This window comes from Daphnia pulex, chromosome 3 (genome assembly GCF_021134715.1).
Source record: "Daphnia pulex isolate KAP4 chromosome 3, ASM2113471v1".
Taxonomy (NCBI): Eukaryota; Metazoa; Arthropoda; class Branchiopoda; order Diplostraca; family Daphniidae; genus Daphnia; species Daphnia pulex.
The window spans coordinates 3,497,865-3,569,953 of record NC_060019.1 but is presented as its reverse complement, the minus strand read 5'-3'; the positions used below and the strand labels follow the sequence as shown (position 1 = coordinate 3,569,953).

General features: G+C 38.6%; 3 protein-coding genes and 2 long non-coding RNA genes across 5 annotated transcripts; 2 read left to right on the top strand and 3 right to left on the bottom strand.

Moving 5' to 3' along the window:
* Positions 1-289: 289 nt before the first annotated feature.
* On the top strand, positions 290-523 carry LOC124191099. Its single transcript, XR_006873288.1, has 2 exons — positions 290-413; positions 474-523. It is a non-coding gene; the product is annotated as an uncharacterized LOC124191099 (long non-coding RNA).
* A 3,909-nt stretch (positions 524-4,432) lies between these two features.
* On the bottom strand, positions 4,433-4,894 carry LOC124189992 (keratin, type I cytoskeletal 9-like). The gene has a single exon (XM_046582503.1). The coding sequence runs from the start codon at positions 4,892-4,894 to the stop codon at positions 4,433-4,435; it is 462 nt and encodes a 153-aa protein (XP_046438459.1).
* A 37,100-nt stretch (positions 4,895-41,994) lies between these two features.
* Positions 41,995-42,591, bottom strand: LOC124189990 (histone H4-like). Its single transcript, XM_046582501.1, has 2 exons — positions 42,303-42,591; positions 41,995-42,047 (listed from the first exon to the last, which is right to left on the bottom strand). Exons 1-2 carry the CDS (start codon positions 42,589-42,591, stop codon positions 41,995-41,997), a joined length of 342 nt encoding a protein of 113 aa, XP_046438457.1.
* Positions 42,592-47,222: 4,631 nt separating this feature from the next.
* Positions 47,223-47,975, top strand: LOC124190190. The gene is made up of 3 exons (XR_006872893.1): positions 47,223-47,511; positions 47,577-47,775; positions 47,834-47,975. It is a non-coding gene; the product is annotated as an uncharacterized LOC124190190 (long non-coding RNA).
* Positions 47,976-60,649: 12,674 nt separating this feature from the next.
* Positions 60,650-62,104, bottom strand: LOC124190272 (putative ATP-dependent DNA helicase Q1). Its single transcript, XM_046582899.1, has 3 exons — positions 61,941-62,104; positions 61,747-61,884; positions 60,650-61,682 (listed from the first exon to the last, which is right to left on the bottom strand). The coding sequence occupies exons 1-3, from the start codon at positions 61,981-61,983 to the stop codon at positions 61,579-61,581; spliced, it is 285 nt and encodes a 94-aa protein (XP_046438855.1). The 5' UTR covers positions 61,984-62,104; the 3' UTR covers positions 60,650-61,578.
* Positions 62,105-72,089: the final 9,985 nt, after the last annotated feature.

Here is a 72,089-nt window from a genome sequence, read left to right as displayed (position 1 = left end):
TTTTATTGTTTTTAGAAAGTTGTTAGTGATCAACCAGCTGATTCATTTGATGTTCAACCAGATTTCAACCAAACTGTACCCCGTAAGATCAGTTTTTAAATGTTTGTTGTATTATTATATTAATTTCTTTTCGTGGCCATAGAATTCCTGTAAAGTGCTCTTGAAAGTTTTTCTCTCTTAGAACAAAAGTCCTCTCTCGACTACACGGCGAAGCGCATAGCTGGCCATGCCAAGTATTGAAATTTGTTATAAAAACATAATTTTATTTTAATGATTTCGTTTTTCGTTACAGATCCTACATTTTTGTCATTGGAGAGATGGATCAGCTGGAACTTTAGGAGAAGAACAGGAACAAGTCTTTTCTACTTTTTCAAGACTCTATAGTAATTCAACAAAAACAATGGGAGCAGCAAGTATGGAGTGGTTTTTATTGTTTATATTATTGATATCTGACAGTTGAAATTATTAATTAGACAGACGAGATTTTTTAACCGGAGCAATGTTTTATTGGAACGGCAGAAAATAAAAAGGAATGACTCGTACTCTCCCTAGACACTATAGACACAATACAAATTAAATTGTCTGAATTACTTGTAATTCAAGCTTCGTTGGAAGAAGATGCCCGTGTTGCACGAGGTAACTGAAAAGTATGAAGCTATATAATGCTTATTTTTTTCCCCTTTCTAAAACTTCTTTGAATTTAGAGAAAGAGAAGATCGTTGCTATAACTACTTCATTTTAGTTTCGTTCAAGGATAACTTCAAATTAGTTGATTGTTGGATGCTGTAAAAACGCTACGCAGAACAGGTTCTTCAATGCAAACTAGAAATGTCGCAATTCATCACAACAATCAGTGAAGATATTTTGTCGATGAATTAACATGAAATAACAAATTACAACTCGACGGATGAATTTTCTTTTTCTGTAAGCAACTGCCCAATGAATATTTCTGTATTTCAACAATCTGAAATAGTCATTAAAAAGCAAAGTGAAACGTCTCAAAATATATTGCCAGACTCGCTCGCCTTAAAACAATACTTTTATGAAGAAAATTTAGATGATGATGATTTGGTTTTCGAAGATGATTGTATGGATGATTATACTGTTGGCAGAGATAAGGAGATGGCCAACTCAATGGGAGAGCCAGCAGTCGACGCTGCCCCATTTATTCACCCCACCAGAACCCACCCACAAACTCTCTCCCTACCACCCTTCGCGCTACGCTAGCGCCCCTACCGACCACTGCCCGTAACATAGTCGGCAACGGCGGCAACCTTTAAAGTTTAAAGGGGGAAAGCTCCGTTTAAACAAGATGAAGGGGGGAAGCTCCGTCTTCGGAGAATTCTTGTTACCGCACAAGGAACATCCATTTTGACCTTGGTTTTATATATTTCTCTGTAAAATGTGATACCAAAGTAGAAAAAGCTGTTAAAGATCCAGTTCAAAGAAGTGCTTTGTTTTGCAATCCAGAAGATCCCCTTTATTTAAGTCTAGCAAACGTGGCTGAACTAAGAGGCAAACGTGCCATCACTATTCCGTCGCAATCTGTCTTCAGATTGGTTCAAACTGCCGAACAATTGTTTCACTCGTTGATTGTTCAAAAATTGAACACACTCTCAAATGAATGTAATCTATTGGAAAAAGTCGGACAAGAGATTTTAAAAGCTATCAATTATAGCACCATATCTCCTCCATTAAAATCTCAATTCTCTGCTGCGTGTGTTGAGGAGCTAGTCAAACTAATAGTTTTTCGATATCTCAAACTTCGATTCCTAGCATTTACCAAAGTATTCAACCAAAATTTGTCAACTGCTACTTCTAAGAGAAATTTGTTAAACAAGTATACGTTGTTCATGAATGAATAAACCAAGATTATCCACTTGCATTTGTTAAAATAACAAAATAACTTTAATGTAATCATGCATTTCGTATTCATGTTAAAGGTTGCTGCCGTTGCCGACTATGTTACGGGCAGTGGTCGTTAGGGGCGCTAGCGTAGCACGAAGGGTGGTAGTGAGAGAGTTTGTGGGTGGGTTCTGGTGGAGTGAATAAATGGGGCAGCGTCGACTGCTGGCTCTCCCATTGAGTTGGCCATCTCCTTATCTCTGACTGTTGGTGATGGTAGGCCTATTGTCAAAGATGATTTATGTGATGAAATTGAATGTTCTTCGGACGATGAATTTTAAATACACTAGATGATTCGTGTTTTGATTGAACAATCATTCACAGTATTATTAAAAGTTTGAAAAGACAAATTTAAAGCCTACCTTTTCAAATGTTGGTTATAGATGTTATTCCAAGGAAAAAGTAGTAGACATGCCAAAAAGTCGTGCGCAGTTTACGCCGATGCGCAGCACAGCGGTCGATAGCAGAACTAAGATTGTTATTACGCTTGACACCAAATTTAGGCCCAATCCTTTGTTCGCGAACCGCCTGCTTGTCGAACAAAGGATTGGGCCTACATTTGGTGTCAAGCGTAATAACAATCTTAGTCATTAAATTTGATTTAAAAAGTTTTTCTAATAAACTAAAAAACTTAAAAATTAGAGGCTTTCGCCATAAAATTAACAAGATGATGCCCGATTGATTGTAAAAAGGCCAATTAAAAGCGATATACAGCTTTCTAATTATTGATTGGCAAAAAAGTCCTTTTTTGACTTTCCGATTTCTCAAATATAACATTAGTACAGGAATTCAACGCCGCGACGACGAGGCGCGAGATCTCTTTCGTAATTAAGACAATTTTTTTGCCGGCTTTCAGGCCGGCATGGCCAAAAACGAAATTTTTGGGAATTTCTTTCAAAAAATTAAATCGTTAATATCTCGGCTTCTGAGCAGAGTATTAAAAAAGGTGAAGTGTGATTGTTTAAAGAGGGTTGGCTATCCCATCATTTTAAACTAATCAGAATATTTTTAGGTGCAGCAGTTGACGAGAAAACAGCTGTATAAAAACAAAAACCAACAAAATCAAAATTTCGGCTACCCCCCACCCACAGCTTTTCTTAGATATCTCCCAAAAGAAAAAAGCTAGGCGATTGCGGTTTTCACCAATCGACTAAGCGAAAAAAATTTAACATAAAAGCCACCTATTTGTTAATTTTTTAAACCCTAGCAATGATTTTCGCAAAATCCCTCAAAACGGTCTGTTTGAGTGGCGGACAGCTTGTTAAAACCAGGTGATAATTTTGTGTTTTTGGATACCTTATATCTAACAATTTGCCTAAATTTGTTTACAACGTTATTTCAGTAGAAACTGCCAAGTCGATTTAATTCAATATGGCAACCGAGCCAAAAGTAAGGGAATTAAGATCAAAACGAAAGCCAGTAGCAGACGACGCGTCTTGCTCACTCACGATGCCAGACTGCATGGTGAAGAGCTCTACAAACTCTTTCCTTCTTCTAAATGTTCTAGCATAGAACGACTTGAGGAGCTCATATGTTGAGTGCTCATAACAAGTCTTGCTACTCTTTTGGCAACTTCTTCTTTAATCTTATTCTTATTCTTTCATAAACTATTGTTATTCGTTAACAAACTATTAAACACCATACGACGAAAAAATCGTCATCAGGCACTCGTTTGTTGACGTGTCATCATTGTACACAGATCTAGTGTCTTGTGATTTTTCTCACGGACTTTATACAAGCTTTTCATGAATCTAAACATCTTTCCACAGAAAACTAATTTTTAGTCTATAGTGTCTGGTTATTCATCAATGAATACTAGTCTTTGAAACTACTAGAAAAAAATACGGAAGATCTAAACTTACTTGTAAGACTCGAGGTGAATTGCGGCATTTCCAATTCTTTGTGACCAAACATTCCGTCGTGGGACACTTTTCGATTGACAAGTGTCATCATCGAAAGAAGATCCATTTTACGCTGACTAAAGACATCACACAAGTGTTGCAAGAATTGAGAACCGGGAGAACCTATTTATTATTTCATTTAATTTTCATTTAACATCTTTCCATGGAATAAAGTAGGTTTAAAACTGGGAAAACAGAAAAATTAAATACATACCATTTTGACAATCACGTCCATAAGCTTTATATCCTGGTTTTGTGGACCAAGAAACAAAGAATTCCGAATCATTTGGAACCATCTCCATTCTAATAACATCTTTGGAACTCGACAAAAATTCGAGAGTGGGAACATGGGCTGAGAAAATTTTACCTTTACTTTGCTTTACTTTACTAATCGTAATACGTATCAAGTCTTTACTTTTTCCAAATTTGGTTGACACAGAATTAAGTTATAAAAATTATAAGTTTCCGTTGTTTAAGGGTTGAGATGAAAGTAGAAGTTAAACACTCACCGATAAACGCGATGAATACTTTGATCATCGTGCGAGGGATTCCACGCTGCATTGAAAATTATGACACGATTCGCTTAGTTTGTAGTCATTTGATAAAACGTGCTGGCACCACAAAGTTCAGGGGTGGCTTCCGTAGGTGCAGCCGGGCATACATAGACAAAGAAGACATCTGGGCCCCTGCAGAGGGGTTGTTTTGTCTACATCCATAGCTTCAACTTTTTTATCCGGGGAAAGATAATTTTTCACGCGAGCACAGCGGATGCAGGATGGGCGGCTACCAAAATTGTATGATCCACAGTTTCGACAAAACCAGTCTTGTCCAGCGCCGCCGCCACCACCTCCACTTCCGTGAGCGCCGCCTGAAGATGGACCACCGAACCTTCCTCTGGAAGAGCCTCTGAATCCACCGACCCCAGAAGAACCTCCTTTGGAAGAGCCTCCAGCTTTTCCAACTCTTCGTTCCGCACCTCCGCTTCCTCCACCACGGCTTCCTCCAGCTCCGCTGCGACCACCTCGGTGGCTTCCTCCACCCCCGCTTCCTTGATTGCAGCTCCCAGCCAACATCCGGAAATTCGACATTCTCAATTAGTCAACTCGACAGGGTTACACGATAAATAACTGAAGAGAGAAAAAAATCAGGTCTCTGCGGTACGAGTTCTGTAAAATATACAAATTTGGATTGACAATCACACCAGGACCTCCGATTTTTTCCGAATTATTAATCATGATGTCTTCAGCAACTTCCCGACAAGAGTCGACACCTGAGACCTAGCCGACACCTGCCTTTTAGTTTTGCACTTGGAACTGCGTGTTCATTGCTTTTACCATTTGGTGCCCGAATTACCGATTTCGACCCTGGAAGTGGCCAAATTCGATGTAGCATTCATTCGCACCGTTTCCGGCATTCGCGGTCAGATTAAAAAGCCATCCGCAGTCCGGAAGGATCGTTCCGCTCCACTTTGAAGAGAAAATCAAACTTAGTGGCATATGCCGAAATATTGTATATATTTTGAAGTTTCAATAATAACAAACTCCATGGACGTAAGGTAGTGATGACGTTCCGCCTGATGCCGATTGTGTGTGACTACTTGTATCTTCAATCGATGAGACTTAACATGGAGAAGTGACAAACGGAATACACTTTCAATTCCCGACTATTTGTCGTCGTATCTTTATCTTCAATCTGATGTGAAATTTACCATTTGAAATAGGTTCCCATGTTAATAGGTCACATCTTGGGTATGCTTGTTTCGAACTGGCTTGCGAATTAGAACTCGTAATTTTACGACGGTAAACGAAATCAACGTTCGAAGGACTTGTTCGATTTGTGCTCCCGCGACATTCCGCAGAATAATGAACAATACCTAAATACAGCTATTGCCCGTTTGAGTATGTATATTCACTGATAGGTGGCGCTAGTAGACACCGAATTCATATACTTGAGACTTCAAATTTCAGCGATCGCTATTCGAAATTTCAATCTAGACTTCTACTTTATTAGCGTTCAACATTGAAAATTATATTTTTAAACTTAAGACTTAAACACATTAAAAGTTAATAGAAAGATAAGCGAATTGAACATAATTAAGCACATACTTTGATATTTAAGCGTAAAATTGAAGAATATAAATAAGTATTCTTTAATATTTAAGCGTAAAATTGAAGAATATAAATAAGTATTCTTTAATATTTAAGCGTATAATTGTATCGTATAATTGTCCCCACGGCATGCCATAGTATTGTTCGATCGATAAACGTGGTTGTTTATTTCAGATGGGCTCAGCGTGGAGACGATAACTGTGAGTCATTGAGTGTGCAATACTACTTGAGCTCTTAAAAAATTGGTTGAACGTGTTGTTTTTTCGAGTTTTCGTGGTAATTAGAATATTTTTTTGTCTATTTAAACTATTATGCATGACTTATTTTAAATAAGTTTATATTTTTTGTCGATTTATTGACGATGGCAGTGGTCAGTGACAGTGAGGGCCAAGTTTAAGGACGCATTTTCCAGAGCTCCGATCAGCCAAAATATCAGCAGTGGAAACCATTTTTCTTTGTGATTTCAAGACGGTATTATTATTTATTTACTAACCTTTGCTATGTATAAGTTATGTGTTATCTACCTGAATTCAATATTTGTATTAGTGTTTTAATGGTTACTTGGATTTATTTAAGAAATGTCAAAATGTTGTGTTTTATTTATGGAGTAACCTGACGTGGTTTTTTTTAAATAATTTTATGCAAAACAACTTTCAAGTCATTGTTTTCTTTGTTTTGTTATAGTTGAGAGAGAATGGAGCCCATTCGATTATCTGCTATGGGCCGCGATGTCTACGTCGGAGACTTTCACAATTATAATGTACATTTTTCGAATTGAAATTTGTGTTTTGTTTTGCTGGATAACAGTTTAGTAGCAGGCAAATGTTTTCATTAATATCAAGTATCATTGGTAGCAATAATTATTTAGTTATCGGCAGAAAAATGTCTGAATTGATTTCTACTACCTGGTAGCTGCTACCATAATTTTGTTTAAGAATTCAATAGATAATTTTACTTGGTGTTATTATTTTTTTTTGTCTTTTTTAAGTATAGATTAATAATTAGGGCTCCTACCTTTATACGTAATGTAATGTATGTTCCTTTAATTAATTCCTCCATTCGATCCATATTCCTAATAATCAACAGGTTCCATCAGACTTAGTTACAGCGTAGACATCAGTCGCACTTGCGAAGTGGAGAGCTCGTTCTTATTCCAGCAACCAGACAAATTCAAGCGTCACATGCTAGGCATCAATTCCCACCTGGATCAAAGCATTGAAGCAGGATCCATAGACTTAAAGCGTCTCTGGTTTGCCGGTTACCTAGAACCTGCTCTAAACGAAGACGCAAGCACGGCACAAGTTGACGTCATCTTCCGCATCACCAGACGAACTGAGGTTCTCATTCCACAGTATTTACATAAACCCAAGATGAATGAGTATCGGCAGAATACTGGTGGCAAGGCTACACATGTGGTGGAGAAGGTCTTTTACAGAGCCGAGCTAATAATTTCGATGCGACGACCTCTCGATTTGCAATGCGAGTCTAAAGCCAGCGCCGAAGGAAATCTTTATTTGGCAGCCTTCAAGACTTCAAGACCATCGTTCAAAAAATTGTTGCCGATGAAAAACCGACCGAATTAGACTCCGTTAGATGCACCATCTATTCCAGCATCAACGCAGGTAACGTCAAGATGAACGGAACGCTCGAGGACTCCTGTAAAATTTTGAGAGACGCCATTAATTCTACCAATGAAGAAAAGTGGAAGCCGATCGAGATTATCTTGCAATGTATTCCGGCACAAGTTGAAGCTCGGTTTTGGTTGGAGAAGATGAACGACGTCGAGTTCGAAATGGAAAGGCAACTCGCCATGTTGAAGATTTCGAAATACCCATCCAACGATCGCGTTCCTCCACTTGGGAAGGTGATGTGTCAGTTTCTCGATCTCCTGACTCTGCTCCGGAAAAAAATTGATAGTTCGTACTCGCAATTCAACATAAATATGGACCCTCCGCAGCAAATGTTAGTCAAAATGAAAACTATTGCAAGTTTGCTGACCAAAATGACACATTGGTTGATGCATCGTCACCAAGAAGCGGAGATTATGTGTTCAATTCTGTCAGGCACCAATTTGCCCATGTCTGATTTAGAAGAAATCAAGAGTAATACATCCTACGGTGATGGGAAACGCACCAGAGTTTTAATCTTGAAAATGGACCACTCCCAAGATCCACTGATTGACCGCCTGTCAAAATTACTGGAGAATCGCGAATCTTTTAAAACTCCCGTTTTCTGGATTGCGACTCGTGGGAAACATCGGATTGATAACATTTCTAAATCGCTGAAGTCTTTTGAAGTAATGAACACTTCATGCACGTCGCTGGGTAACAGCTCCCAGATAGGACTTGCACCAAGCTCCTCGTCCATGATTGATGGCAGAGTCGTTGTCCGCCGATTGTTGTCCGCCGCCAGCTGGACTTCAGTGTCAGTATGTGACGGACATCAGCATCACCATTTCCTGGGACCATGTCGAGATTGAAGAAGAAGATGAAGTGGCTGACACTTCAGATGATGTCGTCAGTACCAGCGACTTTGATTATTCTTATTATGATTATTCTTATTGATTATTCTTACTTTGTTGCAGCTCGACTAAATAAATTTCAATCAAAAACTCAATTTAAAGCTGATTTTATTAATTTAGTCGAGATGGCGAGTCTTTATATGGAAAAGAAATTATATTGAGGATGACAAAGACCAGCTCGTACACACTTAAAATGGGAGGTGAAGTTAGGGAAACCTTTAAGTTTGATAAAAATCACGATCTATGTTCATAAATTGTTGTACGGTTATTTCTAGGGTGAACCTTGTGGATCCTCGAGTTTTCAGGCTCTGCGGTCGCAAAACTAAAAGGCTAAGAATTTAGACATTACAGGAATTGTCATGATGACATGCACTCACGGCGCAACTGTCCGCATCACATCATTAGGTTTTCTTTTAAATTTCCTTAAAGAAAAGACTAAAATTTTGAATATAAGAAATCCTTTAAACCTTCATCTACTAGGGCTACTGTTGATGTCTTAAATATATAAATCATTCAGGTTTGGTCGAGATTTTTTGTTACTTTTAGTCCTCATTACTTATTTATTGTTTATTCAGTTTTCTGATACATTGTTAGGTGTACAATCTACTTTTCAGATCTCAGCAGAAGATATATGGTGGATATTAAGACAGATATGATAACACATTTTTCTTATGCCATTGTTTTGCTGGTTTCACAATTTTGACCCTTAGTATTTTTGTAATTTATATGTAATTTTTTCTCTAAATATAATTTGACAAGTACTTGTGTTATTTACTTCTGTTATAAGAACGATATCTCATTCCATAACGTTGGGAGTTCTAAGGCAGTAGAAATAATATAAAGTTTCATGAACATTCAACATTTTCCATTCCTCTTATATACTTATTTTCTTTTGATATAAATTCAATTCGTCGACGAGTTTCAGGACAACATGTTTCATGATCACTTGAGCCTTTTTAACCTTCATTTAAGTCTAAATCTTTAGTCAACAATAATTTTCTCAAAGTTGAGACTGATGATGTAATAAGCTTATTAATGATAATATGCTCGCTTATGTTCAACTACTACGCAATCCAGTTTATCCATCATCACTTGAATCTTCACTTAATTATAACAAAATAATTTTGAACATGATACACGAAGTGCTTTAATGATAATGGCTATTATTATTGATTTATTACCATGGATTATCCCGATTGCCATAGGAAAATGTTCGTAGGAAATGGAACAATTTTGAAAGCAAAGAAAAGGGAGTAATTCGCAATCACTATTTAGGATTGAATGAAACAGTTAATGTACAATGTCAAAGTGCAGTGTTTCATATCGAGCAATTATATTACAAATTTGAAGTGGCGGCCATCGGTTGGAAAACTCTGTGACTTATTCCAAAAATATTGGGAGCAGTATTTGGGTGTTGAAATCCTTCTGTGGCTGCTGAAATTGATGTAGATTTATTAGAAATAAATTCAATATACTGTTTACCATCAACTATTTGTTAAAATTAGATAGCTATAGACACAGAGAAGGGTGTTGACTTAATGAACGAAGTTGAAATTATCGACCACCTATTGGGAAGTTCAACTAGTAGCACACTGCTTGCTGCAAAAAGCAAGAAGGAGGATGATGAAAATGTTTCCTTTCTTCAGCAGGATGACGAGAGTGATAGAATCATCAGGTATTTATCAATGATGATAACATATATCAATGCAACAATGCTGCTCGTACTAAAATGGCGACCACTACTCAGCCGAAAAACAGTTCAGAAATCTGCTGCTGGTCTGCGCCAGCAGATTTGACGCCCCAGTCCGTCGATCCTTCCGGTAACTCTTATATTCTGGCTCTCCAGAGTACCGGAAACAGCACTACTCCAGATTCAAGCCCAGTAGAGACCATCATAGAATAGCAGGTCAAATGGGCCGTAAACTCTGCGGGAGACTTTAAAAACCAAAACATTTTCTCGCTGCGATTCCAGTGAGACAGCGGCTAACGCGCAAATGAACGAATGCGTTTGCTTTGAAATATTATCTTTCGCCATATGATAACGTTCAAAAGACCTGTTCTCTCTTATATGTATGGAATATTTTTGTCCTTCATTTTTGTCTTGAAAACACCTTCATGAACAAAAAACATGATGCGTTATGCGTCATGCCATAGATATTGAAGTTAAATAAAACAAATTAGTTAACAGTATAGGAAGGACCGGTATCACCAAGATGCTTTTGTCGGTGACATCCTTATCTCTCTATGTAACACGTAAAATCTGTTCTTTAGGATACCTTAAGACCTCTCGATCGTTCATCTGGTAGAATAATGTGAGTTGTTGAATCATATCTGTCCATAAAAAAATTAACAATGAGTCCGTCACCCAAGGAGGCCGGATTTGGCAGTATTGAGGATTTTCATGTTTTTGGAAACGGTGACTAAGGCATTTCAACCAGCCAACCAGTACCTGAATAAACCATTTTTGCGGAATTCTTCAGAAAACCAAATAGTGAATTCCGCTTTTTTCTAGCTGTCATGGATTTTTGCTTTAATGACGTAATTAATAATGACATAATAATAATGTTGTCATAAAATGGTTGCCTTTATGGTTTTTAAGAGGGAACTATTGTGAAGCGGGCATGGCAGAGCATTTTGTTTTCGCTAGGTTGGTTGGGAAACAGCTCTTTGACATTCTTTTGTAATCGTGTAGTCATTGGCGTCTACAGAAAACCAAAATTAGATGAAGCATTAGAACTTAAATAATAAATACGCTTAATGAAACAACTAATAAGTTTAACCTTGACAAAGGGTTGAAAAATAGTAGTAAAGTCATCAGATGTTAATGCTGACCTATTTTAATTTGTACTTGTACAGATGTACCAGACCACTTAGGTCTGACGCTGACACCATCAGAATCGGAGTTTTCTGATTTGATTATATTTGTCAAAATAGCTGCCAAAAATGCCGAACACTGGGCTACTCACTGTGGCATCTTGGTAGGGTAAAACAGCGAATTCCGGACAGCGATCCGACTTATGGCGTTTGTGTGTAAACCCAAAATGCGAATTTCCGGACAAAACGCGAATGCCCCGGACATTTTTTCGAATTCCGGACAGAAATATTAAAAAAAACTATCAATCGACGCAGTTTTTTATTCTTAGTAAAATTGCTTAAGACATGTAACACAGTGCAATGGAAGTATTTTGAGATATTTTGATTTAAAAAATCAAAACATTGAGCTGTCAAAAACTGATTTCGTCTGCCCAAACTTTTCGACTTGGGATCAAAACGACTTAACAACTTAAAATAATATTTTGCAAATCACTTTAGCTTACTATCTTTCACTAGAGAAAATAGTTCTAGAATTCCAAAACAAAAAACCAAATTGAAATCTGTATTGGAATTATGGAGAAATTAACATTGAAAGTCGGCCATACGTGACGCGAATGTCCGAAAACCACCAAAATTTGAAAATTTTTTAATAATTTTTATATTAAGCTATTTAATGAAAAATTAGTATGAATAAATGCAGAATAATGTCCTCCTTATGCCCAGCTGCATGATGGTTACATGACGTGAACATAAATCGTCTAATTAATGACGGTTCTTTCCCCTTGAATCCCTTGATGCGAATTCTGGACAGCAGCCGACAAAAAATATGACTACACAATTGTGACTCTTGTCCGCTTTCCCATGTCGATATAGCTCAGCGGTATAAGATCAGCTTCTTGTGTGTAATGACTGACGTTCGATCCCATTGAAGGGTAAATCTGTCACTATATATTTATCTGAATCTTTTAATCGAAGATTCAATAAAAAATGAAAAATAGCGTAATAGTGATAAGAGATAATATGGACATCAGCTAGCTTCATACGTAACAATGACAATGGCTTCTTCTTAAACCTTAAATATATCCATAATTGTAACAATTATTGAAATAAGTAAAAAAAAATTTATTATTAGCACGTAACACAATCTTTAATTTTATTATTTACAATTTACAATTATTGCAGTCATGAGATTTGAACCATGTTTATAAGCGAACATTAACCCACACTGCCATACAGATATTTCCCCTGAATCCATAAAGATCGACCGGATCGAGTGGACAGTGAAGTCTGTCCGAAATTCCTATCATGGAGACATCATGGGAGCAAGACTGCAACTACATATAAGTGATTTTGAAACTTTTTGTACGCCATCCAAACATTTTTTGGTGGTTTTCAAGCAAAATGGGGTTACGGGCATGGAAATTAAATTAAAAATCGCTAAGACTTTAATTATTTTACAATAAGAAACATTCCGGACGAAAGATACACCATTTTGGGGAATGGTAGTCATTATAAAACTAACTGCTCGATTTTTTTCAAAATTTTTTTCACTAAAATTACTGAATTATTACGCCTTTTAAAAATATTGATAAACAAGTGGAACGGGAAAGAAAAATTATGACGACAGCTTTTTTGGATCTGCTAAGATTCGATCCTCTTGTCACTCAAATCTATTTTTTTAAATAATGCAAAAACTATACAAAAAAATTATAAACATTGCACATCAATCGATTCGCCTTACAATTCTGCGTCGATTGATGTACATAGATATGAAAACAAAGAAAGTAAAAATTTTTAAAAATTTTCTGTCGTCATGTTCCGTCGTTATGTCGCTACAGGTCGGTGGTAAAATGTTGGTAATAATTGGGTATAATTAAAACAACAAATATATTTGGAGGACAAACTCCGCTGCCAATGGCATTTTGTATCCCTATGGGAAATCGTCTAACTGGTGGAGGACCAAAGACAGGGGGAAGATGAAGAACAAGTGGAAAATGGTTTGGCTAAAGGTGTGGACCAAGGACAAGGGTTTTGCGGAAAAATTGCACCGGTCCCTGTTGTACTAACTTTAAGTTGCTATTATCAGAATTACTATTAAGACTTTTTTCTAAAAACTAAAACTAAAAATAAACCAAATTTCTCTTCAATTACGTTCGCGTTTGCCCTCAAAAAGGAAGAGGGCGCGAAAGAACTCCTGACCCTGCTTGTTTAAGAGAAATCAATAGTTTAGCTGAATCCACAGGACCACCTGTAAATATTAATAACAAACTATTCAAACATTTCCACTAGAAATCCAAAAAAAAATATCCACTTCGACGAAATCTTTTCCGTATGGTTTGAAGGGAAGAGTCGGTGCTTGTAGACTTCACGGACTGCCAAAGGGAGCTAGTGCAGGAGAAGGGGCTGGATGAATATGAAAAGAAAAAGGAGAAGGCGAAACCATCATTGACAGTTGAATAATTTAAAATCCAGTAAATGGTGGCCGACAAGGAAAACGCAGGCAAGTTAACTTTCAGTGGCAGCAAATCTTTCTGTTTGGCTGCCTTACGTCTAATGGCAGCCAATGTCAAGAACAAGAGGCAGCGGAAGGTGAAGAGGAAGCCAGAATCACCCAAATTTCCGTAGATCCCCAAGGACAGCCCGGATAATTTGTGATTAGAATTTCTTAAATTTTTTTAACAAAGAAAAATTGGTAGTGATTTTGAATGTATATGCATTTCTGCAGGTATTTACTAAATTTGCGGAAAAAAAATTTTTGTTGTTTTAGCCGGTGCATACACTAATGTGTTGCCCGTTCATTTCTAGACATCTATTGTGCTGTCCCATTTATCTAAGCCCCATGGTACAAACTCAGTATTTCTTGGAATGAAGGACGATTTCGAAACAGCTGGCAACGCCAAGGGGGAGGAGCCACATTTTCGCAAAAAAGCTTAAAGAAACCCGTCCCTCTCCCAAATATTTGCAAAATCCTCGACTAATTTGGTTAACATGGATGAAGAAATCGTTTTCAAAACTAAACATGGGAATCTCTTCAAAAAGGAAGACATTGAAGATGTCTATTACGAATCCGAAATGCCGGACAAATCCGAGAAACTAGTAAAAGAACCGGCACCGGAAAAAGCTGTAAGTCGTATACCAGTAAGGTTTTCTATAAATTAAATACCTAATCTGACTATTCTAAACTAGAAAAAGGTCACCCATTCACACATAAGGAATCTGTAAAAGTGATTCCGCTCAAATCTACAAATCTGGAACTGAATCAGGCAAGTAAAGATAACAAATACTTCAAAGTAATTAAAATAATTGAATTGAACTAAACCAAAAACGGCAACTTGTTCAAGAAAGAGGACGTGGTAGATTATTACTACGAATCTGAAGTTCCTGATCAACCAGAATGTCTGTCACAAGACCAATTGTTACTGGAACAAGCTGTAAGTCCTATAACAGTAATGTATTCTTAATATACTATAAATTAAATACCTAATTAACAATTTAAAACTAGCAAAAGTCAGCAAATCCACCCATGGAATCGGTGAAAGTTTTTCCGCTCCCATCTACAAGTCAGGAATTGACTAAGGCAAGTAAAGAAAACAAATACTTATAAGTCATTAAAATAATTGAATTTACTCTAGGAGTTGGAGACTCTAAAGTTTATTTACAAAATTTTGAAAAGCAAGCACGAGAAGGACAGCTGTCACTTGGCAGAAATAAATGCAAGTACTAACATCATTAATTCATTATTCCCCATCATGCTTCAATATCTGAAACAATTTTGCAGGATTCAAAAATTACTCGTCTATGAAGTGGATCTAGATAAGATAAATTGTCAACGAAAGAAGCTAAAGTAGTAATAGCACAGAGTCTATTCAAACTTACTATTAGTATAAACTATACACACTGAAATTCTAAATTTCAAACTAAACTGACCTAAACTAAACTAAATAAACCTAATTTAACCTATCATAATTTATCCTATCTAAATTTCTCCCTATCATGCTTAAAAAACTAAAAAATTATTTGCAGGCTAAATGAAAAGATTAAAGAAACCTCCCGCATATTTGCATAATCTTTGACCGATTTAAAATGAACGAATTAGTAATTTTCAAAACAAAAAAGGGAATATCTTCACAAAAGAAGACATTGAAGATGTATTTTACGAGTCTGATGCCGGACCAATCCCAAATTCTAGAAAAAGAACAGACACCTGAAAAAGCTGTTAGTCGAATACCAGTAAGGTATTCTATAAATTAAATACCTAATCTAACTATTTTAAACTAGCCAACGGTCAACCATACACATAAGGAATCTGTAAAAGTCATTCCGCTCAAATCAACAAAGCTCGAGTTGGAAAAAGAGTTGGAATCTCTCATCTTACGCTACACCAATCTGAAAAGCAAACATGAAGAGGAGCTCTGTGAAATGGAAGATATCAACAAAAGGTACTAAATTACTCCCTATCATGCAAAAAAAGCTAAAAAATTATTTGCAGGCTTAAGGATCTGCTCCAATATGAAACAGATTTGGACAAAAGTATTGGGGAACTAAAGAAACTGAAATAGTAAAAGGATGTTCTTTAAAAGTAAGCTTACTGACAGTTTAGAATACAAAAGTTTAAATTAAATAGCTCACTAACTAAACTTAACCTAAAACACATCACAAAATAACATACTTACATTAGACAAGGAATAATCCAAATGACCGAAACACGACAAAAATTTGCAAAATTCTCGAAAGAAATGGATCAAGACATTGTTTTCAAAAAGCAAAAATGGAAACTTGTTTAAGAAAGAGGACGTGGTGGATACAAGGATTGAATAAAGCTAAAATACAATGACCATTAAGCCCGACCTGACTCGTTTTAGATTAGTCGCGTTCTGGAGGTGGTGAAAGGCAGAGCCCTTAAGATTTTTTTTTCGTGTTTCCCTCATTTGGATTATTCCTCCTCATGTGAGTATGTGTTTTACTGTTTTTGTATGTTCTTGTGTGATGTGTGATGTGTGTTGTATGTTAGGGTAATTTAAATTAGATACAATCAGTCCGTTTTTTTAGTAGGATTTATTTAATTTCGACTTTTTGCAAAAATGGAAACTTTTACTACGAGTCTGAGGTTCCAGATCAGCCATTATGTCTGACTCAAGACAGACTGTTAGCGGAAAAAGTTGTAAGTACTTTAATAGTAAATAATTTAACAGTAATAATTTGAAAATCCAGAATGCTAAGGATGTCTGTGAATTGGAAGAATTGAGCACGAGATACTAAATTACTCCCTACCCATCTTCAATATCTAAAAAATTATTTGCAGGATTCAATATTTACTTCAACACGAAATGGATTTGGACCAAAAATTTTCTTTACTAAAACAAGTGAAGGAGTAATAGAGTCTAATTGAAAGCAAGCTTCCTGTTAGTTTAGAAGTAAAAAGTCGAAATTAAATAAATACTACTAAAATGATGACGGAAACGCGACAAAAAAATCTCAAGGGCTCTCTCCCGCATAATTGGCAAAATCGAAAACCCTCTTCAAATTTGGTGAAAATGGACAATAACGTTGTATTTAAGAGCAAACACGGAAATTTCTTCAAGAAAGAGGATGTCGAGGACGATTACTACGTTTTTGAAGTTCCTGATCAACAAAAAATATTAATAACACAAGACCAACTGTTAACGGAAAAAGCTGTAAGTCCTATTCTCAATATTCTATGAATTAAGGAACTAATTTAATAATTTAAAACTAGCTACAGGACAAAAATTCTCCCATGGAAGCTGTTAAAGTGATTCCTCTCCATTTTACAAGTCAGGACTTGACTCAGACGAGTAAAGAAAACAGATACTTATAAGTCATTAATATAGTTGAATTTACTTTTGGAATTAGATACTCTTAACTTTCGCTACCAGGTTTTGAAAAGCCAGCACGAAAAGGACAGCTGTGAAGTGGCAGAAATTAATACGAGGCAATTCGAGAAGTTGTAACCTATAGTGGAAACGTTTGCGTTGAAAAAAACGAATAAGAAATTTATGGAATCCTTCATAACATTTCCAATTAGTTATGCCCTTTATATTTCGTCAAATATCCCAATTATCCCCATATTATTACTTTTCTATACAGAATTATCACAAACATATTAAGAGCGACATAAATTGTGTATTTGCTGGACCAGCGATTCAAGATCAACTGAACTACTCACTTTTTTTGGAGGGAAAGGGCAACGTTGCCATGTTAAAACAATTCTTAAGATAAATTGTGCTTCCAGGAATTTTACAAAACCCTTAGTGAGCCTATTCAAAATTTTGTTACTTGGCACCGTTGCTCCAACCTATTTACACCCTGAATTTGACAAAATATTTCGAATCAATTATATAGACTTTAATTTTATAATGAGTTGCATGTATTAAATATAGCTAACGTTTTTTTATCTCTCTTTTTATCTCAAAGGGATCTAACTCAAATTTGTTTTAAATTCAATTCAAATTAAGCAAAGTTAAACAATATAATCAATCTAATGTTGATTTATATTCAAAATTGTTAGTCATTCTGCCAGTTAACGACTCGATTCACGTCATTTCTGCCCGACTTATTGTGGAAAATTATATTTGTATTATGGTTCTACTATCATTTATCTCACTTTTACAAAATCCTCGTTCTTTGAAGTGATTTACTGACAAAGCGAGAACATTTCTTTATTCGGGACAGCCGGGCTACTTGAGAAAGAAAGGTAGAAATAATATGCAACCATGAACTTGCTTGACGTTAACCGTCGTTGATTGAACATGTGAAAGGAAAGTAAGGATAAAAGAGGAAAACAATAAAGTGGTGGCAGCCAGACAAGCCAACAACATCAAGCCCATCAGACCCCATTGTTTTCATGGGTCGACGATGCCATAACTAATTCTCAATTGTAAAAGGGCTCATGCAACTTGGTGATCCCCGTATACTTACGGCATCGCAAAGCTATATCGAGCAAAAGCTTTCAGTCGGAGTACTGTCAGAAGACAGTGGGGACAGCGACAACTTCCAACCACCCAGGATTGGACAGAGCGCGCTCAATTTCCGCTCCGATCACCCGATCGATCAGCGATCACAGAGGCAGAGTTGGGCACAATCACTCTTTTTCGTTGTCCCGCTCCAATCCCGCTCTTTCCCCAATTTTTCTACCCCCTCCGATAACCGATCAAATCTCTGGCCATATTTTCCGATCAAATCCCGATCAACGCTCCGATCAAAATTCTCGCTTTTTATTTTTAAGAAAACATTTTTTTCGCTAATTCTAAGAGTTTTTGAATGAAAATGAAGTTATTAATTTTACTTACTAAATTTGTTTAATTAATTTTAGCAGTTGACGAGAAAACTGCTGCACAAAAAACGAAAAAAAGTCCAAATTTCGGCTACCCCCTTTCAGTTTTTCTAAAATATCTCCCAAACTACAAAAGCTAGGCGATTGCGGTTTTTAGAAATCGACTAAGCAAAAAATTTTGCACAAAACCCATATATTTGTTTATTTTTAGAACCCCCAGCGACGATTTCCGCTAAATAAAAAACCCCAAAATGGTCTCTTTGAGTGGCGGATCGCTTGTTAAACACAAAGTTCCCAGTATTCAAAGTATCGATCTCCAGATGCGATTTCCCAAGAGCATGTGGTTGAGTACAAATGTCCAATTACTGCAAAATTTCGATTAAATTACTTAAATTCAAGGGGAGATATCACTTCACACTGTGAAGCTCAGGTTAAGTTACAAATGCTGCTTTCTGGAAGAAGAAAAGGTTTATTTTGCGTTGCGTCTCCCGATTTTGAGAAGTCAAAGAGTATAACAGTTTTCAAAGTGATATTTAATCCTGTATTTATAAGACTTCACATGGAAACTGATCTTTCCTTTTGAGAAAATGTATTGGTACACAGCTGTTACGTAACGACTGATTGTATTTCGAGATATCACAACAATCATTACACTGGGAATTCAATCACAATGAGTTATTTTATTAAACTAGATTGCATATTAATTAAACCACATACAAGGAGGATTGCATGGTCAGCTAGACACACCAAATGGTTATTTAGAACAGCGTGTTGAATGTGGAGCAAGAAATTTGAATTCACGAATTCTTCTTATTGCCCGTTACTACATGTATTCGCAATCCAGCTATCTTTCGAGCACTTAGAACATCTTGTTTGGACAGCTTTTGTGATGCAGATACACTTGATGGTCATACTAATTTTTCTTTCCTGGAAAGCACCATAGTCTCAATTTTTTAGAATCCTCGGTCCGCCCTTACTTCTGTGTGTCTTATGACATTTAAATATCCGCAATGAGATGTAATCATTTCATCGGTAGTTCGTCCTCAATAATCTTTCGAACAAAAGTTGTAAATGTCATTTGGTGTTATTGATATAAAATACTTAATAGTAATGGCGCTTTTATACCTTAACCAAGTCAGGGCTTGTGCAAACGCTAACGTTGGTTTTTTAATTTAAATTTCAAGACAATCGCATATGGTTTCTACTTTCCGAAAAAAATTTCGAAACCCTACTGGCAATGTCTTTTTCAATAAAATACTGGACGGTCAAGCAATGAGCTCTTGGAATTTGCCAGACAAAAATGGTAAATGCTTTCGAAATATTTTTGCTGCTTGATTTGCACTAATGTGGAACACATGGCTAAGGATATCAAAGCTTTCGTTTAGTTAAAGCTTACGTAAGGCTAAAAAGATAATTTAAATAGGTTGTATCCATGTAGATGGTAGGATGTATGTGTTGTCATCCATATCTCTCAATTGCAGAAAGAGGTAGCATATATCCTCGGTTCGTCCATAGCTTCAGTTTGCTCGTCCAAGTAAACAAGCAGTGGTGACACATTTTTTCTAGCGTAATAAGCCCATCTGCCATCTTGTGTAATGTGAATGTCATCACTAAAAATGTGAATTTAAATGTAACACCACATTCAATTGATCCCTCACTGTCTTTTTCAAACATAGGTATCTGGCTGTTTGAGTGACTCGTTAATCGTTCAGTGATATAATATTTTTTGTGTAACAGAACCTGTGAGTAACTTAACATTTAATATCACATTCTATTGAGCCCTCACTGTAAATGTCAAATCTAGGTATTTGGCTGTATGAGTTCATCTTTCAGTGACATAAGCAAGCATGTATTTTTTGTGGGTATGATATATTCGTGAACTGAACCTGTCGAAGTGTTTCTTAAAGGTTTCTGTTTAGCGCTACATCCCTAGTCTTCAATAATTTGCATTGGTCATAATAGTCAGTTTGTATTACTTTGCACATCTCTGTTAACATTTTTCGACAGTTTTTGCGTATTTAGTTTTTTTGGTTTTATTTTACAAACAAGTTATTATTTACAATTACCGATAGATGTTGACGTGTTTTTCATTAGTCTCACTTTATTTACTACCCCTTCCTTCCTCATTCTGATCTAATAATACCAACTCTCCATCATCACCCTCTTCGTTACGCTCCTCATGATAATTCTTGTCCACTTCAAACCAGATTTGGGATCCGTCGATCCCGTCAATGAAAGGATTCGACCCGCCCTCTTCCTCTTCGTCTTCAATTTCTTCGCCTTTCCCCTTTTCTTCTTCGTCTTCACCACTCGACAGGTTGGACGAGAAAGAGAAGAAATGGGAAAAAAGCAACAAATATACCTGAGTGACAAAAACGGATGCTGGCCAGACTGGAAAAGAGGGAGAAGGAGCAGGCAAGGGAGAAGCTGGCACTGAAAAAAAGAAATCTGGTAGGCTCTGGTAGGCCAGGTAGACCTTCCTCTTGTCCGCCTAGCGGAAGGGGCAGCTGTTTTTGCTCGTACCCATTTTACTAACTCTGACGTCAAGAAGAACTCTGTCGCCTAGTACAAAGTTTGTTTCTTTAGCTCTCTTGTCGTATTGAGTCTTCTGTTGGACTCAACAACTAGCATCCAAGAGATTTTGTCGGAAAACGTTCAGTAAAGCGTTACCGTTTCATTGTTTGGCTTTTTTAATCTTGATGCGTTATTAACTCGGTTTCTGGAATGAAAAATCTGTCGATGACCATATTTGGATATCTGGTCAACTATCAACTACAAAGTGGTGCATAAAATGCAACATGGAAATTCGATCTTCCGAACTGAAACTTCACGAACAATCATGCCAGAAAAGTGAGGAAACCGAAGCTGATTTTCTCGAAATGGAGGAGGGGAGAAATGGGCGCAACGGAGGCCGGGGAAAATTCCAATGCTTCTTTCAGGAACTAAATCATTATCCATCGGTCTTGTTTCTTAGATGAGCCAATCGCATACTGTGAAAATGAGGAATTCAGACACAATATTAGTTTAAATTTACTTTTGATAGTATTTATAGCATTTTGCTTGATTAGGTTAAAGCTATCATACCCGCTGTATGTCAAATATGTTGGGGAGGAGGGAGTCGTTGTTGGTGGTGTTAAGAGGGACTTCTTAAAAATGATGCTGGACCAGATCAAGTCGAGGTTCCATGAAATAATACAGCGTTCATGAATCCCTTTCTTGATATTCCGGAAGGGAGTAAAATGTCACCGATTTCTATATACTAGCGGCTCTTTGCTTACGGGCTGTTTTGTGGTAAGTCAAAAATATTGATTTTAAGTAAATCTAGATAATCAGCATCATTTATTTTTCTTGAAGGAATTTGCATTCTTCAAGTGGATCTGGCTTCACCCTGAGGCCTCTTGCGTCAAATGACCAGCACCCATTCTTCCAGGGGTTCAAAGTTCAGAAAGTAGCATCTTTAGTCATCGCAAACAGAAGCGTTCAGTTGTTGCTCAGAGCAAAACTGACGGCTAAAGTCAATTTCCTTAAGTGCGTTGAATATGCTGCTCTGAGTGAAGGTAGAGCGTTGTCAATGCTTGAGCAACAGTCAAGAAATCACTTTGAAGATTTCAATCAAGAGGTAGAACAGGGTAGGGTTAGGCATCCAGAAACGGAAACCAAAATTACGCTGTACAATGTCCTCTGTTTTTGCTCCGGAATTCGGTAGCATACTTATTCCGAAAATGATGCAAAAAATCATGTTTCATTCATCAGTAGCCCTGGAGGATCGACCTCGAGACCAGTTGCTCAAACTTGTTTTCGGAACCTTACGTTACAGTTAACTATGGCGCGGGAAGCCATGCGTAACGTCTTTGTGGAAGCGATTGTGTGTGGTGAGAAATTTTCTATTGCCTAGGAGGTGAGAAATTTTCCATCTTCTTCCTTAGAAAAATTTAATCATTCCTAAATATCATGGGAGAGAAAGCGATTTAAAAAAACACGCGCGGATATTTCTTTTTAAGTTTTATTTTTTTAGCTTCCATTTTGTTTAAATTTTCACAAAGAGTAACCAAGAAATTGTTAGCGCGTAGTCACGCATCAGTTTTCCCAAGGGAAAATTGCCCGATAGGGGAAAGTACATAACAGGTGGAGAAATTAAAGAAAATAAGCGACGAATCTCATTCTTCTTCTTCTTTCTCCTTTAGGGGGTCGGCAGGAACACCCAGACCGACCGTGGCCCATTACACATCGGGATTGAGCGATCCGTTTATCTATGCTTGCTTTAGCTTGCGCTTCTCTCTGTCGCTATCTTGGTTGAGTAGAAGTGGTGATGGGGGTGGTGTTGGAGTTTGACGCGGTCGACAGACAAGACATTCATCATTTGGCCCAGAGGAATGAAGGAGGAGGAAAGAAATGTGTGTGAGCCCATAGCGTAGCAACGGGTCGGGAACGATTGGAACGACTGTACCGCCAGCCAGCTCTCGCCAAAAACAAAATAAAAAACTTTTTACGGCCCCCGCACAATCTCTCGTCTCTATCATCGCCCGTTTTTCCCCGTCATCGTCATCTATCTGTATATCTATCTAGATAATATTGACCGCGCTTGTGCTGTGCCGACATTCATCAAACTACCGACCTGTCCGACCCTCTTATTACTCTTCTCTTTCCAACGCACACAACTTTCCCATTTTCCGATAAAACAACAGAAAAAAGGCTGAAAGGAATTTCGTTAGTCTGCGTCTATAGATAATGCGATTAGACCAAAAGTACCGACAGACTTTTATTCGGCATTTGCAGCTCGCAACTCTCGATACTTTTATTTACTCTCAACTTATGCGTGTGCCGATGGAGTCCAAAATAAAATGAAATACCAATACAACATTTTAGTATTTTCCGCCAAAGCCAAACTCAATCGAGACGAAGTTTTTCTTCCTCTCCTTTTTCCTGGATGTTATATAAAAGATCCTTCTGGGGCAGCAGAGACGGGACTGTTGTGTTGTAGTTTCGTGCTCCGGTTGGATTGGGCTGGTCGTGCAGCACTGCTCCTATTCCAGCCAAACAGCAATCATCTCGTCAAAACAAGAAGAAGGAAGAAGGTGTCTGTCAAAACGTGATCAACTGATCATCCCTAACACAAAAAGAGTAAAAAGGGAAGTGACGTAGCGAACGGGGGGCTGTCAGCCGCTTGATGGAGTGGTTTGACATCCAGAATTTAGCCGAACAGCTCATGGGCTATGGTTCTCTCAGAAGATTGCACAGTCCAATCTGTGACGTAGACGTGTAGTGTGATTTTACTGTGTTTGGGAGTCTTGGCGGGCAATCCTTGTGGCTTTCGCCAGGTTCGATGACGATTCCCATCGCCATTAGACATTTTCTGTAGAACTACCGGATGTGTAGCAGATGCAAGCAGTCTTCGTCTTACAGCTCCAGTAGAATAAAGACGTATCCCCTATTGTGAAGTGTCCATAGCCAATGACAATTTATTTCGTAATTCTCGGTAGCAGGTCATTTTTTACTCTTTCGTTTGCGAAGAAGACGCTTCCCTCAAATTTGGTCAGGCCGGCGTCTCTTCGAGCCGTCATCTCGGTGGCGTATAAGTTCTACAAGACGATGGGGATGATCCCTCAGAAGTCGAATTTTTGCTTCTACTCCTCTGCGTTGATGACGTTTTCCTTTGGGCTGGTACAGTTGTTGCAGATAAAATTTGTTTTTTTTCTTAATCTTTGTCTCTCTCTTCAATGAAGTGACAATCAATAAAACTGACTGCAGATAGCTCAATCGCCCATCTGTCCAACCTACTTATCTCATCTTTGTGTGACTCTAGCCAATGGAGTAGTTTATCATCGCTGATTATTAAAATTTTTTCGTCTTCTAAGTAATAACGATATCTGTTTACTTTATCCACAAAAGCAAGGACTTCTCGCTCGATGGCTAAATTGCTCAGTTAAGCTGAATTCCTGTGTCTACTTGAATATGCAATTCCACTTCTTCTTAATCTTGCATCTGGCTTATTACGGCTCTAACAACGTACCATCATTAAAAATGATAGACTCCTTTTTAAACTGGGAAGGAAACAATAGGCGGCGTAATGAGACATTCACACAGTGTTCCAAAATGTGTCTGTTCTTTATTTACCATGCGTGTGGCAGCATGAGTTATAAACGATGGCTTTTCCTTGTGAGAAAGGGAGTGAAAAAATGTCCAAGGGCATAACTGGCCTTAGAGTTAAAACAGAAAGAGAGGTAACGAAGAGGGGGAGGTTATACCTCGAGGGCATAACCTTGGAAATCAAAAGAAGAGACAAAAAAGTGGACACAATGAGAGGGGAAGAGGTTATCCCCTCTAGGCAAAACCCTAGCCAGATAAAAGATAGAGGGAAGAACAAAAAAAGGGAAGAGGTTATCCCCTCTAGGCATAACCTTGTACAGAGGAAGGATAGAGGGGAGACGAAAAAAGGGGGAAGAGGTTATCCCTTCTAGGCACAACAATGATTGAGCAAGGATAGAGGGAAGAACACAAAAAGGGAAGAGGTTATCCCTTCTAGACACAACTAAACAAAGGAAAACGTCCTTGGGCTCCAGCATCGATTGTGAACAGACAATACCTTTCGACCAACAATAGTATTCCATACCGGGAAGGGTAGTTTCTCTCAAATACATAATATGCATTCCACAAATATAGAACAGACTGTCATACGCTTTCATTTGCATTCATGGTGATGCATGACACACCTTTCACATCGTAGTTTGCGGTGGAATTTGGAGGCTAGGTGTCCTTATTGTCATCGATTGCAGCAGTAACGAATTTCATGTTCAGGGTTGACTACCAAAGTAGCATAGGAAGCTACGGTTTTTTAAATTGGATGCGTCCACGGTAGATCGCTTCATCACGGGCACTTTGGCAGTCAATCAGAAGCTTAAAGAGAGATTTGCCGCTTCTGTTTGTAAAGATAACGTTACGGTCACATGACCCTGAAGGAAGCGGTTTTCTTCGACTCTATTTAGATCGTTGATTATGTCAGACGGTCTAGTGTAATTATTCGTGGTGGTGACGTCGCGGATAATCATAGGGAACAGCTTCTTCGGAAAAGATGTGGTGGTGATTTATTCTTTCGCTTTCGTCAAGTTATTTCAGATGTCAATAGCAAAGTCCATTTCTTTTTTATGGTCGAAGGTAATAAACAGTTTACCGTCAAGGTTATACGAGCTCTGGGCAATAGGGCCACAATCTAAAGAACCAAGCGGGTCTTGGCTTTCAGTTCAGGTACACTAGATCCTGCATTGCAGAGATCGGCGATTAATGTTACAGGCCCAGGACGACAGTCATTCCTTATACGCTCATGAGAAATGTTGATTACCACGATTCGTTTTGTTTGTAGAATGCTCAAGGGTAGAATTCGAGGGCTGGCATTGATTAGTGAGCTCGTTATCATCCGCGTCTTTCCCAAAGGCATCACTATCAGCATCAAATTCTGGAGGTAATTCAGCATTGGGAGGAATAGTGGTTTTGTCTACCTGTACTTGGATTTTTCAACAGGCCGAGTTTCAACGACAGGTGGTGCAGAATTTTTGGTGGTAGGCCATGGGTGTGTAATCGTTGTTATACGTAACGCAATTTTTCATAAGAAAATCCAATAATCCAGCCAATAATGTCTTTGCTTCGATCGAACTCCGGGTGGATGTTGGTGACGAGCCGTAGTATCTTCGAGATTGCTTTTTTGTAAGTTGCTGTAATTGTAACGCGTGACAATATTCTGGCAACAACTTAATACTGCATCTTGAAGAAATTAAAGACCACCATATTCAATTAATATGGAAATCCCTGGATACCAAGAAAGGTGAAATTGGCCTTCACAAATGTCTTTCAAAACACTAAGAAACTGTGGAGTTGCAAAGATGGAATAACATTCTCCTTCAAAACATAAAGGTTCTTCTATTTTAAGAATAAAATATTATCAGTTAAAGAACACAAATGTAAAAACTGCTCATCCACACTTTCTTTTACATGTCTTGGCCTTGCACGTTGTTCTTGATAAACTTATACAAATTTTCTAAAAGATGTCGACCGCTTACAGATGAAGACATATAAAGGTATGAGGTTCAAGAATTTTAGGTGGATCTTGGGTGCCAATTTCAACACCAAGATCAGTGATAATCCAGGTCCTAGTCAGTATGTACAGCTCACTAGAAACGTTTTGTGTTCTCAGGAACAAGTGGCAAAAGCCTGGCGTAAAAGGCTTTTTACTAGTTGCTCCATCCAGGATAGCTTGTGACGATAGGCAACAAAAAGTAGCCTCTTGCTCAGCGGCTCCTTTAATTAAAAAAATAGTTATCCAGTCTTCATGATCACCGTAGAGCCAGTAGTCCGGTCAGAATAGCCGAAAAGGGAAGGTTAACCTCAAACAAATTGCGATTTTTTTTTTCGTTGGCTTTAGTTTTACTAACTTTGTCAGGGTTCTCCCGACAACTTATACAACTTATAAAGGCAACCTTTTTTTTGGCTTGCGGGACAATCGTGCTGTCTGAAAGGGCGGGACAATTGACCCATAAATTTTCAAATCTTTCGGGTGCTACGGCAAACATTTGTGGATTTGTGAAAAATATACTGATTTTGGGGTGTGTCAATCGATTGGAATTCGCATCGCTAATGACCCAAAAGTGAACGCAATCAACAAAACAAGATCAAGGCGCTAAAAGAAAAATAATTCGAGACGGTATATGTCATATACCGTCTCATAAATCAAATTCTCCGACACACTCTGAAATATGTAAATGTCTGGAGGATAGCTGCTGATTTAACTGGATTCGGATGTTCAAATCGAACTAGTTTTTCAGCAACACACAAATAATTGTTTGACGTCCATCAAACTGGACTACATTTATTTGTTTAGATACTGCCCGGGAGGACTACCATCTTGATATGATGTGAGGAAAGGAGATTGAATGGTATAACAGATTGATTGATTGGCTGGCAGAGTGAAAAAGATTCAATTTCTCATCACGGAGTTGATGAGTGATTTTCTGATTTCTCGAAAATCGTTTGCGTCGTCTTGTAACTAATCGCGTCTGAAAGACTCTCGACGGCACTTGGTTTTATACGACGGTGGTTCACATAATCACATGACTCGAAACACGACCGCACGTATTAATCGCCTGATCATGATCTGGCCTGATAATTGGATCTCACGAAATCTATTCGTGGGTGAAAATAATAATCTCGGTGGGGATCATTCTCATTCGTTCTTTCCCTTTCATTTTTTTTCCACCTACCAGCTAGATATTTCATCGCTTGTGTTCACAACACCGTTAACACAAGAAAAGAAAATTTCTGTTGATACCAGACTAGGTATCAATAAAGAATATAGAGCTTACATTCTGATGTTGGTGGATCATTTGTTTTTCAAATGTCAACCAAAGATACCGTCATACCGTCATACCGTCATACCGTCATACCGTCATAGCTATTTTCCTGCAGAAACAACGTTCTACCTTCTTCTTTCTAGCTGTGTTAGCGATTGGCCAACTGCCGACGACCGGAATTTATTTATTCACAGCGGGAAGCCCACCACACTGTGTCATCAATGGAATGGAATTAACTAATCGCTGAGAATAGGAAAGTCGGGTGTAGTTCACCTTTCTACCGCTAGATGTCCCCGATTCTTACAGCATAATCGACCACTAGAGGGCCTTACAACCGGAAGTTTGTCTGCAGTGTTGTATTTGGTATTTCAATCACCACTCACGTCTCACGTCGGCGGTCGGCTATTTGGCGCCTTTTTTCAGTTGGCAGCTCAAACACCGGCATGCCCAAACACCATGGCTCAAACTTAAAATTTAGTGAGGTTGTTGCCTACGCAGAACAGTGTTGAAAATGCCAAATTCTTTAGCCCTTGTGTTACGTGATTATATTAAGCATTTGGAAAATTAACACAAAGTTTACTCATATCTCGATTGCCATGTGTTATCGGGTTATCCACTCTGTGATTCCTTCACGTGGTTGAAACAAAGCAGCCAAAACAAGATATTGTTTCAAAAAGCCAAATATTACCTTATGGATGCAATTTTACCAAGCTGAAAAGAAGTGAGGCATACAAGTCAATTTAGTTCTGTGTTGCTTAACTCTGAATCGGCAAAGTACCTGAGGCAATGAACTAAAGCGTTCAGTGTCAGCCTCACCTACCTATTCAAACTGCCATACACTTCTTACTTGATCTGAAAAAACAAAACTCCAATATCAAGTTTAGGTCAGCAGTAATCCCATCAGTTCGAACAGCAGTTGCTTGAATGTAAAAATGCCCTTTGTCAAGTGCTACACAGTATCAGTTATAGGAGTCAGTGCTACCAGACCCAGTTGACAAACGAGCATGGAGGTACAAACAATAAACTACCTAGTTTTTTTAAATAAAATATCTTATAGTTTGTTTTATTTTAGGCAAGAACTTGAGAAATAAGTTTGGTCAAAGAAATGAAAACAAAGGACAAAATGGAAACGGAGGAAGTTGTGAGAAGGTACAGCTGGTAGAAGTTTATGAATTCATGCTACAGTTTCATGTGGAATCTTAATCCAAAGTAGAGCCCGAAGAACCGCCCACTACCAACGGAACTCAATCCACACACTTCGAAACTGGCATGATTGAGGCATGCACTTGCTGTGTTTCTGGGGGAGTCACCTATCAAGGAAAACAGCAGTGGTACCAGAAATAGAGATGCATCAACCAAGGCATCAAGTAATAGAAAAAAAATTATCATTTTATTCTTGATTCCCTAATCAATGAACATTTTATGCATCATCCAGTGTCAAGTCATGCATCACATTTCCCTATTTCTTCTTTTTTATCCCGAGAGCTGTCAATTTTCGATACGGAACACACACATAAAAAAAGGGTGTCGTCTCCTTTTCCTAGACCCGAAAGGTATTGCCGCCAATGTCGATCCCGAAATGGAACTCTCTTGAAAATTGAATGAAGCTTTTTATTCTGCCCATTTTTTTCTTTTTATAGAACTATATTTTTGATCGAGTTAGCACATAGACGGCCGCAGTGCAATGATGGCACCGAGTGAACGAGTGATGTGCCGGCCGATATAATTTCCCTATTATTCCCCTATATTATTGACTGTTGCGCCATTTTTTTTTCACGGTTCCTTTTATAGACGAGTAAGTACAACTTTTCAGCAGGATGCTCGTGTGTCTGTACTTATTCCCGTTATTTTTTTTTCTCTCTTTTTCCCGACACGTTGGGAGTCAGTCAAGCGCCTGTCGACAATTTCTCTTGTTCCTCTTTTTCCCTTTTTCTTTATTCCTGGGATGTTATCAGATGATATGACACGGTGACATTTCCCTTTTTTCTTCGTGAACGCAATTTGTCGGCGGGCGCCCAGAGAAAAGGTGGGAAGCTTCGACGGGAGGAGGAAAAGAGCTCTAATTATCGAAATCGCTTACACTCGTGTGCCCCAAAAATATAGTACTTGTTCTTCTTCTTCTTCTTCCAATCTAGTCTATCGATATATTATTATCGAAAATAGAAGTGAAATGGGGAGTGCGATGGGCCGGCTAAATGTACGAAGAAGAAGAAGCAAATATAGAAGAAATCGATACAGATTCCATAGGCTGTATACACACAATGTCTTTTTTTTCCCTCCCCCTCCAACGTCGATATTTAGGCCTCGGTGTGGACATGTTACGCATATATATCGGTGCAGAAAAAGGGGAAAAAAAGTTGGCTAATAATAGGTGTCGCGCGGCTGGCAGAGAAGATGAAACAATAGGCAAGAGTTCTAGGGCTGTTTTTTAAAGAAGTCAAGGAGGTGGGTGCTGGGTGGTTATTTTCTGTCTGCATTGTATTAGAGACAACAGCCCATGATGCGTGTATGTAGTGGTGGAAGAGAAACTTGGGAAAAAACAATGGTATACGCCAACGACTTCTTATTACTGGAGAGGGGGTCTCCAGTAATAAGAATAGATGCGTCTTCTTCTTCTTTGACGTCTCTGCTGCTGCTGCTGCTCTCGAATCGATGATTTGGGCGGTGCCGATTTTTCTTCTTTTTTTTTTATTGACTTTTTGACATCGTTATACCTCGTTTCCGACATCAAATGAACGCGCAGACCCTAGCTAGTAGCTACTCTAATTTCTTGAACCCAATCACGACGTCAGATTATCTCCACTTTTTTTTTCTCTCTCTCTCCCAGTTTCAGTGCAGACATTAGCGAATTAAAAAAGTTTCTTTCTTATTTTTTGGGGGGGGGGTTCAGCGAGATTGTTGATGCCCTTATAAAAACCTTCGTAATGAGGTAAATGCGCAAACGGAATTTTTTTTCTTTTTTTTTTTTTTTGCGCTTGGGAAATTGAATTATTGATTTTATTTTTGGGATGTGGGGCGGGTTTGCTTTTGACTAGGGGGTGGGGCGTTCGATAATGATTGGAGGAATTTTTCGAATTGTTTCAGCTTGGAAGTGATTGCGCATTCCAGGCGTTGATTTGCTTTGCCTGCGCAGTTTGGGAAAGCCAATTAAGGAACGCCAAGGTTTCCTTTATTCAAAACGTTAATTACGACCTGGATCCTGCTTAAGGGGGGGGTTGCATGGGTATCGTAAGGGGTAGGCAAACAATCAATGACTTTGCCTCACTTTGGATAATTTAAACGAGCTGACAAGATGAAAGGGGAGGGGGGCAGCCATTTTCGTGGGTGTCACGGTCCAACTTGCAAGAATTTGTTAAATCCCTAGTTACTAAAACGTTGGGGGAAGAAAAAGAAAGGAAAATCTTGAAACGATTTTAATCGTTTTGTCTTGCGCAATTAGGGCCGTAAGTAGTTGGGCCACCCTCCCCCGCCCGCCCGCCCGCTTATCACCCAACCCCTGACGTCAAATGCAACTGGGGCATATGCGAATAAGCGGAAGCGTGGGAAATCTAGTACTAAGCCCACCCATACCAGCAAAAAAAAAAACGTGAATAGAAACCCTTCGGGTAACACACGCTTCCGGCCCAGACGGGCGCCGAAAGAATGGCGGCCACCAGCCACACTAAAGCGATCATGGCGATACTCTTCTGCCGGGTGACGATGATGCTGTAGTGAAGCGGACTGTTGACAGCCTAAATAATAAATGTATACCGAACCCACCGGATTATAAATAAGTCAAATGGAAAAAGATCCAATTATAAGGAGATGCTAGAGAGGCCGCAGATCGACTAATAATAGGTAGATGCCTGTCATGAAATTATGATTTGATTTCCTATACTATATTCTGTGAAAGATCTATCATCCACTATTAGTTATTATTAGACCGCCCTTATAAATTTTCCAATTATTCTCTGTAATCGATTGATCGGCTCTAAGTAGAGTGGTGCGGGATATAGAAATCCCATATTTGTCCAGCAGCCACTACATAATAGATCAAAAAGGGTCGGACATTGTTGGGCCATCTGAATGGGATAGAGAACATCCGTCCAGCAAACAACGGCTGGCCAGACGTCGGTTCAACAAATAAATAGGCTGCGCGTTTTGTGTCATCATCTTACGTAGTATCGATCGAGCGAGAGGAGCAGGATCGAAAGGACGGAGGCCAATGAGACGAGAACCGGTCGAACGCTTGTTGTAGTGGGCAAGACGGGACGACTCTCCAGCGATACGCTCGTAAATGTCGTTGACGAAGCTGTTCATGATGGTCATGGCTTTGGAGGAGATGCCAGTGTCGGGGCTCGGGGTGGACCTGCTTCAACACTTTGTAGATGTAAATGGCGTAGCTCTCCTTCCTCTTGCGCTTCTTCTTCTTGTCTCCTTTGGCAATATTCTTCTCGGCTTTACCGGCCTTCTTCGCAGTTTTTCCGCTTACTTTAGGGGGCATTCTAGGACTTGGGTAAATCTGATCTGAGAAAGTAACGAGGAAACGAGCGTCACTTCAAATTTCGTTTTTACATCGAAGCTGGCTACCATCAGGTAGTGAGGTCCCCCCAGCCAATGGAAAAACGAAGCTTCAACGTCTCCAGAGACTTGCGTACGTAAAAGATAGATGTTCACATGGGGGCGGAGATAGTGACACAATCAGGGGAGAGAGAAAGAAAGGCGGGGTAAGTAAAAATTTACTGTTTGGCTACCAAAATTGTTTGTATTCTGAATCCGACATCTAGCCCCTATATAAACCCCGATTTTTCATTCTACGGTCATCACTCGTTTCTTGATTTAAAGAACCGCGTTAACGTACTCTCAACTTCATCTTGTCTGGCCGTGGCAAAGGAGGCAAAGTAGCGTTCCAGCAGGGCCGGACTTCAATTCCCCGTCGGTCGTATCCACCTGTTGCAGACGGCCCCGTCTGCCTCCTTACGCCATCTATGAACCCCTTTCTGTGTTGTGTGGGTGCCCTGAGGGCCCTTGTAATTGTGACCGCCAGTGGGCGCGACTGTCATGTGACGGCCGGCACACGAAAGAGCAGTCAGAAGATCTAGTGTAGTGGTTGAGACGAGTGCGTCTCTGTAAGACTTACTGTCGTAAGCAAGTTGAGAGAGAGCTTTGGCTTAAACACCTGGCTCACTCGCGGTATCGTGTTTCGTGTAAGTAGAATATACTCGTGTAAGCACCCCTATTTTGTGTGTCGCGTGTTTCCTTATTCGAGTAGATTACAACATTTGGTGTCAGAAGTCGGGCACGGGCCATCGAACAGTTCTCTTTTTTTTGTTGGTAAAATTTTGTTGCTTTTCTTTTTTTTTGAGAACTGCCCGTGCAATATCCAAGTCATTTTCTTTTTTTTTTTTGTAACGCCCCCTCGTCTCTTTCATTGATTTAGTTCATGGTTTTTGTGTCTTGTGTATGACACACGAGAATTTTTTCCTTTTTTTTTTTAGTAATCGATTATTAGTTGAATCAGTTTTTTTTTTGTCACGTCATCAGCCCCCCCCCCCTTTCAATTTTTTTCTTTTCTCGTGTTGAAAACGCCCCCACCCACCCTCCATAACATTTGGCGCGTAAAACCACGTGGCCCGTCGAGGCATTGAAACAATTCTTTTTCTTTTTTTTTGGCTTATGGAATCTGCGAGATAGTCGCCATTTTCTTTTTTTTGACTTCGTGTGAATGGGCTTTGGCTCATGGTAGTAGATAATTAGTATTACTTTATTTTTTTTTTTCCTCGTGTGTTCGACCACGTCGTTGTGTGTCGTTGATATCACCTAAATTTGATTGAAGTTTGTTTATTAATATTTTTTTTTTTTGTGTTCCGTAAATCTGGTTGGGCATATCGATAGTTTTTTTGTTGTTGTGTGAATTATATGCCGCCTAAACGTGGAGAGTCTACAGTGCCATTTCAGATTAGAACGCGTTCAAACACCCAAACCGCAGTCACACCAGCGACACGGGCAAGAGTAGTAACGCCAACCACACTCGTACCGTCACCATCCGTGCGTGGTGGCTCAAGTAGGCTAACATTTAATTTACCAGTTCCGGCAACTGCAGTTGCAAGGGTAGCAGACATGGCGGTACCACAAAATCTAATAGATGCGTTGACGAATCTTGCGACAGCAATGGCCGCAGATCGAACGGCTGCCCAAAATCAATCGACGGCGCTTTTGAATGCGCTAGACCAGCAGCGTCTTCAATCGGTTGATTTGGTACAACAACTCGCAGACAACGCCGCGGCTGCCCCAGCAGCAGCAACACCTCGTGTAGCAGCTGCAGCCGTCGAATCTATCCCGTGTTTTGAAGGTAAATTAAGGGATTTCCCGCAAGATTTTGTAGATTTTGTAGACAGAGTTGCCGTGGCCGAAGATTGGACAGACGCACAGCGTATCCAGGTAGCATCAAGGCGACTGTTGAAGACAGCATTGGATTGGCATATTCACATCGGCCATACGCATGCAACCTGGGCTGCCTGGTCTGGAGCGTTCATCACGAATTTTTCACCACGTTTACACGTAGGTGAATGGCTCAGGTTGGTAGAAGAAAGACGACAGAAAGTAGAAGAATCAGGTATTGAGTACGCTTTAGATAAGCATAAATTGTTACGTGTTGCCCCTATCCCCCTTAACGATGAAAAGATGGTAGCTTTTCTTATAGATGGCCTGGCAAGTTGGCAACATGTGGCCGCCATGACAGCGAACCGTCCAGCCAACGTCGCGGAATTTATCCAGCGGATTCGTGCTTTGGAGACCCTTGGTGTAGCATCACGTGTCTTCCCCCCACCAGTAGCGCCACCAGTAGCTCCACCAGCGACTCCGACAACAACACCACCAGTGGCGCCACCTAGCGCTCCTGATCTGAACACCACTCTAGCAACATTTGGCACTCAGCTGGTTAACCAACTGACTGCACAGCTCAACAAGATGACGATTGGGAGTCGTGGCACCGGTGGCGGAGGAGGCGGAGGTGATCGTGGTGGAAGAAGCGGAGGTGATCGCGGAGGAGGAGGATGGATTGACCCAAGTAAGCGGAAATGTTACAGCTGCGACGCGATTGGACACATGGCCCGTCACTGCCCAACAAAGTCGGGAAAAGGACCAACCGGAAGTTAGGAGCAAGGCCTATGCTCACCGGTTATGCACACCTTCCTTGTCGTCCCCAGCTTCCACTGGTTAAGGTATTCATAGAAAGTATTGGTGAAGTAACTGGCCTGGTAGATACAGGCGCTAGTATGTCTGCTATAAGACTTAGTGTAGTAAAAAATGTTTTGGATCCTAAGCGTGAAAAATCTTTTTTGAATCTAACTGGGGTGGATGATAAAAAAGTTATGGTAGATTCTTTTTGTTCTTTAAAAGTAAAATGGGAAAGTAAAGTGGTTGAGTTAAACGAAGTAGCCGTAGTTAAAAATTGTCCATTTGCATTGATTCTTGGTGTAGATTGGATTGTGAAAAGTAAATTGAATTTGATTGTAGAAGATGGTAAAATTGTTTTAAAATCTCAGGATTCAAACCAACCAAAAGTTAAGAAAGTTCGTTTTGCTGGAATCGAAGAGCGAAATATTTGTAGTGAAGAGGATGATGAGAACGATTTTTTTGTGTCTGACGAGCTGATTGATTCTTTAGAGGCAGAAAATAAAACAAAGAGGTGCCCTCGTGTGATAGGCACAGAAGTAAAAGTTGTGGAATCAGCTGTTATACCAGCAGAGTCTCTTTTTTTTGTAAAAGCTAAAGTTTCTAAGAAGTTCAGTGGTAATGTTATCGTCAGACCAAATATGTGTGCTCATCCTGGAATGGAATGGATTATTCCATCCTGTGTAGTAAAAGTGTCAGCGGGAAAACTTAAAATCCCCGTATTAAATATGAAAATGTCATCTCTTGTGTTACGTCGTAAAGATTTCATAGCGTATGTAGATACAGATTTCGATAGCAACATGGTCGTCGTCGGACAAGAAGAACAGCCAGAAAATCCCGTTTGCTCCTTCGTCGAAAATGCTGGTCAACCCGAAGAGAAGCTGAAGACCTTGATGGACGCTCGCGTAGGCGAAAATTTATCGGAAGAAGAGAGGAGTGCCGTTTTCGAGCTCTTGAGCAAATATCTTCGGTGTTTCCCCTCATCAGATGGCGAACTTGGATTTACAAACATGGCGGAGCATTTCATCGACACTGGCGACGCTCAACCAATCAGCTGCGTCCCGTATCGCGTGTCAGCTATGGAACGAAAGATCATAATGGAAAAAGTCGCCGATATGCTGAAACAAGGTATCATTCGTCCGTCATTTAGTCCGTGGGCAGCACCGGTTGTGCTGGTTAAAAAGAAGTCGGGTGACTTTAGGTTCTGCATCGACTTTAGACGTTTAAACGCAGTGACAAAAAGAGACGTTTACCCTTTACCCCGATTGGATGACGTTTTTGATCGTCTTGCTGGTGCGAAATATTTTTCGAGTTTAGACTTAATGAGTGGCTACTGGCAGGTGCCCGTTGCCTCCGCTGATACGTGTAAAACAGCGTTTGTCACTCCAGATGGATTGTATGAGTTTGTTCGTTTGCCGTTTGGACTGAATAATGCACCGTCCACTTTTCAACGTCTGATGGATCGAGTGTTAGCTCGATTGAAATGGCAAATGTGTCTCGTTTATTTAGACGATGTGTTAGTTTTTGGAAGAACGTTCGACGAACATCAGAAAAGACTTGAGTGTGTGCTAATGGCTTTGGTGGAAGCCGGATTAACTTTAAACGTGTCTAAATGTATTTTTGCGACCAACAGAATTTTTCATTTAGGTCACACCATCGACGAGTACGGAATCCGGCCAGACTCTGAAAAAATTAGTGCTTTAGTTAACTTTAAAATTAATAACGTTAAAACGTTGAGAGCCTTTTTAGGCCTCGCATCTTTTTATCGTCGTTTCGTTCCAGATTTCGCTACAATAGCACATCCGCTTCACAAGCTCCTGAAAAAGAATTCCATATGGAGCTGGACGGAAGCCCAAGAGTCGGCAAAAGCTGCGTTGATTAATCGCCTGGTGTCATCCCCTGTGCTGGCGCACTTTGACCAAAACATCGATGTAGTTGTACAAACAGACGCCAGCCTGGTGGGCCTTGGGGCCGTCCTAATGCAAGATGCCGGTGATGGACCACGTCCAGTCGCGTTCATCAGCCGAAAACTTACCGACGCGGAAAGCAAGTACCATGCTAACGAGCTAGAATGTTTGGCAATTGTTTGGGCATTAAAAAAATTACGTTCGTATGTGTATGGTAGACGATTTTCTGTCTGTACAGATAGCTCAGCGGTTCGATGGCTATGGTCTAAAAAAGAGGTTACTGGCAAGTTCGCCAGATGGATTTTGGCTTTGCAAGAGTACGATTTCGAAATTCGCCACATAAAAGGAGTTAATAATTTGGTGGCTGATGCCCTATCGCGAAACCCTGATGAATCCTGTATTGGAACCAGTGGCTCCGCGATCGGACATGTAGTTTGTGTACTTGACAGTAGATGGCCTGTGGGCATGAATAATACAGAATTGGCATTCCAACAGCAGCTGGATAGCCAATTGCGTCCCATTATCACCTGTCTTAATTCAAAAGTACCGGGTAAAATTGCAGAACAGTTTAAAATTCACGGGAAAATTTTGTATAGGAAAAATCCCACCCAAGGGCGTAAATTTTTGCTTTGTGTCCCGTCAATTTTAAGGAGAAAGATAATAGAGTTTTCTCATGATGACCCCTCCTCTAGCCATATGGGAATAGACAAAACAATTGCAAGAGTGTCTGAACGTTATTGGTGGCCGAAGTTTCGGTCAAGTGTCCGTAAATATGTTATGTCTTGTAACTATTGCCAGTTTCATAAATGTATCCCCGGATTACCCGCTGGTCAACTCCAGCCCATACCGCCGCCAGATCGACCATTTCACACCGTCGGCATGGATCATCTCGGGCCATTTAAGGCAACGTCGGAAGGCAAGAAACACATTATTATGGCTATCGACTACCTAACGAAGTATGTAGAAGCAGCCGCAGTGGCCGACACGTCAACAGCATTGGTTGTGGATTTTGTGAGAGACCAGATCAACTTTCGCCATGGTGGAACAACGCGAATGATCAGTGATCAAGGAACTGCTTTTTCCTCCCACCTGATGGAAGAGAAAGTCAACGAGTGGAAGACCCAGCACGTTTTTGCAACCGCAGAGCATCCGCAAACATCTGGACTCGTTGAGCGAGTCAACCGGACGATGACCCTTGCGCTAGCTGCCTATGTCAATACTGACCATGATGACTGGGATCGCCATTTGCCAGCTGCAATCTTCGCCATCAACACGGCAAGGCAAAGTACGACCGAGATATCGCCGTTCCAGTTGGTGTATGGCCGCTTGCCTTTCACCGCCCTAGAGAACGAGTTTCCGTGGCCAGAAGAACGACCAGAATCATTCGACGTCTTTCTGTCTCGAGTCAAGGAGCTGAGAGACGCGGCCCGATTGAAAATAGTGAAAAAACAAGAAAAAGTGAAAAGACTAGTGGATTTGAGGCGTCGTGTTGTCAAAGACCTCTTTCCTGGTGAATTAGTGCTCGTCCGACGAAAACTAAAAAAGAAGGGTAAAACGAAGAAACTCCTTCCGAAATACGTTGGTCCGTTCCAGGTCGTTAAGAAAGTGTGCCCAACAACTTATCTGGTGGAAGATTTGCCGGCCCAGCGAAAGAAAAAGAGATTTCGCCGTTTCAATGCGCATGTTGTGCAAATCCGAAAATTCCACCCGAGAGAAGATCCTGAATGGGACGATTGGCCAGACGAACCGGATGATCGGATGCCGGACGAGCAAGATGACAGCTTTGTCCAGCAAGCAGCTGAAAAAGAAGCGTCAGTTACATCCCAAGAATCTATTCAACCCGCTAGTTCAACAATCGATCCGCCGAATGAAGTCGTGGCGCCACCTCCTCCAACGACAACGAGAGCCGGAAGAAAAGTAGTTCGTCCGGGCTGGATGAAGAATTTCGTTGCATGATTTGTGTATATCTCCCTCCTCCCCTTGTCAACGACTATTTTTCGCTAGTTTGTGTTGAGTACGTTTTGTCCAGTTTACTTTCTTTATATTTTATCCCGTCCCATCTTAAGTTTTTTTTGGGTTGGATAGAATCAGGGAAAGGAAAGGATTAGTTTAAGTCCCCTCTTATTTATTTTTTTTTTGTTTTGTTTGTTGTCTCAAGTGTAGTTTCGATTTGACAAAGTTGCAAAGTTTGCGCTTGTCATGCTAAGTTTTATTGTTTTGTTGATTGTCTGTTTCCCTTGTATATATTGTCCAAATCGAGTCAGGAAGGGCCGAATGTTGCAGACGGCCCCGTCTGCCTCCTTACGCCATCTATGAACCCCTTTCTGTGTTGTGTGGGTGCCCTGAGGGCCCTTGTAATTGTGACCGCCAGTGGGCGCGACTGTCATGTGACGGCCGGCACACGAAAGAGCAGTCAGAAGATCTAGTGTAGTGGTTGAGACGAGTGCGTCTCTGTAAGACTTACTGTCGTAAGCAAGTTGAGAGAGAGCTTTGGCTTAAACACCTGGCTCACTCGCGGTATCGTGTTTCGTGTAAGTAGAATATACTCGTGTAAGCACCCCTATTTTGTGTGTCGCGTGTTTCCTTATTCGAGTAGATTACAACACACCGAATGCTCCGCAAGGGCTCGTACGCTGAACTCGTCGGTGCCGGTGCCGGCGCGCCCTAGTTTACTTGGCGTATCACCCGTATCATCCCTCGTCACATGCAATTATCTCCGGTGTTACAATTGCCCAGGGTGGTGTTTTGCCCAACATCCAGGCCGTTCTATTGCCCAAGAAGACCGACAAACCTGCCAAGGCTTAAATTTATCTTTCGTCCCTCTCGTCTTTTAAACAAACGACCCTTTTAAGGGCCACCAAACTATTTTGAAAAAAAAGGAATTTAATTGCTGTGCTACATTTCAGTTTGCTACGGGGAGGCTCCTAAATACTAGAGCCCAAATTTTTGTTTTATTTATTTGTATTTAAAATTTTAGATCATATCCATCGTCATCATCATTCCTCGAGAAAAGGAGAGTCTGAAGGGAAAAATATATAAAAGACTGACCGAAAGCAGTTTTTTTTGGCCTCTTAAAATTATTGAAAAGAACTTAAGCCTATCGGCTATATAATCTATACAGCACACAGCCTTTTTTTTATCTTCATCCCCTCAGAGTTTATAGTTTTTAATGGCTCGGTTTCCCACAGAAAGACGTGACGGCCCGTCGTCTTTTTTTCTCTCAAAAACATTTGACTGGGATGTGAATGATTTGCTGCTATGCTTTTCGGCACGGCAGGAATGTGCGAATGTGTGTATATATTTTGAAAAATAGCGACGATAAAATATATATGTCTCGAATCGCAGCAGCCAAAATATAAAATCCACCAGCAATAAGGGCCTATATAATACATTTAATCTGTTTGCTCTTTTCTGTACATCAGCACGGACGCGGGCGGAAGATATTCAACCAAATGCGACCAAATGTATATATAAAACGGGCAGCAGCACAGATGTCGGCATTCCGCCGTGACGGACAACAATAACAAATATATATATGTACCCGGTAAAAAGTGATGGCATTATAGCCATCAGTTGTCGAGCAAATAATAAAATTCAAACTCTTTTTGAACAAATTTTTAAAAATCAAATTTAATTCCACTGAAAGATTAAAAAACCATTTTTGTGACTTTTTGGGGGAGATTAGCGACAAACAAGAAAAAAACAACCAAGATACTACATTTGACATATACGGATGTATTTATAAATCACACCAAAAAAAGGAAATGACAATAAAAAACGGAGTAGTACTTGGGAGCCTCAGTCTAAAAGGCTGGGGCAGCATACGTGGTGGTGTAGTACTCGGGTGCCTTGGTGGTGTAGTACTCGGGTGTCTTGATGGTGTAGTACTCGGGTGTCTTGATGGTGTAGTACTCGGGTGTCTTGATGGTGTAGTACTTCGGTTGTTGCGTATGATGTTGTGTGGTAAGACGCCGGCGTTGCGGTTTGTTATCCACCATAGTAATTGAGAAATGAATGGAATATTTACAAAATTAAGAAGGAATCATGTTATTATCCATTTAGCGATCAAGTGAAATTATCATTATAGGATAGGTTGAAAACTAGGCAGTTAAAAATAGAAAAAGGATACCAAAATGTTCACCAAGTGAAAATTCCGGTTCATTCACAATTACATTTGCTCCAGAGAGAACATTACGGAAATAAGAGTATCAAGTGAATGAAGAAGTCAGCTTTCCAAATTAGCAAAGGCATGTGTGAGCCACATCTTGACCATTATTGAGTTAAGCTATACAAATATAACTAACAAGTTGTCTACTTGAGTTTTAAAAAGAGCACAAAAGAGAAAAAATCGTGACGTCTCACATTTTTCTTCGTGAGGGGCTCGACTGCGCTGACGCCATTTTGGAAAAAGCCAAGTAACAGTCGATCTTATATAGTAAATATAACTTCACGCCATGAATCTCATAAATATTACGCTGATACGGACTCAAAATGAATTGAAATCAATCAAAGCCGATAAGGAAATAATCAATGACCTTTGAGTAGAAGATTTTCCTCTTCGGAGAGTTGCAGTGCGGCGTTCAATTCGCTGGCCAAATGACGTAAGGCGCTCATCTCTTCGTTATCGATGTTTTCGGGAGTCGGCGGGCGGTGGTGACGTTGAGCCGACGGTGGGCCGGCCGACGTCATCCGGAAGCCCGTCGTGCCAGCAGCAACATCATTTGGCTGGCGTTGGTGTTGCTGCTGCTGCTGCTGCGTTCGCCGAAGATGGGCCGGCGACGAGATGATCATGGCCGGCACGTCGGCTTCGACCAGGACGTCGGGAAAGCGCGGAATGGGCAGTGATGAAGACGGGATGACTAGTGCGGACGGCGGGCCGGCGGCCACCATGGGCAAAGATTCGCCGCCCAGATTCAAATCGACGGGCGACGTGCGTCGCACGCTGCTGGTGCTGCTGCCGGAAAACAATTGACTGGGCGTCTCCTTGTGATGATGGCCCATCATCCGGCTCCCGCTGCTCGACCTCTGACCCGACCGCCACGGGAAGAGCCGGTTCAGAAATCTCGACCGCTTAGTCCGCCGCCACCGCTGCCTCCACCGCCGCCGCCTATAACCAAATTGAAATAGAATTAAAATTTAAAAAAATCAATTCGTCCAGATCTTTTCATTTAGCCGAAGGAGAGAGACGCTCAAAAGAATCAATTCAAGATTAAAAGATTTACTTCTTGTAGCAGCATAAAGTCGACATGAATATGGTTTAAAGAGTGGTTAACAAATCTTTTTCTTTAAGTAAATGGTGGCCCTGAAAAGAGCCGATTGGATTGAGTCCGGAGTTAAAATAATAAATTTGAATTAAATTAACCGCCGAAACCGTACAGGCCCCTGCGTTTCAGTGCATAGACGACGTCCATGGCCGTCACCGTCTTCCTCTTGGCGTGTTCAGTGAAGGTGACAGCGTCACGAATCACGTTCTCAAGGAACACCTTCAAAACAACGTGGGTTTCCACGCAGACAAGATCAGAAATACACTTCAAACCACCACGGCGAGCAAGACGACGGATGGCCCTATGGATGGTGTCACGCACAACTTTGCGACGACGTTTGGCGCCTCCCTTGCCGATTCCTTTTCCTCCTTTGCCGCGACCAGTCATTTTACAATGAGTTTCAGAGATATAAAAAATATCAAATGATGTTAAACTCACTATGGTCCCAATATATGCCCTACTGGATCCTCAAGCTGAACTCCTATTGGTGGAACTCGGAGCTCCAGCCATCACTTGTCAACAAAAAGGATTTCCTTTATACATTTTTCTTTTCCCTCCCATTTTTGAACTAACCAATCCCTAGCCAGTGAACTCGCTAAACTCCGCAACGTCCGTAGGTTCCCTACAAATACCAAGCACATTTCAGTTCGCAGATCAGATTTACCCTAGTCCTAGAATGCCCCCCAAAATTAATGGAAAAGCTGCGAAGAAGTCGGCACCACCAGCCCACAAGCCGGCTCCCGAGATAGAAGCCTCAATCACCACTCGACCTCCAATGGAATATCTAGTGTGGCTGGTTGATTACATCCCACTCGATTACAGTCTGATACGAGTGCAGGTCAATTGGGCTCATTTAGATCCACGCCAGCGAAAGGGAAGTGCTTTTGTCCGTGATTTTACAAGTACCGACTCTCTCGTAATACCGCTCGGCCCGGCTAGTCCTGATCCTGTTCCCGTTGAAGCTCCCATGGAGTACTCGGTCGATGAAGTCCTCGAGTTGGCCGGTAACGCCACCCGTGACAACAAGAAAACTGGTTTCACCATCGCTCAGGGTGGTGTTCTGCCCAACATTCAGGCCGTTCTCTTGCCCAAGAAGACCGACAAACCCGCCAAGGCTTAAACTTCTCCCGTCTTTTAATAAACGGCCCTTTTCAGGGCCACCAATTTAATTTTGAAAAAAGGAATTTACTAATGGCTATATTTCGAACTTAGTTTATTACGCACTTTATTTTAATCTAGTTGTGGGAATGATTACGTGCATGTTGTCTGATTCGCAAGGGGGTACGCTTGAATTGTTTTTGTTTGCGGCCATTCAGACCTGACGTGATTGTTGAAAGGGCCCGGCCGCCCGGGAGTTTCTCAGGGGAGATCGTTTGATGTTTTATCATGTGCTGCTCACCCAAAATTGCGAACATTTTGCTACCAAGTGTCGATATGGGCAAGCCTTTAGTCTCCAAGTGAGTGATTGTTGTCCGGCACCTTTCACGTTTGTTTTCAGGTTGTGTTCAGCTGTTCGTGATGTCTGCTACTCACGAAGACGCCCAGAAGTTTATATACTGGGTCGGACGATTGACGAAGTCAGATAGAATGAAGAAAATATGATTGACATTTGACGAATTGCGGAGACAATGTATTAAAGAGACACGTAAACGTTAAAAATAAAAATAAATGAAATATGGACCAGTTGGTATATACAATCGGGTAAAATGTTGGACTTGAAAACTAAAAATATTCGGGCTAGAAAAGTTTCAATTTTTTATTGTGTTTTGACTTGGAAGAGAATAGAGAACAGAGAAGAGCTCCGATTTCCGAAGCCCGAAGAATTTGTTAGTTGTAAAAGTATCCGCGTCTGGACAAAGTGAAAGATTGAAACCCCCAAAGCCCGTCATTATTCCCTTGTGATTCAAATGACCCTGATAATAATGTTGAAATTAGGCTGCATCAGCGTAATCGTGTAACGTTTTTCGTTCTAAGCAACTTGTTGAAGGCGGTCTTGAAATGCTGGAAACTGTTGTCGAAAAAAAAGCTGTCAAAGTATATGTGTTTATTTGTTTATTAATATTTACTCAGTGATGTCGTTAACTTAATTTTTCAAATTATTCCTCAACATTATTTCTTAGGCTTGGTGGTCGAGAGTGGTGGAAAAGACTGCTTATCTATTGTGCTCTGCCCCCATGTGTTCGAATTTCATCCGCATCGACACTATCGATTTAAGTTTTAATTAAATTTTTTTTTCAATTCCAAAATTTTATTTTCGTGTTCGACCCCTCCCCCTCCAGGTCTTTTGTGATGAATGAATCGAGTATTTTGGGATACTTTCTATCAAGTAGTGGACACGTCACCGACTCGCTACATAGGCGACTCACACAGTCACACATGAGGACCAGACATCTGCTGCCGTCTCCAACTGACCATCGTCCTAATAAATAGCGACGCTGTTGTCTCTGATTTTCTAAGGTGAGAAGTGTTTACTTTTCCTTTTTATCTGCTCTCATTGTGAATTTGGTCGTACCGAGATTTTGGGCAGGCTTCTGAAGACAATCTTGATAGATTGCACGTCAAGGTGTTGAGTGAGTGTGTGAGTCGAAATCTATATACCAAATTATACCTCTTTCTACTCAACAGACTTACTCTTATACCCATTTTATTTTATTTTTTAAAATTAGGATTAGGATGTTTATACATACTGTACATAGTTGGTTAAATGTATTTAATTCAAGTTACTGTCCCAAAGTGAATGTGCTTTTAATTACTACAGATTTGAAAGCTTATGAGTCATTAGCTCATCGCAGTTACTACCTAGACGAATAAACCGACTCATGTCGATCAGTGCCTAACCGGTTTTGCCTAAATGCACTAAATCGAGGGTGAGCCATCCCACAGCTGACAAATGGACTTTGAGATTCACTTGGGCGTATTGCAGTTCAGCAGCAGCAGCAGTTCTAGCACTGAGACAAAAGGAAGTTTCCTTTTGGAGTGTCAGTGGATAACTGAGTGATCCATCACGTCGGGAATGAAGTCAAGCGTCGTGAATATGTTATTTTAATTTACTTGACAGTGCAAAAATGGTGCCGTGCAACAAGCGATCACTGCCGGAATGCGTCGGCATGCAGACCAGATGTATATCCAGTGGCTTCCAGCACAAAGGCAACTGTCACCGAGCTACTGGACACCAATTAGGAGGATTTTGAACTCGCAGGTTATTGCCAATCCTCTAGGAATAGAGCGGGAATCCAGGTAAATGCAATGTCTGTTTTATCTATTCTTTGGATTCATCTGGCAGACGTGGTGGCGACGTGGTTAAGGCGACAGACTGCGACTGCTATTATAAACCATGCGAATGTAACGGGCTTTTTTCTTTATGTTGTTGACCAACAGGTTTCACCGGTGATGCGACGTCTTGCTGAGATCTGCATGGAGAAAATGAACACCAATTATCACAACTCTGTGCCGACGTGTGGATGGAAAGATGGGCGAGATAAACAAGGTAGGAACAAAGTCAAAATAATACATTGAGGGTAGCGATTATCTGGTTGGGGTAAACGAGCGTCCAACTTTCTGACAGTATCACGACTAGGTAGTTTTATTGTACAAATTAAAGAGAGGATTTAAATGGATTCAAGCTGTCGATTTATTGAAGTAGTATGTTTTCGTTAGCTTACCCAGCTGTTGAGTCGATTTTTATTTCACCGAAACTTGCCATATTGAATAAGAACTCGCGAGTCAAACATGTCCATTTATTTTCTGCGAGCCAACATTAATCATTATTGAAGATTTGCATAGTTACTAGTAAACTCTTTCAGACAATGTTAGATGTCAGTTGGCAAATTGGATAATTTGCATAATGTCGGATGCAACTATGGAATCTGGAAACATGAATCGCACCAACATGGAGGGTCATTTTGGTCAGTAATCAAACGTTAAACGATTTCAAGTTGTGTGTTGATGTGTTTTAAGTTTTATATACTGGTATCATTGACAACTAAATCACGAAACAAATTTAAAAAAAAAACTCGCCATGTCATAGGATTTGTTTCAAATGCGTAGGAGAGTATACCGGGTCTCGTTAGAGAAATTGAAGTTTAAAATGGCGTGGAGGTTAAAATAAGAAGTAGATAAAAATAGTCTTGTTTAAATCATTTTACCGGTGGCCAATTTTTTTTTTGTCATGCAGCAGACGAATTAATCAAATCTTGAATATGTTAAATAAGAAAACCAAAACCAAACACAAACTGATTGAAGTGAACAAAGAGAGTCGAAGATAAAAAAGCCACGGATGAAAACTATTAAAAAGATTAGCGGACGTCTAGATTTCGCTGGATTACGTGGAGCGTTCAGTCGATCTACAATTTCTTCGGTTAGTCCTTGCTGGTTACGTTCGACGTAGTGGAGGGCATTTCTCTCATCGTTGTCCAAGGAATAATCGTTGTCCAAGAATAATAATAATAACCAAAAAAAATCAAAGAAATAACAATCTATTAAAAAGGGGGGAGAGAGGTATATAATTCGTCTCGTGTGGTATCAATCATGCTCGCGATGATGCATCACGAGTCTGCGCCCGGGAGAACCTTCTCCTGATCTTTTTAAACGAAAAACTCCCCTCCCCCCCCTTGCGTTTAATAAGAGTAACAAACTAATTGGAATTTGACGTTGTTCTCGACGCCGTGTATTGTTGTGGGTCGCGATATACCGTGTCAAATATCCCACGGGCGCGATGAAATCGAATGTGTGCAGTTCCGATAGACTTGATATGGAAATGAGCATGAAGCACGCTTTGCGAACGAGAAATTGGCGACGTTAAACCTCTGGTCTGTTCCTTCTTTTGTACTTAACGAACCAATTTCCTCTTTGGTCTTTTTGGTTTCCTGCTGGTATGGCGTGTCGATGGTCTGGTTGTGTTTCGTCGATTAGACTCTCCTCGATGACATTAAAACTCGTCCGATGCTGGGTGGGTGTGGGGTCACTGCATCGTGTCACTGATTATGGATAAATTTTTTTAAAAATGTGTTCGGGAAGGAATTGTACCTGGCAAATACTTTAAAATGCCAAATACAGTTGAAGAATGATGACCAAGGATCACAAGGTGGGAAATACACCCCCTTAGTTACACTAATCCACCGTATCGTTTACGTGTACACCAAGGGGAAACCCATCTTCATATCCATGCTTCATCCAAGTGGATTTTTTGTCGGCTGTTACGGACTCATGGAATGGATTACAGCCCTTGAAAACTATTCAGTCGATTTACGGGACATTTACTTCCTTTTTTACGGACTAAAACTCATTTATCATTTATCATTGATTATGGTAACTTTTAATTACCGCAATTTTAATAAAGAATTGCAATATTTATTCAAATTTTTAAATTTTAGATGAACACGGGACTAAACTTGCTCACGTGCAGGCATTGAGAAAGCTCACGTGCAGGAGAAGTTAGCCGTCAAAGAAATGGTGTTGTTCTGTGAAAACCGCAAAGTTTGTCGAAACGTCAGAATTGCACATTTCTTAGATGAAACACCACGACCATGTGATCGTAATTCGTCAGCCGTTTGCGACATTTGCGCATCTGAAGTATGTAAACGTTACGCGTTATTAACATAACATTTTAATCTGTGAAATTTTAATTTAGGCCATATATAAAGAAGTTGACGTCATACAACATGTTTGTGATGTAAGGGAAACTGTTATGTAAAATTTCTCGACTCGTTTCACAATTTCATTTATCGTGGATGTATTCCGCGCCGACAAAAAGAGGAGCTTGCATACCGGCGGTAATTTAATTTGTGTCGATATGTTATCAACAAATTAAAGTAATCCAATATATTTTGTTATTTACAGATATTAAGGATTGTGCACTGTACGGCAAAGGTTCAGGTTGGAAAACTGATAATGCCTTTAGATTAGTTCAACAACTAATTCTGGATAACGTACTGGAAGAAAGGTTGGTGTGTGAAAAAGGACGACAAGCGTATGCAATTATTCTCATTGGAAGCAACTGGCCTTTGCAAAAGGTTTTATAAATTTATTAATTAAAAATAATTAAAGGGAATAATTTAAAGGGTTAATTAAGAATAAGAATAAGATTAAAGAAGAAGTGGCCAAAAGAGTAGCAAGAATTTTTATTAGCACTCAACATATGAGCTCCTCAAATATTTCTATGCGAGAACATTTAGAAGAAGGAAAGAGTGGGGAGAGCTCTTCACCATGCAGTCGTTGGCATTGTGAGTGAGCAAGACGCGTCGTCTGCTACTGGCTTTCGTTTTGATCTAAATTCACTCACTCTCAGCTCGGTTGCCATGTTGAATTAAATCAACTTGGCAGTTTCTACTTAAATTACTTTGCAAACAAATTTAGGCAAATTGTTAGATATAGTGTATACAAATAGACAAAATTACCACCTGGTTTTAGCGAGCTGCCCGCAACTCAAACAGACCGTTTTGGGGGATTTTCAGAAAATCATTGCTAGGATTTTTAAAAATAAACAAATAGATGGTTTATTTTGTTAATTTTTTTTTCGCTTAGTCGATTGGTGAAAACCGCAATCGCCTACCTCTTTTTGGTTTGGGAGTATCTCAGAAGAACTGTGGGTCCAGCCAAAATTTGATTTTTTTGTTTTTGTTTTTATACAGCCGTTTTCTCTTCAACTGCTGCACATAAAAATATTCTTATTAGTTTAAAATGATGGGATAGCCAACCTCTTCAAACAATCACATTTCAACTTTTTAAATACTCGGCTCAAAAGCCGAGGTATTAACGATTGAATTTTTTGAAAAAAATTCCTACAAATTTATTTGTTTTTTGGCCATGCGGGTCTGAAAGCCGGCAAAAAAAATACCAAATTCCGTTAATAAACGGAATTAATCAACAAATGATTTCGCAGTCTATTTATCGGATTATAACAATTTTTCTAGTTTTATTTTTAAATTCACCTGTAATATTATTTTCAGTTGTTTTGTTTCTGCCGCCAACCTAACTTCACTGTTAAAACCACCACACTTTATACGGGGTAAAAAACCAAATTTTTCCGTTTCACCAGATACGGAGATTGAAACCCCGGAAATAAAACTAATTAGTTCCTCTCGAAAATTGAAGGTTATCGAGACTTCAGTGGGATTTGAACCCACAACCTGTGGCTTGCTAGCTTAGCTCGCCAACCACTACAACAATTGGCTTAATAATTAAATATAATCCTTTTGATTAATCCGTAGTTGAGTGCATGAACAATTAGGACTTGTAAATATTTTCAAATTTCACATTGTGAACATGGAAAACAGTTAGCGGGTGTGACCACGTATATATAAAATTGGCTATACTCACAATTACTAACTTTGATACAAACATACTTGAAATGAAACGTGTGCTAGGCTATATAGTTTGACGATGATGAGCATATATTTTAGTATTTAAAAAGTCTCTGATGATATCTCTGCTACTGCTGATAATTTAAACCGTTCCCCATGCCCAGGAATTTCATGGATTTTTCCCTAAATATTTACATAACATTGGAAAAATATGAATGATACACACATTGTTGGTAGAGTACTTAATCTTTGCGAAAAATATTAAAAAGCCGAATTCATACGGAAAATATTTTTTAAAAATCTTAAGTCCTAAATGAATTACTGAAAATCGAGTCTTTAAGTATATATAGTCCAAAATTAAGTTTCCTAATACAACTGTGTTAGATAAAACCATGGGTTTTGATTTAAAAAACATTTAATTTCGGTGTTTAAACCCTTAGATTTATGTTTTGGAAGAAATTTTTGTGGGTTAAACACCAAGTATTCTGTGTCCACCACGAATATTTCGTATAAGTTACGAAACATTCGGTTGGTTACAAAATTTTCGGGGTTTCAACACCCAAAAAATCGGTACTAAACTTTAAGTGTAAAACACTTATAACTTGTATAATACACTTAACACGTAATATTTGGGGTATAAATTGCTGAAATTCCTGTTGCAAAGGTAATTCGTAGTTTAAAACCAAAATTTTTTGTAAAAATTCCATATTATCGTGCGAAGCTATGAACATTTCGGTTATTGGGTACATTTTTTACGGGTTAAAAATAGCTGAGAAATTCGTAACCTTTTTAACAGTGTAAAAAAACCTTTAAACCTTTAACCTTTAAAAATTCTCCGTTCTATTCCAATATTGGTCATCTTTTCTGGTTTACATTTTTTCAATGTGGGGCGCCATCTGGTGTAAGACAGGGAATCACTGGAAAAAAATTGTCGTTTTTTCTTGTTTTTTTGGCTTTTAAAGATTCTAGGAGTTATATAGTTACATGTTTAAGTTGACAAACCGTTGTGTATTCACGTTTGCTAACTATTTCATACCAAAAAATCAGCGTTTCATTCAAAAAATTGAAACTTTGCCCAATTGTAGATATAAGTAACAATTTACATATTTGAATTTTTGGCAATTTTTTAAGTGCCACGCCCTTTAGTATGGAAACATATAGCAGAAACGCTAATATTTCCAAACTTAAAATCTTTAAATTTGCGAGGAAAGTGCTATTCACAAAAATAAAAAAAACAAACAGTGAAAGCATGTTATTCCCTCTACAAGAGGATTTTTTAAGTTTTTCTTTGCGATAACTCAAACATGACTTATCGCGATAAAAAGATGAACACTTTGGCCCGTAAGCCGCCGTTTTAAAAGCATGGAAACACTCGTCGAACCCTGTGTGTTTTTTCAACGGGACGTATGAAAAGCTCTACTAAAAGGAGCCGAGATCACCAGAGGCGACGCCTCTGATGACAAATAAGCTCAAAAGATGGACTAATTAAAGTTGATGGCAGGCATGAGTAGGCAGACCTCCCAACTCGTACTCCCCATTCCGTCATCATCCAGTCTCATCGTCGAGGATCTCCATGCAAAATTACATCACACCGGCGTAGGGCACACCCTCAGCGTTTGTCAAAGGAATTTTATATACCTATTTTATAATAGATGGTGACGAAAAACCTTCGAAGTTCTGTGCCAATGCATCAAATGTAGAATTCGGCCTTCGATGCCACAACCATCACGGATTACCAATTTATCAACGTCTCAAGGGTTTTGTTCGCATTTTCACCAACATAGAACTTGACTGTTTTTTACCGTTTCGCGTTGACATCAGAATAGGAACAACAAAGAGATACCGTTATTCTATTATGGCTCTTCGACGATTCATCTTTTTTCATATATTTCAGAAGATCATTTACTGATAAAGGCACAAACATAGTTGCTAGTGAAAAGAAGCTCATTCTAGGCATTAAAGACCAAAATTCTGCTTACACCATTGGAGAAGTGGTTTATCTTGGCATTTACTGGTGGAAGTAAGCATACTTACCTGTACACACGAGGGTCTTATTGGATCAAGGTGATGCGTGCCATTCAGGAGTCTCGTCTGTCACAGACGAGGTTCCCCGAACCATATTTGCCGAAGTCACGCTTCTTCTTTACAGCCGTCCGCTGACTCATGTACATACTAACTCATCGAAACTCGAACCATTTCCAGATCATTAGCCCTCTCCCCACCGTTCTCAATGTCGAGGAGGCAATTGACGGTATAGACAGAAGACGATGGAGACAGGCTCAATTCATCGTTAACCAGTTCTGGAGGCTCTGGAAACGCAAATATGAACCAACTTAAAAATTATAATACTATTGCCATCAATTTTGAAAGTACAGATGGAGTGAAATATAATAACTCTAACCTATAAACATACAACTATTACTCTGGTTATTGTATACAAAAAAAGGTTACAAAGTTTTTTACTACAGTTTCCCTTCATTTACCAATTGATTAATATGCAGGGAACTCCTTCAGTGAAATATAATTATTTATTAATTTACATTATGGTTATTAGCTTTTTCATTGATACATATTAACGATGCACTAAAAACGCGATAGCTACTACGTAATAAGTATTTGAATACCACACCGCGTAAAGTAAGTTATAACTTTATTTTTTTAATCACAGAAAATCAGCCCCAACAGAAAGTTTTTTAGCAATCGGTCCCGATGAGGTCAATGTTTTCCTTTGTTCCACAATTCAGACTTTTTCCTTGTCATTTTTTATGCCACTACGTCAACTGAGATACACCAATGCTTCTAAAATGTTATTTATTCAGCATAGTTCGTTAAACTTTATGCTCAAGACGATTGAGAAAGAATCGGATTAATATTAAGGGATAGCAATATTTCTTTGGGCTACTCGCAGGGCAGCACCAAAATGGCCCATATTTTGAATTATGGACTAGAACCAGATCTTTCCACTTGTTCGACGATAAAAGAGGCAATCTACTTAATAAAGTTAAAGGCAAGGTCATTGTTTCACAATTTAAATGAACTGAAAACAAAGTTATAAAGCATGATTAGATGGATCTCCACTTTAATGTTTTTTTCATAATCATGCCTGATAACGAGTTGTTCTTGAGTGTTGCAAAGCAAAAGATTTATTGGAACATTTGAAAATCGGTTTTGCTGGTATGTCATTTGAAAAATTTATCCAGGTTTAAATTAATGGCACAAACGCAAGTTTTTAAAAAATATGCTTGAAAAGAACTTGGTCATCGGATTTACTGAAACAGGTATCGTAACTCCAGGTAATTTTTCAAAAACTAGAATCATGTTGCCTGCTCGTTGGTCACAAAGTAGTTAGATTTGAATGCTTTGTCTTTGAGGACATCAAGCTATAGTCATATAGTAGATTGTTTAATTAAACAATCACAATTTTTTTCCACTCGTTGTATAGAGAACGTTAACTCAACTGTAAAATATACTTGAAATTTTGACATACTTAAAAAAAGCGAAAAAAATCAGAAAGGAGAGTCTGAAAAGGTGGGAAGATTTTGAAATGATCTTTTCTACGAAGCGAATTGCAATTCTTCACTTCTGTCGGGAAGGAAAGGAAGCCCTACAAAGTTGTCACAGTACATTTGACAACGCATTTTTTCATTGGATTTGCACCACTACAAAATAATTGTGCTACCAAAAACTGTTATCTAGCCAGAATTCAAGTCCAGTAAAAAAAATTATCACAGACATTTTTTGGGGGTTAAAAAAGTGGCTTTGTGTTAAAAACGTAATTAAATTCCTTTGTCATTTAGTGGGGATAGCAGAAAATAGTTAAGTACTTTCGTTTTTTTTTGCCGATTGGCTACACTATAGCTTTTTTAAGCGTTATGTAAAATGTTTTTGGGTTAAGCAACCGTTGTATGGAAATGTCCTGGTCAACCTGACAAGAAAATTGCCACACAAAATAGATTCAATATATATTAGATATGTGCGTATATTTTGTTTCATGTAAATCGATAGTTTTTTATTGCTATATTTTCCGTTCACGACTACTTAAAATAATACCAGAAGTCCGTTTTTGTGCCGACAGATGAATGTTCAAAATAGCAGCACCATTTACGGTTTGACGATGGATCCTCCACTGATGTCCAAATCCATTTAACTGAGGAAAACTTAACCAATAATGACGATTCGAACGATGAAACGATAGACGTCATCAATTTGAGTAGGGCAAAAGGTAGAAACCAAGAACAACTGTAATGTTGAAAAAGTCAACAAAAGCAGTCGTGTCCCGCTAACTAAAGAGGAAATATTGCTTTTTATTAACATCTGTTTTATTCACAAAAAGGTCTTTCACTTAGTGTTCTTGGTGAAGTTGCGAAACTCCTTACTGATTTGGGTCATAATATCCCAACCGTTCCAAGAAAAATAACGAAAATAAAAAAAAATTTAAGACGTTAACACGTCTTTTCACAATTTTCAGTTTAGCGGAATATGAAAATTTTTAAATGGAATTTAAGACCTAGGCAACAATGTGGTTACTATTCATATCAATATTGACGGTATTCGTACTTTCAAAACTAAAACGGTCGAGATGTGGCGTTTGATCATTGATCTTCTCGTTTGATTATTGCTGTCGACAGCGATCTCTTTGTTGTCAGCATGTTTATGGAAAGAAAAACCGACTAAGAGTATGAACATTTTTTAGTGTCGTTTGTTTAAGATGTTACAGCCCAACAAAAAAGTTAAAAAACCCCGCACATAATCAAGATTGAAGCCATGATTTGTGATGCCCCCCCACCAGGCAATTTGTGACTTCCATCAATGCTCTTAATGGATATGGTGGTTATGAGAGATGCACCCAATAGGGCGCTAACAACAAAGTTTAAATGTGTGTTATATACTAATTTTCATGTTTTCTGCCCTCTGCAACAACTTTTTTTCGCAAAAAACTTCTAAAAAACCACCACGTTGTTATTAGACCATTGAACTATTAAATATCGATATGATTTCCTAACTTCCATTGGATTATATACACCTAGTTTTTCTCGGTATTTTCAAAAGACTAATTTTAATTTGGACTGGTCAACGGCATACAAAATTTAAACATAAGCTTGGAATTTGAGAAAGATTGTACATCGATCGAAGACTTTGAATATTAGTAAATCGTAAAAGAGTGTTTTCATCGAATACCAATAACAATGGAATAATAAAGAAATGGGAAGTAATTGGATTTCGATCATCTCTTCTCAATTCTAACCCAGTAATTTTGAAAGGCTTCTTCTCGGCAGAGAAATACAAATACTTTCTGCACCTTCATTTTGGTATACGCATATATTACTATCACCTTGTGCATATACACCATTATGCAAGAAGTATTCAGCCTTGGCTGGCTACTTCTTCAATGAATTAGTTCGTATATAAATTCAGAAAAATTTAAGGTGTGAATTATTTTATCTTCAATGTTCATTTATTGGTACATCTCAACAAAAAATGCATCACACATGGTACCCTTTAATGGGTTTTCTGCCTTTCCAAATCCCCATCGAAAACTACCTAAAAAATTAATAAAGCTTATTATTTCTCAAAAAAAACTTACAAAAAGTACAAATTAAAAAAAATAATTTATGTGAATTACATTTTGACATGCGACAAAGATGTTTCATCGTTGGTTTTCAACACTGAAAAAATTTTAGCTCTGAGTCTGAAAACGGTGAGGGAGAAACGAGATCTGATTTTGTTTATTTATGCGTTCATATTTATCAACGGTTAATAATCAAATTGAATGGATTACTAAAACGCACTTCATTTGAAGAGTTTTCATGGATCTCAAGAGTGTTTAAATGAAGCCGATATCCTGAAATTCACTTATTATTTACAAATTGGCGGGGCATTCGCATTCCCAAAGAGCGACTTGCCTGGTCCATGAAACATTTGAGAAAATAGCAAATTGTGGCTTTGTACGAAATGGGTTATGCCATATGAGGATACATCATCGTCCTATCCCAATAATACATCAATACTATCATCATAATAGGTTCGCATATGTTAACCACTATTATTTGTTTCTAATTTTAAACTAGCAAAGAGTTGATCAATTCGGACTCCCAGGCATATGAATCCTCCTGAAACAGTCAAATGAATATTTTCTTACTAACCAAACTGTTGTAAAAATTTGTGTTTAATGTGACGGAGTTTCTTACAGCAAAAGCAATAATAGCCAAATTGTTAGTGTCCTTAAATTGGAAGTTGCTATAAACCTGATCTAACTACTTTACACTTTTCTAACTGAGATTGAAGATGTTATGAGAAAAGGTTTTCATTACAAGCGTCATTACGTTAAAATTGCAAAAAAAGTTCCCAGCGATTCATATCACAATTGGTGATACCTGGTAAAATTTGTATTGTAACAAGCGTTATTTTAATGCTTAAACTTGAATTTCATTTGGAACACTAGTTGATGTTGTTATTTGGTTTTCTCTTCTACTAAATTTGTTTTGTAACTTTCATTATTGGAAGAAAACGTCTGTACTGAGACAGGGACTTTTCAGCCCACTAAACATCTCTTTGTCAGCAACTATGGTTTTTCCAGAGAGTAATCACTCCAGTCCGACAGCAAGTACTATACGCATTTCTTTTTTAGTCTTTTCTTTCTCTATGAAGGTGTTATGTGTTGAAAGATATCTATTGTATGCATCTTCCACTAAGTAACCATGAACATACTTACATAGACAGTATTACCTTAAACACTCACACTCTAGGCACAGGAGAATCTGCAGAAGGAAGAGAGAGAGTAGGTGCGGAACATGTGGTGTGGGACATGTAGGTGTGGAAAATGACACTCATCACATTCCTGTTATTGATGTTGAATAATGTTGAAGTTAACTGGATAGACTGACAGGACGATCGTCCTTTTTTTTAGAAAACAAGAGGGGAAGGGGGAAAAGTGCTGTCATCTCCAACATTATTTCCTTTGATTTCCTTAAAGCGAGGACCCATTTTGCATGGGCCAAAATGGACGTGGAATCCGCCCAAAGGGAAGTTGTTGGCAGGATTCATATCAACATGACAAAACTTGTGATTGTTGTGATGGAATTTTTCAGAATTTCAATCAATACGTTCACGTCATCAAGTTGAAGGAGGTTTATTATGGTAATAGATGTTAAATAGAGTAGGAGGTGGTTTTACTGCAGCCTCTACATCAGCATTGCCCATCATGGTATTTTTTAAATTATTGTAATATTTCTTGTCATTGTGATGATTCACAATAGTCTAAGTAACAAAACAACGAGGAGATTCTTGCAATGCAGTTTATTAACAGATGTGTTGGAATACAATGCCGGGTACGACTCTGCTGGATGAACAGAGCGTCGGGCTTTTATAAGCGGTTGTCAAGGTTGTTGGGATTGCACCATCACTGCAGAGTGTGGCGCAATCTCGGATGTAGTTGCATAGGCAACAGGTGAGATGGTGCAATAGAGAAAGCCATCAAGGTACTGCGTAGTACAGCGACCTTGAGGTACGGCGTAGTAGATTGACCTTGGGATACTGCGTAGTAGATTGCTCTATACTACAAGCAGTAGGCCTGGTCTTCACACAAGTCATTACATCATCAACGGATTTTTTTCTATTAGTTTACACTGTGTAATTAACCAGCACCACCACACAAAACGAATCCGAGAACGAGGCCTACGTTTGATTTGCCCAGTTTTTTTTTTCTTGAATGGTCACCTCCAGCACGTCTCATACTATACGTGAGCTACTATACAGAATGGAGTGGTTACTGCAGTTGCTGTCCCAACTTTTCTGGGAGAGGCTTTCGCAGCCAGTAATTGTAAACCAATTGCACTACTGCATTGACTCTTTCTACGTGTGTTCCAGCAAGGCTATGTGGCTGAAGCTGATATAAAAAGGGCGTTTTCAAAAAAAAAAAAAAAAAAAAAAATTAAAAAAAGAAAAAAGTGTCCCTCCCAAACTCCCTAATACACCTTCATAGGAGAACCAATTTATTGTATGGGTTGAAATAAGAAGAATGCGAATGTCTTCCAAGCATACCGCTAAGATACCTCGTTTCTTTTTGGTTACCCCTGAAGATCTGATTCTTGGAATATGTGTCATAAAAAACTATTTTGAATTACTAATTTGTGAATGCAAGACATGTTGTAATTCATCAAAGACTTAATGATAGCAAACATTCAGCATCATCAATATTGGACTTCAAAAATTTTGTCGTCTGACTGCACGTAACTTGAAGATAGCAATGTTTAATCTCATATCAATTATAAGATTTTGACACTTCAACTGGTGCCATCTTGCGTACATTATATCGTCCAGATTTTGTATACTTGGGTGTCCCTTTTTTTTAAAGACTATAAATCCAGCTCAAATTGACCCATAGAAATCTTAATATGGATGGATTTCAAATGTCCGAAATCTAGTTTTTTCTACGTCCATTGCCAAATATTATTTGGGTTATCAAATCTAGTTTAACATTTTTATTAAAGAAATATTTTTGGGAATCGCCTGATTTCATTCATTTTAAATTTTAAACCATTCTTCAAATAATTTATTTTAAACATGAAATTCGTTAAAATCTATATATTAGCTTTGGTAACTTCTGGTATATTCAATCGCTTGGTGTTATATTTTTACCGATGCTTTGAAGATTCAAACCTAAATTAAAACGAAAGTTTAATTTGATAAATTATTGCATAGAATTTATAACTAACGAAGTACCTTCGCACCCCCCCCCCCCACGGTTGAATCGCTCCTTTCTGTCCGTAATTGGTTTTCAGTTTCACCACCCTCAAAAAAGATTTTTTTTCAAGAATGACTCACGAATTTTGATAAATAATCAAGTAAGATATTTCCAGGTTCGGGCAGAGCGCGCTCAATTTACGCACCGATCACCCGATCGATCAGTGATCACTGAGTGGTGATTTGATGGAACCAGCAACCCAAAAATGGGATCGTGATCGGGTCGATGCGAATAATTATCCCGATCAAACTTCTGATCAATTTACAGTGTTGAATATGATAAATGCTTGGATTTTTATAGCAACGATAAGGGTAAGAATTGTTTTCTGATCACCGGTTGTATATGAATTTCTAGTTTTCTAAAATAAATTTAACAAAATTAGCATGTACATTTTTTTTTTCATTTTCATGCAGATACGCTTAGAATTAGAAAATATATAGCTAGAATTTTGATTGGAGCGTTGATCGGGATTTGATCGGGAAATATGACCAAATATTCGATCGGCTTACGGAGCGGGATAGAAAATTTGGGGAAAGAGCGGGATTGGAGCGCGACAACGAAAAAGCGTGATCGTGTCCAACCCTGGATATTTCATAATAAAAATGAAATTCTTCTGAATAACTTCTGTAAGATTACATATACAAATGATAGTTAATAATAAACCAAAAATTAGCCCAAAATTTACCGAAAAATAAAATCAATAAAGAATAATATAATCAATAATCAATAATCACCCTTGACTTATTGGGGTATGTATCACTGAAAAGAGCTTTGGAAAGGAGTGCCTTTACATAAGAATATACACGTAAAGAGGAGGGGGAGTTGGTGAACGGGAGCTATGTGAACAGACCTCTACACTACTATTACAAATCAATAGTTAATTGTGGATGATTAATAAATACACTATAACACCATTATTTAACTAAAATTAAATTGAAATTCTTATGCACACGAAGCTGAACTTCTACTATTTCAAATAGAAAGCTTCGTAGGGTATTGGAAATTTTCTTCTGGGATTTTTTTCATAGATGATTTAAAATATTTTTATTTTTATTTTCTTTGACATTGATTACAGGATTTTAAAGCAAACCAATGGATTCGCAGCCCAGCAACGAATTGACTAGTAGTATTGTATAGTATTTCTTAGAAGATTAATTCTCCATCACGATTAAAACAAGTCTTACCTTTAAGATCTAAGACTGTGGTACGCTTTTACTCGGTTTTCTAAGATTTAAAAAAAAGTAACAGTAAGTTTCATGATGCTGGTATGACTATGGGTTCGAGTTTAAATGCAGATTCATGAACTTATACAGCAATACCAATAGAAACTTGGCATTTCAGTTTTTCTGAGATATCTCCCAAACGAAAAAAAGCTAGGCGATTGCGGTTTTCACCAATCGACTAAGCGAAAAAAATGTAACAAAATAAGCCATCTATTTGTTTATTTTTTAAAAACCCTAGCAATGATTTTCTAAAAATTCCCCAAAACGGTCTGTTTGAGGGGCGGACGACTTGGTAAAACCAGGTGGTAATTTTTTCTATTTGGATACACTATATCTAACAATTTGCCTAAATTTATTTGCAACGTAATTTCAGTAGAAACTGCCAAGTCAATTTAATTCAATATGGCAACCGAGCTGAGAGTAAGGGAATTTAGATCAAAACGAAAGCCAGTAGCAGACGACGCGTCTTGCTCACTCACGATGCCAAGTTGCCAACGACTGCATGGTGAAGAGCTCTCCCCACTCTTTCCTTCTTCTAAATATTCTCGCATAGAAAGATTTGAGGAGCTCATATGTTGCGTGCTCATAACAAGTTTTGCCAATCTTTTGGTAACTTAATTCTTTAATCTGTAATATAGTTAAAAAACTATTAAACACCTGACGACGAAAAAATTCGTCATCAGGCACTCGTTTGTTGACAAGTGTCATCATTATACACAGATCTAGTGTCTTTTCAGCTTTTCATAAATTGAAAAATCTTTCCACTGAAAACAGATGAAACACTAATTTTTAGTCTATAGTGTCTGGCTATTCATCAATGAATACTAGTCTTTGAAACTACTAGAAAATTATACAAATTCCGTCGTGGGGCACTTTTCGATTGACGTGTCATCATCGAAAAAAGATCCAATTTACGCTGACAAAAGACATCACACAAGTGTTGCAAGAATGGAGAACCGGGAGAACATATTAAATATTTCATAGGTTAACATCTTTTCATGGAATAAAGTAGATTTAAACCAGGAAAACAGCGGAAAACATAAAAATGAAAATACATACCATTTTGACAATCACGTTCATAAGCTTTATATCCTGGTGTTGTCGGCCAAGAAACAAAGAATTCCAAATCATTTGGAACCATTTCTATTCGAATAACTTCTTTGGAACTCGACCAACTTATAAAAGTATTGAATTGGGCACGGACGGCTAGATGACATTCGATTTACTGGGAACACAAAAGCATCCATTCCTGGCGGAATAGTCAGCATTCTTCCATGAAAATTGTCGAGCATTGTGGGATAATGGATTTTGTCTAACATTCTCCGAAAATTTTGTCTTGCACACGAATCGCATTTTCTTGTTTTTGTACAAAAAAAACGGAGGGCAGGTCTTAGACAGACACTGCAGAGCAAATCACTTTCTTCCAGATACCAAGTATCTTCAATGAAAGGTATTACTTTTTTGGAGTTTGCTACCATCAATATCTCAATCATTAAATCATCCTCCAGATACCATTTTGTTTTCTTAATCAAATCATTTAACGAATTGTCGATCACTTCCGCATGAACAGCACAGGAACAACTCAGCAATTTCCAAATTAGAACCCATTGGTCGTACGAGGGATCACATTTTTCCCCTTTGACTTCCAAATGGTAGGGCCCCAATTCATGGTGGCACTTAAATGCAGCAGTTCCACGACACTTGAACAACTTTGTTTCTTGATCAATGTCAGGATCTTCCACAGGACTTTTCAATGAAACTATTTTTTGATCTAGCAACTTTGTGAATTCTAGATCATATTCCTTAGAAGACACTGTACTAGCAAACTTTTCCATTCTGGATGTTCAAGGAAGATTTCGAACGATTAAGTCGGTGAAAAGTTGTTGTTCCACAAATTAATCCGTCAAAGGAGTGGTGACTTCTGTCAACTCTGCACCATATGACGTGGGTTGTCGGACGGAAAACAGGCACAAGAAGAATCGTCGTATATCCCGTGAAGAACGACGCGATCTGTCAAACGGTGTGGTGATTTAGTCAACTCTGCACCAAGGCGTTGGTTGTCGAACGGGAACACACAAACGAAGAAACAAACGACTGTGTCTGTTGATCAACAAATTAATTCGTCAACAGGTGTGGTGACTTCAGTCAGCTCTGCACCAAGACGTTGGTTGTCGAACGGGAACACACACACGAGGATTAAAACGACTCGATCTGCACCAAGACGTTGGTTCTTATTAAAATTGCGGTAATTAAAAGTTACCATAATCAATGATACTCTGCTGGACATGAGATTCCGAAAACTTGTAATACATGACACAGTGTGCCAACTGTCCATCTCGACCAGCACGACCAATTTCCTGATAATACCCTTCCATGGATTTCGGGATTGACAGGTGAAATACGAAACGGACGTCTAAGAAAATCAAAAATTATTATTGAATATCCAATTAAAATTAGAAAAAAATGTACCTGGCTTATTTATGCCCAATCCAAACGCCACCGTAGCACACATAATCTAAAAAAAAATCAGTTTACGCCGAAAAAACCTAAGTAATAAACTAGGTTTAGAGATGCATTTGCCATGCTCTTCCATTTTCTTCAGTAGAAATTTCTTCTTCTGATGAATCCGAAGAGTTGGCATTCGTATCTGCAGCAATTGCAATTACTAATTCCATTGGTACGTCAGAGCAATCTGGAATAGACGGGGATTGTTCGCGTGTTTCTGGAAAGCTTGATCGCATCCGATTACGACGTTTCTTTCTTCTAATGTCCACCCGCGGCTGGTTGTTCTGATTTAATTCAACATCAGATAACTTCTTAACAGGTTTTCCACTGTTTTTAAATCTAATTTTTAAAAAATGGTAAAAAACGGTAGAAAACCAAAAAAACAATTGTTGCAAGAATGGAGAGCCGGGAGAACCAGGTTAACATCTTTCCATGGAATAAAGTAGGTCTAAATCAGGAAAACAGAAAAATTAAAATACATAACATTTTGACAATCACATTCATAAGCTTTATATCCTGGTGTTGTGGCCCAAGAAACAAAGATTCCGAATCATTTGGAACCATCTCCATTCTAATAACATCTTTGGAACTCAACAAAAATTCTGTGGGAACATGGGCTGAGAAATTTTAAAAAATTGTATTATTTCAATAGAACATGCAACTGATTATTTAAAAAAACATACCAATATTTGTGGCTTGTCCCCGGCAAGCGTTGAAAAAGAAAATCTTTGGCTTCCCCAATAGCCATGGGCAATTCTTGCCGTCAAACTCTTGTTGCAGAAGATCAAAACTTTAAAGCGGATACCAGATACCAGCGCTTTGTGGGTGGTGGTGCCGGGCCATGCCATGACTTCGAATAGGTGCCGTGCCGTGTCGTCCGCATAACGCGCCATATGGCGCACAACTCGTTTGCCGTGCTGAAAAAAAAACCGTGCACTGTTTTAATACGCAACAATTGATTGTTAATTTCTTTTTTCAAAAATTGTTTCATTTCGAGCGGGAGTTTGTAAAACTTACGATTTTGATGATTTTTACCATATTGAATAATAATAAATCCAAAAAGTTCGCTCTATAAGTGGGATTGGTACAATCTTTTGCGATATGTCCCACTACGCGGCAGCGGTAGCATGTCCGACTACCTGGCACTACTTGCATTTCTTCACCGACTGTAACTAGTCGCACCGGCGGCCCGGAAGGAGCTGACAATTCTGTCAAAACAAAACAAAATCAGTAAACAAGAAACAGGAATTTTTAAATTATTTTAGAAAATATTACCATTCTCCTTTGCTGTTTCTGATGTGGCACAAAAACAAAACCAGCCAGGAATGACGCATGTGGCAATTGCTGCAGATGCATTTGCCATGCTCTTCCATTTTCTTCAGTAGAAATTTCTTCTTCTGATGAATCCGAAGAGTTGTCATTCGCATCTGCAACAATTGCAATTACTAATTCCATTGGTACGTCAGAGCAATCTGGAATAGACGGGGATTGTTCGCGTGTTTCTGGAGAGCTTGATCGAATCCGATTACGACGTTTCTTTCTTCTAATTTCCACCCGCGGCTGGTTGTTCTGATTTAATTCAACATCAGATAACTTCTTAACAGGTTTTCCACTTTTTTTAAATCTAATTTTTAAAAAATGGTAAAAAACGGTAGAAAAACCAAAAAACGACACTTTTATGACTCAACTGCATATCTAATAACGAATCAGCAAAAGAAGGAGTGACATATTCACAATTGATTCATTCTTTTCACACACATCCCTTTACCCGGCGGCTGCTTTTTCGATGGGGATTTGGAAAGGAAGAAACCCATCAAAGGATACCATGAGTGAAGCATTTTTTGTTGATATGTACCAATAAATGAACATTGAAGATAAAATAATTCACACCTTAAATTTTTCTGAATTTTTATACGAACTAATTCATTTAAGAAGTAGCCAGCCAAGGCTGAATATTTCTTGCATAATGGTGTATATGCACAAGGTGATAGTAATATATGCGTATACAAAAATAAAGGTGCAGAAAGTATTTGTATTTCTCTGCCGAGAAGAAGCCTTTCAAAATTACTGGGTTAGAATTGAGAAGAGATGATCGAAATCCAATTACTTCCCATTTCTTTATTATTCCATTGTTATTGGTATTCGATGAAAACACTCTGTTACGATTTACTAATATTCAAAGTCTTCGATCGATGTACATTTAAACTTTGTTGTTAGTGCCCTATTGGGTGCATCTCTCATAACCACCATATCCATTAAGAGCATTGATGGAAGTAACAAATTGCCTGGTGGGGGGCATCACAAATCATGGATTCAATCTTGATTATGTGCGGGGTTTTTTAACTTTTCTGTTGGGCTGTAACATCTTAAACAAACGACACTAAAAAATTTTCATACTCTTAGTCGGTTTTTCTTTCCATAAACATTGTGACAACAAAGAGATCGCTGTCGACAGCAATAATCAAACGAGAAGATCAATGATCAAACGCCACATCTCGACCGTTTTAGTTTTGAAAGTAGGAATACCGTCAATATTGATATGAATAGTAACCACATTGTTGCCTGGGTCTTAAATTCCATTTAAAAATTTTCATATTCCGCTAAACTGAAAATTGTGAAAAGACGTGTTAACGTCTTTAATTTTTTATTATTTTCGTTATTTTTCTTGGAACGGTTAGGATATTATGACCCAAATCAGTAAGGAGTTTCGCAATTTCACCAAGAACACTAAGTGAAAGACCTTTTTGTGAATAAAACAGATGTTAATAAAAAGCAATATTTCCTCTTTAGTTAGCGGGACACGACTGCTTTTGTTGACTTTTTCAACATTACAGTTGTTCTTGGTTTCTACCTTTTTCCCTACTCAAATTTATGACGTCTATCGTTTCATCGTTCGAATCGTCATTATTGGTTAAGTTTTCCTCAGTTAAATGGATTTGGACATCAGTGGAGGATCCATCGTCAAACCGTAAATGGTGCTGCTATTTTGAACAGTCATCTGTCGGCGCAAAAACGGACTTCTGGTATTATTTTAAGTAGTCGTGAACGGAAAATATAGCAATAAAAAACTATCGATTTACATGAAACAAAATATACGCATATATCTAATATACATGTGAATCTATTTTGTGTGGCAATTTTCTTGTCAGGTTGACCAGGACATTTCCATACAACGGTTGCTTAACCCAAAAACATTTTACATAACGCTTTAAAAAGCTAAAGTGTAGCCAATCGGCAAAAAAAAACGAAAGTACTTAACTATTTTCTGCTATCCCCACTAAATGACAAAGGCATTTAATTACGTTTTTAACACAAAGCCACTTTTTAACCCCCCAAAAAATGTCTGTGATAATTTTTTTACTGGGCTTGAATTCTGGCTAGATAGCAGTTTTTGGTAGCACAATTATTTTGTAGTGGTGCAAATCCAATGAAAAAATTCGTTGTCAAATCTACTGTGACAAATTTGTAGGGCTCCCTTTCCTTCCCGAGAGAAGTGAAGAATTGCAATTTGCTTTGTAGAAAAGATCATTTCAAATTCTTCCCACCTTTTCAGACTCTCCTTTCTGATTTTTTTCGCTTTTTTAAGTATGTCAAAATTTCAAGTATATTTTACAGTTGAGTTAACGTTCTCTATAAAACGAGGGGAAAAAAATTGTGATTGTTTAATTAAACAATCTACTATATGACTATAGCTATAGCTTGATGTCTTCAAAGACAAAGCATTCAAATCTAACTACTTTGTGAACAACGTGCAGGCAACATGATTCTAGTTTTTGAAAAATTACCCGGAGTTACAATACCTGTTTCAGTAAATCCGATGACCAAGTTCTTTTCAAGCATATTTTCAAGCAATTCCGCCAACACCTTTGAAGGAAAACGAATCGTTGATTGAGAAGCTTATCAACATAAAAGTATATCCGTACAAACAGGTTTACAGACAACCAGCCAACAACACAGTGCACTTGAAGAAATTAAAGACCACCATATTCATTTAATATGGAAATCCCTGGATACCAGAAAGGTGAAATTGGCCTTCACAAATGTCTTTCAAAACACTAAGAAACTGTGGAGTTGCAAAGACGGAATAACATTCTCCTTCAAAACATAAAGGTTCTTCTATTTTAAGAATAAAATATTATCAGTTAAAGAACACAAATAAAAAAACTGGAACAAGGGAAGGCAAGCTCTAAGACTAGACTATTATGTTGCTCATCCACACTTTCTTTTATATGGCTTGGCCTTGCACGTTGTTCTTGATAAACTTATAGAAATGTTCTAAAAGATGTCGATCGCTTAAAGATGAAGAAATATAAAGGTATGAGATTCAAGAATTTTAGGGGGATCTTGGGTGCCAATTTCAACACCAAGATCCGTGATAATCCAGGTCCTAGTCAGTATGTACATCTCACTAGAAACGTTTTGTGTTCTCAGGAACAAGTGGCAAAAGCCTGGCGTAAAAGGCTTTTTACTAGTTGCTCCATCCAGGATAGCTTGTGACGATAGGCAACAAATAGTAGCCTCTTGCTCAGCGTCTCCTTTATTTAAAAAATTATTCATCCAGTCTTCATGATCACCGTAGAGCCAGTAGTCCGGTCAGAATAGCCGAAAAGGGAAGGTTAACCACAAACAAATTGCAATTATTTTTCGTTGGCTTTATTTTTACTTACTTTGTCAGGGTTCTCCCAAAACACTCCCCAAAAATTTTAATATTTACTAACATTTCAATTTAAAAATAAGTGTATTTTTATTATGTCATTTTTAGTTGTTAAATACAAAATAATTGATCTTTTGAAAAGTAAACTTTATTGCTTGTTACTCATTTTTTAAAATGTATACATATTTTTATTTTCGCGAGTTGTAAAATGATCAAAATCAAAAAGTACCCCCACCTCCCCTTTTTAAACCTGATTTCCGCGTCCATGTTTTACACGGTGCTTATGGGAAAATGACGGCAGCAAAAATCGTTTTCGCTAATAAACTATAATCCCCCTCCCCCGTTAAAGTCTTGTTTTTATCAGTGGATTGTGTTTAATAATCCTAGTGAAGGATTTTGTGGACGAGGAATTGTTTAAAAATATAAAAGTAAATTTTTACCCCCAAATTTTTGTTAAAATTTCAATTCAACTCGTGTTTCATTCACACCCGCATTGAACGAAGTAGAGCTTTATTTTTTTCCTGTTTCAAATGAAGTATTCTGCTATAGAGATTTTTATGCTATATTTTCAAATGTAACACAAACAACATTGTTCGTATATATTATTGTTATCATCTGCAAAAATTGAAAAGTGATATTTTGAAATGTGTTTTGTGCAACTTGCAAGGTAGTTAGAAAAATTGAGTGTCATTGACAAAAAAGGATATGAATCACTTCAACGTTCAAGTGAAGCAAGAAGAGACAACATTTATTCACTACTGCATTTTACAGAAAAACAGTTGTTCACGAGATATGTAGAACGAATTATGTAAGCAAACTCAGTATTGATCTGTTCATAAAGATAACACAAACAAACTTGACCAAATATGATTGTGATAATAGTGACGTGGATTCAACAAGGAGTTCTTTAATTGAGAGTTGAAACTTTTTTCGATTTAAAATTAACACGAAAAGTTACAAGGAAAACATTTATGGTGTTACAAAAAAAAGGTTTTCAAGAAACCATCGTAAAAATTTGCAATGAGAGAAATGATACATGGGCCATGGAAGCCTTCTGAAACATCCAAGACTGTACTGCTGCAGGACAACATTATCACATCGTTTTCAATGTAAATTTCCATTCAAGAAAAAACAAATTCTTTCATTTCTGTTGAAAAAAAACAATTAGGAATTAAACGTAAAAGTAATGGGGTTGTTACAGATGAAGAAAAACTATCATTGTTTCATCAAACTATTAAAACTTAAGAAGATATTGAAAATGAAGTTTTCACAATTAGTGGATTGTGTAAAAAAATGCAATCATTTTGTGGTGAAGCATACTCCAAAGTTTATTGTAAAAAACAGTTACTTGAACATTACGAAAATCAAATAGAAATAGCTGAGAGATTAGGCGAGGAAGATTTCAATACTTTTCTAATTCTACCTGACATTGTACACAAATTCCGTAGTAAACAATCAAGTTCGGATATTGAAGAAGAGATAATCAGAATCATTTCAACGGCAGCCAAATTAATCTACACCAAAATTAAAATTGTGAAAAACAAACAATGAAATTTATGAAATTTTCTCCCATCAAAGTTTCCACGAAGAAACGTTGGGGTTTGGGCCAGTTTCCTTGCAAGGATTCTTTTCCAAAAATATTGAAAGTGAAAAATTTGAATAAAATACCTTCAAATACGCAAGCAATAATGCAACAGGTTTTTTCTCAAAATCTGCAATGTCCATTACAGGTAATGTCCGTTACGGTATTACTTAAAAGTTTATATTTAAAAATAATTTTCTTTTTTAATGCAGCTTGGACTTGCATTTCAATTACAATTCCATTAAATCACTTATACTCTTCAAAACATCTTATATTCTTTCTTCGTGAACTTGGGTTTTGTGCTGATTACATTATTATAAAGAGGTTATGAAATTTGAAAGATGTGCAGTAATTACCACCAACACAGATTTGTTTATTCTTCCGCGTTCAGTTGCAGTGTGTGGAATGATTCAGTTTTTAAGTTGAATTCTTATTCACTTGCATGCATGGGGGCATTATTTTTAAAACAAATTTCGCTTGAATTCTTTGTTCTTTCCGTTTCAACCCCAATTCTGCAGTGAATTTTAAACTAAAGAAAGAGTTAGACAATTCAAAATGCACTTCTGAGTTGGTTTATGGGAAGGGTGAAGAGCACGAGATTTGAAATGGAAAAATGGGATTTAGAACGGCAATGTGGTTACAACTTCTAACTTGTTCATTTATTTTCTGCCTGATTCCATGCCAAAAATATGAAAAGCTTATTTTCTCTAATAATAAGAACATTATTTAACAACTCTTCTGATATTTGGGGACGCTTTGAAGACAGTATAAATTTTAATGATGAAAATAGTCGCTCAACGCTAACCTGAGTTGCAGGAATAGAAAGAAAAATTTGTGACAATTGAAAGAGTACTGGATTGGAATTCTTTCTTCCTAACCAATATTGCAAAACATTAGTATCTTTATCAATGTGGTTTTATTTGCAAAAGGCGTCAATAATTTTTTGAATCCCGTCGTCCTGGCGCAACCGTCACCGAACAGCGAGAGGTCTCATACTGGACAACTCTAACGACATCGCCCGGCTCACTTCATGCAACACCATCCTCTCCTTTGACGAATGGAGCCTCCTACACAAGAGCAGTCTTGGAATTTTGCCTCTCTTTGGCACTCCTGGTCTGGTAGCTCCCAACACAAAATGTCGCAGGTGCAAGGTAGATGTGGAGTCCACTTTCTACGTTACCAGCCACTGCCGCAACAACCTGCCAGCCATCGGCCGCCGTCACGACTCAATACTGGCCGAAATAGTCAAGACCATCAGCAGATCTGGCCACACGTCCCGCGTCAACAGAGTTTTTGAAAACTCCACCCTCAGGCTGGACATAGTCGTTACCTCATCTACTCCTATCATCATCATTGACCTTACCATCACATTCGACGCACCTGAGTCGCTGCACGCTGGATTTGCCAGGAAGGTGGAGAAATACAGCTGTCTTGGACTCACGCTCCCCTTCGTCATCGGAGCACTCGGTTCCTGGCTACCGTCCAATAATGCAGTCACCGCCACCCTTGGAATCCAGCCCTCTGCCTGGACACGTCTACGGAGGAAGTGCCAGCTCATGGCCATCCAGGGCTCAACAGCCATCATCTCCCGTCATATTCGTGGCAACCGCGATGAGGACGACGAGCCTCCTCCTATTTAGCCCTCACCATAACCTTCGCTTTTTTCATGTCCTTACTAGCCTCTCACGCTCTCTTTTCATTGCATTTACTAGTCTTTTTTATTGCATTTACCAGTCGAAAACCAGCATATTTTTTATCTTGTCATTATATCGATCTTTGCTCTCATACTCACATTGCTATATATGTCGTTGTCATGTTTCCATGAAATGCATATATATGTACATACATATTCTATGTTTCAGGAAAAATCTCGATTTTGGCCAAATTCTTTAATTTTATTGGCTAATTTTAATTTATTTTGGCAGCAGCTCAATGGTAGGCGCTATTGCTTATTTCCAGTATTCTTCCGGAAAATGTTGCATAAAACTAACAAGTGAACTTTGTTCTATGTAAATTTTTAAGAATTTTAAGCTAAGATTAAGAAAAAAAAGTGCACTGTTAATAATTTGTGAGCGTTTAAAGGTCTGGATCGCTTTTGATTTGCATAGCAGACAGAATTCAGTTTCAGACTTTCAGACATGGCAAAACAGGCTTCACGAAAATTTGGAAAATCCAGTGTTTTATTCACTGTTTCATTCAAAATGCAGGTAACATTGAACAATAACTTTTACAATTGTTGATGAGACATATCATCTACCATTCCATATTTTCTTCAGATTCCTAATTTTATCTGCTGTTTTCTACTGAAATCAGTGAATTTATTGCTGCAGCATGGATGGATGGATGCTTTATAAACATAGCCTTGTTCAGAAATTATGCTTACAGAAAACCAGCATTATTCACTAGGGAAATGTTAAGTTTTTGTTTTGTTTTATACTTTGTGTGCTATCTTAATGTAAACCGATCATGTTGTAGGAAAAGCTGCGGTAGGTCTAGTCGATAACAAAATTCTAGATAGCGTATAAGAAAGCGAAAGACAGACAAAGAGCAGTAGTAGGAGCAGAAAGATAATATTTTTTTACATTACCCCTTTCCTTTTATTTCCCAATTTTATCCGTAGTAGGAGTAAAGTAAGTAGGACCCGTCTCTACTTTTTCCACCCATCCTGTCTGGATATAGAGGTGATTTAAACTAAACCAATCTTCATAAAGTGGCATTAATTAATTTCTCCTATTTCTAATGGAAACAGATTGAAGGGATTGAAAATAACGTGATCGTTCCAAATGTTGCTTTTTTGCCAAAATTGAGCACAAATTTGTTTTCAATAGTCGCTGCAACTGAAGCAATGATGACCGTTTAATTTATCGATAATCAATTGAGCATCCACAAGAAAAATTCGCTAGTGTTTATTTGCGAAAGAGCTGGGCGTACTCTCTACCATCTCCACGTCAGTCCCAAAGTTATCGTCGAAGACTTGGGAAAGGCAGCAGAACTACTTGATTGTACCCCTATTGCAAATCGACGCTTAGAGCACGTCAACATGACGACAATCCGGTGGATGTTCAAGAAGAACATAGTTGATTGACCTTACCCACGTGACATTGAAACAGAAGGCAACGCTCACCAATGCAGTGGATGTGCCAATAGCAAGATGCATCGACTTGTTTTTCCTGATGGAAGACGGGAAACGTTTTTAATTGGGGAAATAATTCACTCCGATGTGTGTGGCCCAATGTCATACACCTCTATGGGAGGTGCACGCTACTTCGTCATCTACAAGGAAGATTTCACTGGGTTTGTCACTATTTACTTCATGAAAAAGAAATATGAAGTCTTTGCTTATTTTCGACTGTTCGCAGCCCTCGTAAAAAAACCAGACCGGAAAAGACATTTAAACACTTATGACTGACGGTGATGGTGAATACAATAACACTGAATTTAAGCGCTACCATGAAGAGAGAGGTATTCGCCACTAATCAAGTTGTCCTCACACTCCAGCCCAAAACGGAGTTGCAGAACGGGCAAATCGGACAGTCATGGAATCAGACCGGAGCATTATCCACTCAAGTAACGCTCCTCTATGGTTACGGAGTGAAGCTGTAGCTTACGCGGTCTAAATTCTAAATAGGGTCCCTTCTAAAGACTCGATCGCAACACCATTTGAACTTTTCTACAAGATTAAACCCGATGTATCAAACATCAAGGTCTTTGGCTCAAGGACTTTTGTCTTCATCACAGATCAAGAGAGATAAAAACTAGAGAAAAAGTCCGTTGAAAGAATGCTCGTCGGCTTTGATTTGAATCAAAAGGGATACCGAGTCTACATCCCTTCCGAACGCAAATTTATCATTAGCAGGAATGTAAAGAAATTAACAAT

Bases quoted from the DNA above. Each gene is read 5' to 3' on its own strand.
- LOC124189992 (XM_046582503.1), bottom strand. From the start codon at position 4,894: ATGTCGAATTTCCGGATGTTGGCTGGGAGCTGCAATCAAGGAAGCGGG.
- LOC124189990 (XM_046582501.1), bottom strand. From the start codon at position 42,591: ATGACTGGTCGCGGCAAAGGAGGAAAAGGAATCGGCAAGGGAGGCGCC. The intron at 42,048-42,302 runs GTTAATTTAATT...ATTTGGTTATAG, and splicing joins GGGCCTGTACGGTTTCGGCG to GCGGCGGCGGTGGAGGCAGC.
- LOC124190272 (XM_046582899.1), bottom strand. From the start codon at position 61,983: ATGTGTGCTACGGTGGCGTTTGGATTGGGCATAAATAAGCCAG. The intron at 61,885-61,940 runs GTACATTTTTTT...TGATTTTCTTAG, and splicing joins ATTGGGCATAAATAAGCCAG to ACGTCCGTTTCGTATTTCAC. The intron at 61,683-61,746 runs GTATCATTGATT...GTCTTGGTGCAG, and splicing joins GGAATCTCATGTCCAGCAGA to ATCGAGTCGTTTTAATCCTC.